The sequence below is a fragment of the Phaseolus vulgaris genome, chromosome 8 (genome assembly GCF_051622355.1).
Source record: "Phaseolus vulgaris cultivar YP4 chromosome 8, ASM5162235v1, whole genome shotgun sequence".
Taxonomy (NCBI): domain Eukaryota; kingdom Viridiplantae; phylum Streptophyta; class Magnoliopsida; order Fabales; family Fabaceae; genus Phaseolus; species Phaseolus vulgaris.
In genome coordinates, this window is record NC_143505.1 from 32,872,962 (window position 1) to 32,944,847 (window position 71,886).

The 71,886-nt window shown below is 40.8% G+C and overlaps 2 protein-coding genes and 1 long non-coding RNA gene across 4 annotated transcripts in view; 2 read left to right on the plus strand and 1 right to left on the minus strand.

Annotated features, from left to right (window-relative positions):
- Window positions 1-10,661: 10,661 nt before the first annotated feature.
- LOC137826605 (cystinosin homolog) lies at window positions 10,662-13,254 on the plus strand. Its single transcript, XM_068632628.2, has 8 exons — window positions 10,662-10,814; window positions 10,920-11,052; window positions 11,468-11,557; window positions 11,645-11,769; window positions 11,969-12,011; window positions 12,413-12,530; window positions 12,792-12,841; window positions 12,942-13,254. The coding sequence occupies exons 1-8, from the start codon at window positions 10,696-10,698 to the stop codon at window positions 13,071-13,073; spliced, it is 810 nt and encodes a 269-aa protein (XP_068488729.1). The 5' UTR covers window positions 10,662-10,695; the 3' UTR covers window positions 13,074-13,254.
- A 24,329-nt stretch (window positions 13,255-37,583) lies between these two features.
- On the plus strand, window positions 37,584-47,378 carry LOC137823378 (cystinosin homolog). Of its 2 annotated transcripts, none has more exons than XM_068628484.2 (8): window positions 37,584-37,845; window positions 37,933-38,065; window positions 38,722-38,811; window positions 38,911-39,035; window positions 45,675-45,717; window positions 46,369-46,486; window positions 46,576-46,625; window positions 46,995-47,378. In XM_068628484.2, exons 1-8 carry the CDS (start codon window positions 37,727-37,729, stop codon window positions 47,148-47,150), a joined length of 834 nt encoding a protein of 277 aa, XP_068484585.2. In that variant the 5' UTR covers window positions 37,584-37,726; the 3' UTR covers window positions 47,151-47,378. The 2 variants fall into 2 exon arrangements, with proteins under 2 accessions (XP_068484585.2, XP_090150434.1); XM_090294308.1 differs by having other exon boundaries at window positions 37,645-37,845; window positions 37,933-38,124.
- Window positions 47,379-71,797: 24,419 nt separating this feature from the next.
- LOC137826763 (uncharacterized) overlaps window positions 71,798-71,886 on the minus strand; it is a 1,362-nt gene continuing 1,273 nt past the window's right edge. The window contains exon 2 of the long non-coding RNA XR_011083582.2: window positions 71,798-71,886. This exon is cut by the window's right edge and continues 362 nt beyond it. This is a non-coding gene — a long non-coding RNA (uncharacterized LOC137826763).

Below are 71,886 nucleotides of genomic sequence, written 5' to 3' on the forward strand. Positions count from 1 at the left end.
GAAAGCAAAATCGTGCCTCTACGCACCAAGGCGAGCGACCTGGAGGCTCACATTCAAGCTAATGCCGATAAGGTACAAAAACTGGAGCAAAGGTCAATCGACCGCGAGAAGCTACTTGGGCAAGTAGAGAAAGCGAGAGACGACGCCATGGCTGATCTCGCCGAGGCAAACAAGGAGAAAGGGAAGATGGCTGCCGAGTTGGCCCAAGCTCAAACAGAATCCAAGAAGGTTACTGACGACCTTCTCCATGCTCAAGAGATCAACAAACAACTCCAAAAACAGGTTGAAGAGCAGGGGCAGCAGAACAAGGAGCTCAAGAAACAGGTTGAAGAGCTTCAAGGACAATTTGAAGAACTTAAGCTAAATTCTGCTCAGATTTTGACTGCTGGATTCGAAGCCGCTCGGGAGCAATTCGCATGCCTATTCCTTGATCTCGACCTCAGCATGGTGTCGTTAAACAACGAAGTAGTAGATGGAAAGGTCGTTCCCGCCGAAGGCTCAACCAATTCTACCCCATCTGCTTCTTTATAAATTCACTTGTATTTACCTTGTAAAAACTCTTGCATATGTGTTTTGAACAGTTACTTATTTCAATAGCGAAACTTGGATATTCTTTCTTCTGACTTCTTTTGAGCGCTTTCACCTTCTTTGTATGTTTAACTTTGCCGAGTTTAACTTAGCGATTTTGCAAACACGACCTTTGGCGTAACTGCTTCGAGCCGATTCAAACTTAAGCAATAATCGCTTTAAACAACTTGTACCCTTGAGGCACTAACCTGATCATAAGAGAAGCTTCCAAGCAACGAACTGTAACTCAATCATTAGCTCAAACAACGTCCCACTCGACCTGCTTTACCAAACAAGTCTTTCAACCTTCTCGCCGTGTTTGAACTTTTCGCGATCGCCAAGACCTCTTGGTAACACCAGCTTTTCCCAGCCTCATGCTTTGGCAGTCATTTCTTTATCTGGGGCAGAAATGCCCTTTGGGATCTTCCTTTACCCCCCTGAACTTCAGAGCTGAAGACCGGCTGGCTAGGCGTTCTCTTCGAACCTACCTTAGCCACCTTTCAAGCTTCTTCCACCCTCTTCGCCATACCTGAACTCGTTCAAGACGAGAAGGATTTTATCTTGCCTACGCTCGCATGCAAGCGAGAAGGTCTTCGACTCGCCTAAACTCGCTCATCGGCGAGAAGGACTTTCACTCGCCTGAACTCGCTCATCGGCGAGAAGGTCTTTAATGGGCCTTAGTTCGCATGACGGCGATAAGGACTTTATATGGTGCCTCAACTTGCCCAGGGTGTACATCTCCTCCCCCCCGGATGCACTGAGGACCTTTCCTTTCTCTCGCCTGCACTCGCTCAACGGCGAGGAGGTCTTTAATTGGCCTTGGCTCGCACAACGGCGATAAGGACTTTATCCGGTGCCTCAACTTGCCCAGGGTGTACATCTCCTCCCCCCTGGATGCACTGAGGACCTTTCTCGCCTGCACCCGCTCGACGGCGAGGAGGTCTTTAACTTGCCTCTACGTTGCCCCGGGAGTTACATCTTCTCGCTCCCAGAAATACGGAGGACTTTTCCTCTTTCTCGCCTGCACTCGCTCGACGGCGAGGAGGTCTTTCATCTGGTGCCTCCGATCACCGAAAAACGATGAAGACTTAAAAATTAACTGGTGCCTCTAATCGCCGAAAAACGATGAGGACTTTAAAAACTTAACTGGTGCCTCTAATCGCCGAAAAACGATGAGGACTTTAAAAAATTAACTGGTGCCTCTAATCGCCGAAAAACGATGAGGACTTTAAAACTTTTAGAAAACACGCGACATATCTTTTCGTGCCTTAAATCATGTACGAATGACAAGGTCTTTCTTCGAAACTTTTGGAAATAGCACATATGCAATCTGAAAACACCTTATACTTTGAAAACTCTTCTTTTATTGGGTGGCCTCATTAAAAACCCTCCTTAGGGAAAAAAGAGCGCCCCCTTCAAACTGTTTTAACAGAGACATTGTAATGTAACATTGTGTTTGTCTTTACTTACAAAGCTCTTAACTATAGTACAACTTCAGGTGTGTGGCGTTCCAGGTGTGAGGAATCGCCCCTCCTTCCAGCGTCTCTAAGCGGTAGGCTCCGTTCCCGAGCGCCTCGGTTATTCTGAACGGCCCAGTCCACTTGGGTGATAGTTTATTCTCCATCTCGTACTGGTGGGCCTTCCTCATCACCAGGTCGCCTTCTCTAAACTGCCTTGGCACCACCTTTGAGTTGTATCTTTGCTCGATCCTCCTCTTCACCGCCTCAGCCTTCAGCCTCGCTTCTTCCCTGACTTCATCCAGCAGATCCAGGTTCAGCCTTCTCTCTTCATTCGAGTCTTCCTCTACAAAATTCTGGAATCTCGGCGAGCTCTCCTGGATCTCCACTGGAATCATGGCGTCACACCCGTAGACCAAACTAAACGGGGTCTCGTGGGTTCCCGACTGCTCGGTGGTGTGGTACGCCCAAACTATTCGGGGTACCTCCTCAGCCCAACTTCCCTTGGCTTTCTCAAGCCTTCTCTTCAAACCTCTCAACAACACCCGATTAGCTGATTCCACCTGGCCATTTGTTTGAGGGTGCTCGACGGATGCAAACACTTGTTGAATTCCCACTCCTTCGCAAAGCTTTTTCAACAGGTGGCTTGCAAACTGCGTCCCATTATCTGACACCAGGCGCTTAGGCACTCCAAACCGGCACACGATGTTCTTCCATACAAAACCTTCGATCTTGTGCGCGGTGATCTGTGCCACTGGCTCTGCTTCAATCCACTTGGTGAAGTACTCAATCGCCACCACCAAGTACTTCATTTGCCTGATCGCCAGCGGGAAAGGTCCCAGGATGTCGATTCCCCAAGTATGAAACGGCCAAGGGCTATAGATCGACTTCAACTCCTCGGGAGGTGCCTTGTGTCAGTCGGCGTGCTGCTGGCATTGTTTGCAGCACTGGGCATATTTCTTGCAATCTTCTCTCATAGATGGCCAATAGTAGCCTGCACGGAGAGTCCTTGCGGCCAGAGCTCGACCCCCGACGTGGCTCCCACATATACCTTCGTGGAGCTCTGCCATAACTCTCGTGCACTTCTCGCCGTGTATACATTCCAGGAGTGGGTGAGTGAACCCAAACCTGTACAGATCGCCATCAATCAGTGTATACTTGCTGGAATTTTTCTTTACCTTCCTAGCTTCTGTTGGATCTAGCGGGAGGAGGCCATCTGCCAGGCACCGCTTGTACTGTGTTATCCAAGTGTCTGGCTCATGGGTGGCGCAGACCTGCATCACGTCCACCTTCTCTCCTCGACAAGCTCTAACTCTCGGTGATCTCAGAGTTTCTTGCGTCAAAGACTTGTGGCTTCTCGCTGCTTTCTCCGTCGACTTGCTTATCTGAAGGACCAAGTGATCTGCTACGAACGCCCTCGGCGTCTTCAGAGTTTCTTGAATCACCGTCCTCTGCCTACCCCCCTTGCCTGAGCTGGCGAGCTTAGCAAGCAAGTCAGCTCGGGCATTCTGTTCTCGGGGCACATGTATCACTTCACAAGAGGCAAAGGAACTCTTCAATTCCTGCACATACGCCAAGTAAGCCGCCATTTGTGGATCTTTAGCCTGGAACTCGCCTGTTACTTGCCCCGTGACTAGCAGCGAGTCACTCTTAGCCATCAGCACCCTAGCTCCCATCTCCTTGGCCAGCAGAGTCCCGGCGATCAGCGCCTCATACTCTGCTTGATTGTTGCTTGCTTTAAAGGCAAACCTCAAGGATTGCTCAATCAGCACGCCGTTGGGCCCTTCCAATATGACTCCAGCACCGCTACCCTGCTGGTTCGACGATCCATCCACCGAGAGTACCCAACGGAAATCGTCACCTTCAACCCGCGTTGCCTCTGATGAGAGCTCGACTACAAAATCTGCGAAGATTTGCCCCTTGATCGGGCCTCGAGGCTCATATTTAATGTCAAATTCTGACAACTCGACTGCCCACTTCACCATTCTTCCTGCAACGTCAAGTTTCTTTAAGACCTTCTGGATGGGCAGGTCAGTCATCACCAGTATTGTGAAACTGTGGAAGTAGTGGCGCAACCTCCTCGCCGAAAACACCACAGCCAGCACAGCCTTCTCCAGGGCCTGATATCTCGTTTCTGGGCCCTGCAACACTTTACTCACGAAATAAATAGGCTTCTGAGCCTGATCTTGATCCTGGGCGAGCACCGCGCTCACTGCCCTCTCAGTCACAGCGAAATACAACCTGAGAGGGGTACCCGCCAGTGGTTTGCACAGAACCGGCGGGCTCGCCAGATACTCCTTTAGCTTGACAAAAGCTTCCTCGCATTCTTTCGTCCAAGCGAACTTGTTATTGCGCCGCAGACATTGGAAATAGGGATGTCCCTTTTCTCCGCTCGCTGACACGAAGCGAGATAGGGCTGCCATCCGACCTGTCAGCTGCTGGACTTCTTTCACTGTAGCCGGGCTTTTCATCGCCAAAATGGCGGCACACTTGTCCGGGTTAGCCTTTATTCCCCTTTCAGTCAAAAGAAAACCCAAGAACTTTCCAGCCTCCACGCCGAAAATGCATTTCTCCGGGTTGAGCTTTAACTTGAACTTGGCGATCGTCGTGAACAATTCTTCCAAGTCTGCAACGTGCTTGCTTTTCTCCTGCGAGGTCACAACCATGTCATCGACGTAGGCTTGCACGTTCCTTCCCAGCATCGGTGCAAGTACTCGATCCATCAACCTCTGGTACGTGGCCCCCGCGTTCTTCAGCCCAAACGGCATCACCTTATAGCAGTAGCACGACCTCTCCGTCATGAAGGCTGTTTTTTCTTCATCCATGGGATGCATCTTGATCTGATTATAGCCCGAGAAGGCGTCCAGGAAACTCAGCAGCTTGCACCCTGCAGCACTATCAACCAGGGCATCAATGCTTGGTAAAGGATACGAATCCTTCGGGCAAGCTTTGTTCAGATCGGTGAAATCGACGCACATGCGCCATTTCCCGTTACTCTTCTTCACCAGCACGACATTTGCCAACCATTCAGGGTACTGGACTTCCCTGATGTGGCCTGCAGCGAGGAGTTTCTGGGTCTCGTCCCTGATCGCCTGCCTCCTCTCTTCGTTGAATTTCCTTCTCCTTTGTCGCACCGGTCTCACCATGTTGTCCATCGCCAGATGATGGCACAAGAAGTCGGGATCGATCCCGGGCATGTCCGAAGCGGACCAAGCAAACGCGTCCAGATGCCGCTCAATCACCTTGGCGATCTGGTCCTGGAGATCGACCTCCAGAGATCTTCCGAGCTTGAAAACTTTCCCTCCGATCTCCTTCTCGAGCCACTGCTCGACGGGTTTGGGCCTGGATTCTCTGGCGACCACCGCCTTGGCGATTCCCAGTTCCCTCGCTTCCTCGGGGCGATTCCGCGCCTCTTCCTCCTCCAGGCCAGCCTCTCTCTCCCCCAGCTCAGCGTCTATCATCTCTACATCCCTTCCAGCGATATCCTCTGTTACCGGCGGTCTGGGCTTCACACCGGGAGGTGGGGTGGTTGTTACATAGCTCACAGACCTTTTGTTTTTCAGGTTATTCTCATAGCACCTTTTCGCTTCTTTCTGGTCCGACTTGATCGTGATCACCACCCCTTCCATGGACGGCAGCTTCACCTTCATGTGCCAAGTCGATGGAATTGCGCCTATCCTGTTAAGAGTGGGCCTTCCCAACAGGATGTTATATGCTGAAGGGGCGTTTACGATGAGGTACTTGATTTTCTCCGTCCTCGACCTAGCCTCATCTGTAAACGTGGTTCTCAGCTTAATGTACCCCCTGACCTCCACCTGGTCACCAGCGAATCCATATAAGCACCCTCCATAGGGCCTCAGCTGGTCAAGGGGCAATTCCAGCTGCGTGAAAGTCGGCCAGAACATCACGTCTGCCGAGCTTCCTTGGTCCACCAGAACTCGGTGGACCTTCCTCCCTGCTGTTATCAACGAAATAACAATGGGATCGTTGTCATGAGGCACAACGTCCCGAAGATCCTGCTTGGTGAACGTAATGTCCACTTCCGGTGAGTGATCTTCAAACATGTCCACTGCCATTACCGATCGCGCGTACTTTTTCCTCTGCGATGCGGTGCATCCACCACCTGAGAAACCCCCTGCAATGGTGTGGATCTCTCCATGGATAGGCATCTCGTGTTGCTGGGCTTCTCCACCCGCTGGCTGGGAACTCGACGCTCCTCCGGTCCTTCTGTCCAGCAGATAGTCGTTTAGGAACCCGCTCTTAACCAGATCGTCGAGCTGGTATCCTAAAGACAAACACGAGTCCAGGTTGTGGCCAAAGCACTGGTGGAACTCGCACCAGGCGTCCGGTTTTGACCCCAGCACCTTGTCGCCCACCTTCTCGGGCGCCTTCAATCTAGCAGATATGTTAGGGATAGCGATCAGGTCCGCTAGTCCCATGACGAATTTGTGCTTAGGCGGGCGATTGTACTCTCGGCGTGCTGGTTGTGAGCGTGCTGGTGGTTGGCGCGCTTGGCTTCTACAGTGGCCTGCAACGAGCGCATCATTTCTGCCATCTGCGCCATGGTCATGGCGGCGTCGCCTTCAGCTGCGACAGGCGCCACGGGACTGGAACGATTGCTTCTCATTTTTCTCATTAACTTCAGCGAACCACAGAAATACAGCAAACAACACTTCAACCACGATCGAATCGGCGATCAACTGAAGAAAACTCAAGAAACTGCGCAAGAACCCAAGAACACCGCAAACCTTCGAAGAAAATCGCAGCTTCACCAAAAACCACCGTTTCCCCGCGAACCAACCAAGCAAACGAAAGAACTCGAATCCACCGATCGAAAAGCCAAACAAATGGTTCAAAACGCAAACCTCACCGAACGAAACTCAAAGAAACCACGAACGACGGTTGCACCAGCACACAACCACGCCGAAAACCTCGAAAGTTTCCACGAACTCACGCTGTGGATGGGAGCAAGCTTTACACGGCCCCACGGTGGGCGCCTGATGATCCTGCTTGTTGACCGGAGCGCTGGAGAATGCCTCGTCAAAGGATCGACGTGCGCGCCGCTTCTCACTTCCGTTCCTCCTCTGGATCTATCTCAAGAACCTGCAAAGAAACGATACGGCGCCGCTGCGGCCGATCGCACTCCGACGCTCAAGTCAGTGACGGTATCACCAAATACTAAGAACGAGAACCGTGCAAATCCTCTCTCTCTCGCAAGCGTAAAGTGTATGAACTGAACGTGCGTACCTCAGGAAGTCTGTTAAGAACTCTTATATACCTGGTGGTTTTCTCTCTCCTGGCAGTTACAGACTTGGACACGTGGCTCGCATCCAACTGTACACGTGCCATCATCTGGAGGCTCCCTGACTTGGCGCTGCTTCTACTCTTATTTTGGCTAAGTTACTTATGCATGGTACTGCCCAGTGCATAGCTAACTTAGGAGTGCGATCTCTACTGAAACTGGCGAGTTAGGGCCTTCATACACCTTCCCTGTGGTCTCGCCGGCCGCCTTCATAATCTGATTCTCCTTCGTCTTCGGCGATGTGCTTATTCTGGCGATCTCCGACTGCTTGGTCGCCTGAGTCTACATCTGGCGACTTCATCTTCAACCTGGCGATCGCCTATTCTGGTAAACTGGAAATTGGAACACGCCAACTTAACAATCGGCGACCACACGTGCCTCCCGACTTCCTTCCTATCTACCAACCTGGCGCCTTGTCAACACGCCTACACTGTAGCAGGATGCCACGTCATCACACCTGTCCACCAGGGCGGTACAGTTATAAAAGAGGCTTGAGACCCCAGGTATAGGCACGTTGTTTCTGAGACTGAAATTGAATACTTCTTGACTTTTAGTAAGCCTTTTACTGACTTGATTGTGAAGTGCAATCAACAGGTACGACCCCTTCTGTTTCAACGGAGTTATGTTCCAGAACAACAAGAAATAGAGCAAATTCCTGAAGAGACAGAGAGAACTAGAGCTTGTCACAAGAGTTAACAGGCAAGCAAGTCAACCGACAAGAACAATCATTAATATCATTAATATTATTAATATTATTAAATATCATTAATATTATTAATATCATTAATATTATTAATATAATTAATATCATTAAATATCAATATCTTTAATATTATTAGTATCATTAATATTTTAATATTATTAATATCAATAATATTATTCATATTATTAATATTATTAATATCATTAATACTATTAATATTATTAAATATTATTAATACTATTAATATTTGTATTGGACAAAGTGTTCGGTGTTAAGTGCTTGGATCTCGGTGCACAGGTGTAGGCAAGTCAACCCGTTTGTTGGACCTATGAGGTGGGTCATGAGTTCTTGGCCCAATTATATTAGTAAGCCCGTAGGAAAATAATTAAAATAATACTTTTATACGCTAATATAAGGTTATTAGTAAAAGATATTTCTTAACCTAAGGGTGCGTGTTAGTGTACGTAGTGGTTAAGTCACATAAATATATTTTAACCTAAGTATGTGTGTTTTAGGGCACGCAGTAGTTAAGTTACATGCATCGTGAAAAGATAATGTTTTCCTACAGTTAGCACCTGAAGATAAGTGGTGCCCTGTTAGCAGATATTTTTTCTTTTATTATTTTATGCTCTCATTAATAAAATTATTTTCTCATTAATAAAAATATTTCTTATTAATAAGATTAATAAATAGAATGTTTTTCTGTTACGTATGTTTTCAGTTGAAATTAGATTCTCATGAAAGAAAATTGTTACAAGAGATAAACTATAAAAGGCGCTTAAGACCTCAGGTAAAGTACGTTGTTTCTGAGACTAAAACTAAATACTTATTTAATTTTAGTAAACTCTTATTCACTTGATCATCAGAGTGTGATCAAAAGGTAGAACCCCTCTGTTTCAATGGAGCCACATTCCAATGCAACAAGACGTAGAACAGATTCCAGAGGAGACAGACTAGAGCTAAAGCTTGTCACCAGAGTCAACCGGCGAGAACAATATTATTAATATTATTAAATATTATTAACATTATTAAATATTATTAATGTTATTAAATATTATTAACATTATTAAATATTATTAGTATTATTAATATTATAAATATTTTAAATAGTGTTAATATTATTAATATTATAAATAATATTAATGATATTAATATTTTTATTTATATTATTAATTTTATTCATATTATTAATGTCATTAATACTATTAATATCATTAATACTATTAATATTACTAATACTATTAATATTAATAATAATAATATTATTCATATTATTAATATAATACTAATAACATTATTTATATTATTATATTATTATTAATTTTATAATATTAATAATATGTATACTTATTAGTTATGATTATTATCATTTATTATTATTATTTATGAATATTAATTCTGATTTTATAGTTATTCATATTATAATTATATTTTTAATATTATGTATGTAATTATTATGATAATATTTGGTAGGTAATAAAGATATGTGAATAATAACTGGTAATAGAGATTCATGGATAATAGTTGATATATAATAGACATATAAGGATAATAGTTGGTAGGTAATAGAGATTCATAAATAATAGTTAATGCTGAATTTATCTACGGATTCAGTGTAGATAACATTTATAGATAATATTGTTCAAAAATAATATCCATAAATAATGTTAAATTTACCTTAAAAATTCATAATTTTTTTAATATGTCCTAGCACACCTTACGACGCACTCCTCACCTTCTCTATGGAATAAGGGAACTATGAAATCATCACTAGTAACACTTTCGCCTTTCTTCCCAACTTAATTATATTTTAACACTTTCATTTTTCTTTTAAGTTCAAGTTACACTTTATTTTATTATAATATTTCATTTATATTTGTTGTTATTGTTTTAAAATAATAAAAAAATATGATGTTATAATAAAGTAATAATTTATGAAGTTATAACTTGTAAAAATAAAATAAAAAAACTGTTTGGACAAATGACATATTATGTGTATATAGACCAGGTTAGCTGCTAAATTCACGAATTCTCATCAAGTACAACTTCACCAAACCATACGTAACCAGTCAGAAACATAATCACGTTACGTCACATTCTGAAAAAATATAAAACAAAACAAGAAAGAGACAAAAGTCCCATGCATAGCTTTTCCTTTCAAGAATCACATTTGGAAGAGACCACAATGATAGCATCTTCGCTTCAAGAGTAAACTCAAACCACACTTATTTTATTTTAGAGTTTTGGTAAGTTCACAATGTAAAAGTGAATGGATACAAATTACAATTGGTAAAAATAAATAAATAAATAAATAAATTTGTACTGAAATATAAATTCACCTGAAGACATGAAATTTTTATAACATTGTAAAGTGGTTTATTTTAGTATGTAACTTGTCAAAATACCATTCTTCTTTATTTTAAATGAATCTCATTAAATTATACTGAAAACATGTATATTCACATTTCTTTTATATAATAAAAAATAATAAATACAATTAAAACTAATCTACATTTTAGTAATATATAAATTAAAAAGAACTGTCAAAACATAAATTGTAATAAAATATATAAAAATAATAATTACAAAAATAATACACACAATAGAAGTATATATCTATACTCAAGATTTGTGGTTTGTTCTTTGAACAAGTTAGGGAAAGAACCATGGCTGCGTGGAATTCAGTTCCTCTACATGTCTCCTATGAAGTTCTGGGTTGGTTTGCTTTTGCCTCCTGGTCCATCAGTTTCTACCCGCAAGTCATCTTGAACTTTCGCAGAAAAAGGTATCATGTTACTATTAGTTTCTGTGTAATTTGTTTTTCAGTTCCTTATGTTATGGCTTATTGCTTTTACTTTATTTTGTGTTTTGGTTTGCCTTTGTGGTACAGTGTGGTGGGACTGAACTTTGATTTCGTGTTGCTGAATTTGACGAAACACTCCTCCTATCTCATATACAATGCATCTCTGTACTTCAGCTCTACTGTTCAGAAGCAGTACAGAGACAAATTTGGTCAGAGAGAGGTTTGTTCATATCCACCTTTTTTAACATAATATTTCCACTTTCTTCATTCAACTTAAATCGATTAATCTCAGTTTGTGCTAAAGTGAAAGGGGAAAGTTATGTTTGTCACTTTACACAGTTCTCTATCGTGATATTTTGATAATTTTGTATGTTTCTGTTCCAGCTTCAAATTCCTTGCACTGCATTGTTAGGTCATCGATAATTGGATTGTCCACTTTGGTTCTTGGGAGTTAGCACAGTTTTGTTTCTCAGTTTTAGATTTAAAAATGCTCGAAATGTTAATTGTAGAATGTTGAGCAATTCACAAGATGATATGAATTTTTTCCTTTCTTTGTTTAATGTCTATATTAATATATATCTGCATAAATTCATTATTAGCTCAAGTTCATTCAGCATTTTTTTGTTATATTTCAGATGATACCTGTGGCAGCAAATGATGTTGCTTTTTCAGTCCATGCTGTTTTGTTGACAGCAATTTCCTTGTTCCAGATTGCAGTCTATGATGTTAGTGCTATATACTCCCTTTAATTGAGCTTACTGTTCTTGTTATGAAGTTATGATTATCCTGAAAGAGGTTACGTTTTCATGTAGCGGGGAAGTCAGAAAATCTCTAAAATCGCATATGGAATTCTCCTTGTTACATGGACCTCTGTAGCAGTGTGTTTCTTTGTAGCATTGCACAATCATCACTGGCTCTGGCTAATCTCAATCTTCTCGTATGTTTCCTGTTTTCGTTTGTTGCATGAACAATTGCCATTAATTTGACCTCCTATTATGGATTATTAACAAATTTGCATAGGAGAATCGTAATAAGACCAAGTTTTTTCACCCCATTGTTACATATAATGCATCCATGAATGATGATTGTGTCAACAAATTTCTTTCTGACTTTTCTAGAAACTGATTAACTTGCAGTGACATTCAAGTTTGTATGACGATTATAAAATATATTCCCCAGGTCAGGACCTATTCGATTTTGTATGATTTCCTTTTAATTCTATTTCCTCATGTTTATATTACTGCCCGGATAACTCAATTTGATTGCTGGGATATAATATAATTTAGCTCTTTGAACTAGGAACCATTAAGATTATGCTAGTCTTGTCTTCAATGAAGCATATTTTGGAATGCAAACATACACAATTTAAAGGGTTTTTTTTTTTAATAATATTTTATTTATGTGATGGTAGATGATTGTTGTTATTTGAGGTATCAGCCTAACTGAGATGTAGAAGGGTTTTTTACTAAATTGGCGAGAATTGCTGCATTTTTCTTTTCTTTGGTCATAAAGTGAAATTATTGTTTGTTGAAACATGCTAGCCATTTTATCTTAAGTAATAAGTTCTGATACGAATATAGGCAGTGATGAACTTTATGAGAAAAAGTACAGAAGGCTGGAGCATTGTTAACATTCTACTGGACTTTTCTGGCTCCGTAGCTAACTATGCGCAAATGTCTATGCAATCAATCGATCAACGTAAGTTATCTTGTTTACCAAATGGTCTTGTTCTATTTATAGCTAAAAAAATGCAAGTAACATACTCTACAACACTCTTAAACACTCTACTATTGATTAAAAATTATTTTAAATCCTAAATTAACAAGTCTCAATCATGATTTTGCAATTTTTAATAAGTTTTAATCAATAATATATAGTATATTCTAAGTGAGTATGTTACTAATATCTTCTTTACAGTTTAAATTGATATGATTTTGAAATTCCAACTTTGATTTCCAGATTCTTGGGTGAACTTCTATGGAAATATAGGGAAACTAATGCTATCCCTGGTATTTATTTATTTTTCTAAGAGATTTTACTAGTTAGATTATCATTCTGATCGAATAGATTTTCTACAAACATTGTTATTGATAAAATGAACCATTGCAGGTGTCTGTGTTCTTTGACATCATCTTTATGTGCCAACATTATCTGTTATATCCTGTGAAGAAACGCAAATTAGAGGCATCCCCTGAACATGATAATGCCAAGTCTTCAGATAGACCATTCGAGAATGTCTAAGATGTAGCTTGTTTCATGATCTCTTGTAATGAACTCAATCCTAATTGATCCTTTTGCATGACACAGGGCATATGCTAGATTGCTTCATGGAAAATTAACCGTAAATGCTATTAGTGTATAAACATAGAAACATCAAATAAAAAGTTATTAGTGTCCTTATCATTTTCTTCTTTATTTTCCAGTCAATTATTCACCCTTGTCCAAGTCTTGAATTGTGGGAAAGTGAGCTTGTCTCGTTTTGCAAAATTTAACATGAGAGTGTGTGTTTGTTTGACCACAGTGGCTGACTCTGGTAATCGAGATCCTAAACAAATTTTATTTAGGATTTTCTTTAGCTTTATCCTAACACAATTTTAATTGTATTTAAGTAGTCTTGTTAAATATTAAAATCTAATATGTGCTCTTTTTTTAGTGTTTAGAGTGTGCATTTTAGGTAAAAAAAAAAGGGCTTTATATTTAAGCTTTTAAAAAATCTTCTCAAATAAAAGAAAATCTAGTGTGTGTTTTCGGAAGATCGTCTAGAGTATCTATCTTAATAACAAAAAACAAAACTAGATTTAGACTCTTTAAAAAAAATATATATATATAGTGTGTCATCTTCGTAAAAGTGTATAGAGTGAGTTTTTAAAAGTCTCTTGTTGAAAAATCCTTATACGTGCTCTTGTTGAAAGTGGCCGAAATGTGTAATTTTAGTTCATACTACATGCTCCTAATAAACGCATACACTTCTTTTGTAATGTTTAAATTTAACGTTTTTAACAAGGTAGATCAGATTTTACATAGGCCTAGGCTTTTGAAAAATTATTTGTCCTATTTTCAATCATATTTACTTGCAATAATGATAAAATAGCAAGTGAGTATAAAAAATGAATGTATGAGTGAGCTAAAATATAAAAAAAATAAATGAATTGATTACTTGTGACTCTACGCTTAAAGTATTTGAAGTGTGCATTATTTTTTTTCTCCGTGAGATCTGTGTTTGTTGGTGCAGTAATGTATATTGGTGTATGATGAGAGAGTAAATAATATTAAAATGTCCCATCCCCGGACCTTGACCAGAAGTCAAAGTCAAACACATGGTGGGACCCCTCAAGGGACCCAAGGAAGAAAAGTCAACAGGTCGACCGCTCGAGGCATCGCGCAAGAGAGACATCGCCCGAGTAAGACGTCGCCTAAAGTAAGACATCGCCCGAGTTAGACGTCGCCGAAGAGAGACATCGAGCCTAGACAGTTCAGAACAGTAGCAAGGAGAAGAGAAAGGTGGCTTCAAGGCCATAAGTTCTAGTACCAGTAGGGGGTAAACCTGACTCGTGAAGTATCCACGCCACTGCTGGGAGACCCTGGTACAGATACGACCCATGAGAGGGCCATGATAAGGGGGGAACCACGTGCATGATACGAGAGAAAGGTAGATACGCTCCCAGGGCGAGTGACTAGTGATTGGGGCGCATGAGTTGGCACCCAAAAAGTCAACCCACGTGACAGAAGCACTTCGTAGAAAAGAGGGCTCACACGATGGAAACACCCTAAGTTGGGTGGCGGCGCTGTGGGACCCTCTGCACAGAATAACAATCAAGTCAGAGGGGGACGTGGCAATGCCCACGTGCTCATTAAAGGTTTCAGGAAAAGTTTGTCAAGGTACGCGTTAAGTAAGTTAAGATTCGTATATTCCAAGGCACATTTTTATATGCCTTCAATGCGCTTCAACGCGTTTTAAATGCAGAAGGTATATAAAAAGGGGCCTTGGGTCATTTGAGAAAAAACAAGAATTTTAACCTAATACACACAGATACACAGAGAAAACCCTAGTTGTCTTCGCGGTGCACTCACAGTGAGCACAAGGCAATTAGGGCAACACAGTTCTGGTTACACAGTTTCAATCGTTCAGTACAGTTTTTCGACCACCTCCCAAGGGTGTGTCACCTTTGATGTTTCTCGCTAGCTGACTTGATCGTCGGAGTGCAAACGGCCGCGAGGGCGCCCCTTTGTTCACTTCTTTTCAGGTACTCACAGACGGAGCAAAACGAAGGTGCCCTAGCTTGCAGGGACATGCCACACATAAAGACAACCCAGGTCAACTGGCGGGAACATTTGGCGCCCACCGTGGGGCCGATATAAACATCAGTCCCACCGCACACGTTTTTCAGTTCCAGTTCTCAAAACCCAGATAAGTAAGAGGGTTTCCAGAAAGCCATGGCCACTAGACCTGCACGCGCTAGGAGTGAAGAGATGACCATGCAACAACTCATGGGCATGATGCAAGGGCTGCAGGAAGCAATGGCAGCGTCGAAAGCGGAGCAGGAGGATCTCGCAGCTTCTCAGGCGAGAAACGGTGAGCTCCATCGTGCCAACGAGGAGTTACGCCGTGGATGGCGCGGCGGAGATGAGCCTGAGGCTGCCTTCCCACCTAGGGAATTCACAACACCATTCTCACAGGCGATCCTAGAGACAGTGATCCCCAATACGTTCACAGGGCCCAAGGTAACCTTCACAGGGATGGAGGATCCTGAGGCACACCTCACTGCGTTCCACACACAGATGTTGTTGGTTGGCGGTTCTGATGCTGTAAGGTGCAAGCTCTTCATGAGCACTCTGACTGGGATGGCTATGGATTGGTTCATCAGCCTCCCAGAGGGTCACATCACGTCTTTCGCCCAACTCTCACGACTATTCAGAGAGTAGTATTTAGCCAACAGGGCCCCAGCCACAGTTTCGTACGACCTTTTCGACGTAAAGCAATTTCAAGGCGAGACCCTGAAGGAATACATAAGCCGTTTTGGGGCACAGGTGGTGAAGGTGGGTACCACAGATGAACCCATGATTGTGTACGCATTCAGGAAGGGGGTACGTCCCGGGTCTTTCAGTAAATCGCTTAACTGCAGTCGCCCCAAAACTTTTGCTGAAGTAAGGCGACGAGCGGTATAGCACATTGCCTCAGAGGGCGAGGCATATGAGAAGTGCACAAATGTCGCACCCACACGACCAAGAGCGCAGATACGCACGCAACCTGCTAGGGTTCACGAAGCTGCCACAGAAAGAAAGAACCCAGACAGGAAGCGCACCTATGAGACAAGGAGGACCCATCCTAGGGGTCAAGCAGAAGGAAGGAGAGAGGGAAGTAGGCCACTAAGGCACAACTTTGTGGTGGAACTCAAAGACCTCATCGTTGTGCCCAACATAGCTGACAGGTTGAGGCCACCGGTAAAATCTGACAAGGTGCTGGGACATCACACGGAATCATGGTGCGAATTCCACGAAGCATTCGGGCACCATATTAACAACTGTTTGGCGCTGGGCTACCAGTTGGATGAACTCATAAAGAATGGCTTCTTGAAGGACTACTTGGTGGAGAAGCAGACGGGACAATCGTCAGGTTCACAACCGGCGAGCAGTGAGGGACAACAGCATGAGGTACCCGTTCACGGCGAGAGCCACACCATAGCTGGTGGGTTCTCGGGCGGTGGGTGTACTGCGTCGCAACGCAAGAAGTATGCAAGGTCGGTGATGTCAGTAGAAGCTTTTGAGGATCACTCACCCGATGTGGACATCACGTTCACCAAGGAAGACCTCAGGGATGTTGTGCCCCACGACAACGATCCCATTGTAATCTCGTTTGTTACGGCGGGAAGGATGGTTCATCGAGCGTTGGTCGACCAGGGGAGCTCGGCAGATGTGATGTTTTGGCCGACTTTCAAAAAGTTACAGCTATCTCCAGACCAGCTTAGGCCATATGGGAGCTGCTTATACGGTTTTGTTGGTGATCAAGTGGAGGTCAGGGGGTACATTGAGTTAAGGACGACGTTCACAGATGGAGCGGCCTCGCGCACAGAGAAGATCAGGTACCTTGTCGTGAACGCTCCTTCAGCATACAATATCCTGTTGGGAAGGCCGACACTCAACAGGATAGGAGTCGTGCCCTCCACGCAGCACATGAAGGTCAAGTTACCTTCGATGGAGGGGGTAGTCATCACCTTCCGCTCTGATCAAAAGGAGGCAAATAAGTGCTACGAAAACAACCTCAAGAACAAGAGATCGGTATGCCATGTAACCACAACTCCGCCCCCTGGCGTGAAGCCTGCGCAGGAAAACCGGCGAGTTGTGGATGCAGCGTTGGAGGTGGCCGCCGAAGGCAATGTGACAATGGAGGATGTCGAGGCGAGGTCCGAGAGTGCCGCCCGGGTGGAGGAAGAGAAAAACCGCCCGGCGATCGCCAGGGAGTCAGGTATTGCGAGAGCGCTGATCGCCAGCGAGAAGAGGCCTCGGCCGGTTGAGGATTGGCTTGAGAAGAAGATCGGCGGAAAAACATTTAAGCTGGGGAAGACCCTAGATGGCGAGACGCAGGACCAGATCGCCAAGGTGATAGGCAGACACTTGGACGCGTTCGCATGGTCTGCCTCAGATATGCCGGGGATTGACCCCGATTTCCTGTGTCATCGTTTAGCAATGGACCCTCAAATCAAGCCCGTCCGACAGAGAAGAAGGAAGTTCAACGAAGAAAGAAGACAGGCGATCAGAGATGAAACACAGAAACTCCTCGCCGCAGGCCATATCAAGGAGATACAGTATCCAGAATGGCTCGCCAATGTTGTATTGGTGAAAAAGAGCAATGGGAAATGGCGAATGTGCGTCGACTTCACAGATCTGAACAAAGCCTGTCCAAAGGATTCCTATCCTTTGCCGAATATAGATGCCCTGGTGGACAGTGCAATTTGTTAAGTTTCTTGGACGCCTTCTCAGGGTACAATCAAATTAAGATGCACCCCATGGATGAAGAAAAGACTGCCTTCATGACGGAGAGGTCGTGCTATTGCTACAAGGTGATGCCCTTTGGGCTGAAGAATGCGGGAGCCACGTACCAGAGGCTGATGGATAAGGTGCTTGCGCCTATGCTTGGGAGGAACGTGCAAGCTTATGTTGATGATATGGTCGTGACATCCTTAGAGAAAAGCCAGCATGTTGCTGATTTAGAAGAGCTGTTCGTTACGATAGCCAAGTACAAGCTGAAGCTAAACCCCGAGAAGTGCATTTTCGGCGTGGAGGCGGGAAAGTTTTTAGGGTTTCTGATCTTGCCGGTGACTTGTCTGTTGAAGGCCCCGCTACGTCTAACTCCGCCTTCCGTAAGTCAGTGAACAAGACCACCAAAGAATCGTGTACTCTGAGTCTCTATGAGAACCGTGCACTCTACGAATGCTCTCTCTTCTCTCTGTGCGAAAACTAGACCCTTGTCAGTATAAAAAATGTACCCCTGTAACAACGTGGAATGCCTTTATATAACCTCCTGCGCTCCCACGTTGTTCATACACGAAGTAACTTAGCGTGTTTCTTTCGTTGGATGTCTCGTGCAACCTTTGCGTAGGTACCAGGTGCGACTTGGGCAAGCGCGCATACCAGGTACTACCTAACGCATGGGCGATCACCTCTGTCCTGCCCCGTGCACGTTACGGGCCGAGAGGGGTTCAATCACCGACCGACTGGCTTCCTTGGACCACTCTCATGCATGGTACCGTAGAACGCATAACCTCTCCGATCTCTGATCTCCTCCTGACCACCGATCTCTGCCTGATCACCCTCTTCAAGACACACCAGCTTCCTTGGCCCACCTGTCTCACTAAGAACGGCCCACGTGGCCATCAGTGGCTGACGTCATCCCAAACCGATGACCGACCGGATCAGTTTCTCTTGACTGAAAGAGGAATTGAAGCAAATCCGGATAAGTGTGCTGCCATTTTGGTGATGAGGAGCCCTTCTACTATTAAGGAGGTGCAACAGCTTACAGGTCGGATGACCACACTGTCGCAATTCGTGTCTGCTAGTGGAGAAAGGGGCCACCCGTACTTCCAGTGCTTGAAGAGGAATAATAGGTTTGTCTGGACGAGGGAGTGCGAAGAGGCTTTCGTGAAGCTCAAGGAGTACTTAGCGAGCCTGCCTTCTGTGCAAACCTCAAGTGGGAACGCCCCTCAGGTTATATTTTGCCGTAACTGAGAAGGCGTTGAGTGCAGTGCTCGTCCAGGATCAAGATCAAGTCCAGAAACCTATCTATTTTGTTAGCAAGGTGTTGCAGGGCCCAGAAGTGAGATATCAGGCCGTGGAGAAAGCAGCGCTGACAGTTGTGTTTTCGGCGCGAAGGCTGCGCCATTACTTCCAGAGCTTTATAGTGTTTGTAATGACTGACTTACCCATCCAGAAGGTTCTAAAGAAACCAGATGTAGCTGGGAGGATGGTAAAATGGGTGGTGGAGTTGTCAGAATTCGATGTCAGGTATAAGCCCCGAGGCCGATCAAGGGGCAAATCTTCGCTGACTTTGTGGTCGAGCTATCTTCTGAAACAGTGCAGAGCGTCGGGGATGATTATCCCTGGGTACTCTCGGTGGATGGGTCGTCCAACCAGTTGGGTAGCGGGGATGGAGTTATTCTTGAAGGGCCCAACGGTGTGTTGATAGAACAATCTCTGAGGTTTGCCTTCAAAGCCAACAATAATCAAGCGGAGTATGAGGCGTTGATCGCCGATATTTTGTTGGCGAAGGAGATGGGGGCAAAGGTGCTGATGGCCAAGAGTGATTCTTTGTTGATCACTGGGCAGGTGACCGGCGAGTTTCAGACCAAGGATCCGCAGATGGCGGCTTACCTGGAGTATGTGCAGGAGTTAAGGAGGTCCTTTGTTTTGTTCGAAGTAGTGCACGTGCCAAGGGAGCAGAATGCCCGAGCTGACTTGCTAGCCAAGCTCGCCATGGAAAAACCCTAAGTTGGGTGGCGGCGCTGTGGGACCCTCTGCACAGAATAACGATCAAGTCAGAGGGGGACGTGGCAATGCCCACGTGCTCATTAAAGGTTTCAGGGAAAGTTTGCCAAGGTACGCGTTAAGTAAGTTAAGATTCGTATATTCCAAGGAACATTTTTATATGCCTTCAATGCGCTTCAACACGTTTTAAATGCAGAAGGTATATAAAAAGGGGCCTTGGGTCGTTTGAGGAAAAACAAGAATTTTAACCTAATACACACAGATACACAGAGAAAACCCTAGTTGTCTTCGCGGCGCACTCACAGTGAGCACAAGGCAATTAGGGCAACACGGTTCTGGTTACACAGTTTCAATCGTTCAGTACAGTTTTTCGACCATCTCCCAAGGGTGTGTCACCTTTGATGTTTCTCGCTAGCTGACTTGATCGTTGGAGTGCAAACGGCCGCGAGGGCGCCCCTTTGTTCACTTCTTTTCAGGTACTCACAGACGGAGCAAAACGAAGGTGCCCTAGCTTGCAGGGACATGCCACGCATAAAGACAACCCAGGTCAACCGGCGAGAACAACTACTATAGTATTTACTTATTTTAATTGGTTTTTTATATGTCTAAAATTAGTAAAAGAAAAAACCAATGCCCTTTCTTTGATATTCGTCATTGTTCCATCCTCTCTCTCCTTCCTTTTATTTTTTTTTTCCTTTTCAATGGATTTCGATGACTCTTGTTGTTTAGAAAACATGTTTCTCTCTCCTTATGTTGAATTGACGTCTATTAAGATAAATTGATGAAGATGTTGTTTCAAAAAAATTTTGGAACTTAAGAAAAAAATATTTCTTGAGGAGAGTTGTTGTTAGGTATCACATTAATGTAAAATCAATAAAATGACACAAAATAACATGAAAGGAGCCACAAAGAGATAAGTAAAAGAATCATAAGGTTCTTCATGAACATGTATAAAAATGAATGCTAAGGTCTTTTATGAACACATCAAAACATACACAAATATTACACAATGGTTTTAATTAGTGCTTCAAAATAACTAAGTATAAAATATAATCAGACTTTGTTTGTAAGATGACAGTGTTATAAAAATAATGGATAAAGTAAAACGTAAATGTTTCTCCTGAAAAATGATACAATGTTATATAATCTTTTGTCAAAGTCTGATAAGGTGCACATAAGAACATATGAAACACATACCAAACATCAGACAAGGCATATAGACTAAGAAAACCTTGTGCCTAAAATAAATATCATGTGCTTACTCTATGTTTGCAGGGAATGTGTGTCTGCCAAAGAGATCCATTCAAATTCAGATATAAAAAATCTCTCAAGACACGAGATAAAGTTGTTTCCTTCATCAACTTCCTAAAGTAAAGAGATTTTCAACTCTAACCCAACTATCTGCCTTGTACGAAATGGACGTCAATCATGAATTTTTCCAAAAGGTTGTGCTATATAGAGATATAAGCATTGTCATTTATTAAGGATGTTGTGAAGAAAAAAGAAGTAAAGATTGAGGCTACATTAAATGAAACAATCATGTTAAAGCTTGTCAGATGCAAAATGGACATGCATAAAAGCTATAAATGCTCAATGATTATAAATGATTGCCTAAAGACTATCTTCTTCTAGAGTCTATAAAAAGAATTTCATCCAAAAGAATAACATATAAAGAAGAGGACATGTGATGCCAAAAGGCTGCTAGAATGAAGAACACTCCTCTAAGCGAATAAATTATACCAAAATGTTGAGCAGACGATATAGCACACCTCACGACTTCACAAAGGATCCTCAAGCTTAATGAAGATTAAAGTTTTAGTATATAGAGAAACCTTGTGGAAAACACTTAGAGTGTTTATGAACTACCTAAGAGAGTCAGTCGAACCAATATATACGTCGAATGACGCTACCCTTCCTAGAGAGAAAGATGATTTAAACTAGGAAGTAAAGTCTAAAATTGTATTTGTCTTCAGACATGATCCTCCCTGTAGAGCATGAGAGCTTTGATGTTTCAAATCCATGATGAAGCTTGATGTCGTGTTACTTTTGGTTTGGGTTTAGATTAGAGTGTTTAGAATCTATGTAAAGATCAGTTCTTAGCCCTTGCACAAAGCTTGCCCAATCTGTTTTAAAAAAAAAATGTTTTTCTAAGCAAAGAGAAAAACAACCGGTTGAATTATCGAAATAATCGGTTGTTTGTCACTTGACTTGTTTAAAGGTTTTTAAACTATTTTTGACTTGGTTATGTAACTGCCTAACCAATTCAACCGGTTAAAACGACTTTTCAACCAGTTGAAACGACTTTTCAACCGGTTGATTGTGACATTTCCTAACAGTTTTTTGAAAACCTGTTAATCTGTTTTGGGTGTGATCAAAACTGCTTTGGCTCATAAATGTTGCCTTGAACGACTAGTATTTGAATGCTAAAAATATAACCTTTCTTTCATGAAATCGAAGTGAGATTGAGATTAGTTTTTTAAAGAAGTTTTCAAAAGTTTGCGAGATTGTTGTTTAACTTTGCTCTGGTACAAGATCTGATAATAGGACTTCCGGGTTTCTGTAATATTAGGTGTTTTCTATTCCTTTCATGATTATTGTAATTGTACTTTCATAAACTTGTAAGTGTGTGTGAAATCCTGCAAAGTCAGAGGGTATTCTGACTTGAGGTGTGTGGTTGCAAAGAGGGTGAGTGAGCCTTGTGGTTTTCAAGGTCACCTCTTTGTGGTTGTGTTGTTGTAATCTGTAAGTGATTACTAGTGGAACCCAGTGGTTGTTCTGGGAACTGGATGTAGCTCAAGGTTGAATGAATTAGTATAAAATTGGTTGTGTAAATCTCTCTCTCTGTAACTCCTTATAACTGTTTGTTTTAATTCTGCTTTTGCTACTGATATAAACAACCGATTAAAACGTAATTTCGATCGGTTAAAGTTCTGTAAATAGTTTATGTATCATTGTTTGATTGCTTTCCTTAATTGCTTATTTGTGATTTTTTTATAAAGGTTCATTTTTATTCAATCTTTGCGAAAATCTTTGATAAACAATTCACCCCCCTCTTGTTTAAGCCATCAATTCTTACAATTGGCATAAAGAACCAGGTTCTTGAAAAATATTCAAGTTCTATTTTTCTGAAGAAAAAAAAAATCTTTTTACATGGCTGACAAGTTGCCTTTTGGGGAAGGTGCTTCCATAAACAGACCACCACTGTTTTGTGGTGTCAATTACCAGTTTTAGAAGGTAAGAATGAAAATCTTTTTGCATTCAACTGATAAGGGTATTTGGGAAACAATTGAAAATGGTCCCTTTATACCTCAAGTCAAAAGAGATGAGGTTTTAATTGATAAACCTTCATCTGAATGGACTGAGGCTGAAAGCAAGAAAGCAAAATTTGATTGGATTGCTAAGAATATAATAACCTTTGCCTTGAGTTGTGATGAATTTTTCAGGGTATCACAATGTAGCTCAGCAAAGGAAATGTGGGACATTCTTGAAGTCACACATGAAGGGACAAATGATGTCAAGAGGTCAGAAAACATGTTTTTATTCAAGAGTATGAGTTCTTTAGATTGCAGAAAGGAGAGACCATTTGTGATGTGCATAAAAGGTTCTCTCACATAGTAAATCATTTGATGAGTCTTGGTAAGTCTTTTGACATAAGTTCTTGAAGTGTCTTGATATAACATGGCAGCCAAAGGTCACTGCCATTTCAGAATCAAAAGATTTGACATCAATGACAACTACTTCCTTGTTTTGTAAGCTTAGAAAGCATGAGCTTGAGATAAATAGGCTAGTTGTCCAAGAAAGTGAGGACAAACACAACAAAGACATTGCACTCAAAGCTTGAAATCACAAACAACAACAAGACTCAAGTGAAAGTGATGAAGACACCATGGGTCTACTGTCAAGAAAGTTCAGCAAGTTCTTGAAGAAGAAAAGCCAAGCTTAAAAAAGGTACAACTCTAAAAAAACTAGTGATTTTAATCTTAACAAGTACACTTGCTATGGTTGTGGTGAACAGGGTTATATCAAGGAAGAATGCCCCAACAATGAAAGCAAACATAGAACAAATTTCAAAAACGAGAAAAGGGGAAAAGCTAAGAAGGCATATGTTGCATGGGATGACAATGAGGTATCTTCCTCTAACTCTTCTGATGATGAATAAGCAAACCTTTTCCATAAAGCATCTGTATCCAGTAGCATGTGTTCTTCCTCTTCAATCAAAGGTAACAACTATTATCAATTACTTGAAGCCTTTAATGAAACTCATGAAGAAGCTAACTGATTAACTCTTTCTCACAACCGGTTGAAAGGTCTAAATAACTGCCTGGAAAATAGAGTTAAGTCTCTGGAAGAAGAGTTGAGAAAAACAAAGGAAGATTTTGAAAACCTTGATTTGATTTACAAGAACTCAACTTGCAGTTGTGACTCAAAGTTTTGTGAAAATTGTGAAAATCTCGAAAGAAAGATTCATTATCTTTTCAAAACCATGGATAAACTTAAAACTGGAAAATCCAACTTTGAAGATGTTCTTGCATCTCAAAATTGTGTTTTTGGAAAAGTTGCTTTAGGTTTTTATCCAAAAGCAAGGGAAATGGGATTTTAAAACCTTTTTCATCTGTACCAGACAAACAATTGGTTAAAAGATCGATTCAACCGGCTAGTACATGTTTCTATTGCATGAAGAAAGGTCATTCAGTTAGGTTCTACAAGTTTCGAAAGTCTCTTGTTCCTAAAGGGATCTTTAAATGGATTCCAAGATGTTTTGATGGTTCCAAGGATAAGTCTAATGCAAAAGGTCCCAAGTTCTTTAAGGGATCAAATCTTGTGATTTAACAAGTTTTGTTTTGCATATTTTTTACTCTACTTGAAGGGTCAGAAAGATCAGGATCTCAAGAAGATTTGTTTGCAAGTCAAAGCCTTGTCCTGATTCTATGTACTGCTTTCATCTGTGTATCTTAAATCTGAAGGATAATTTCTGGTTCTTCTCATTGTTGAACATTAGTTCTTAAATCCAATTCTTATAATTCTGTATTTTTTTCTCTATGCCTATGCTTGGGTTATAATTAGCTTGTATTCCTTTCTATTCTTTATACAAATCTGTGTGCCTTATAAACCTTGATGTTTGAATATAGCATGACTGTTGAAAATTTGATTTTCTAAAAAAAAAATCATCAATGCAGAAATTCAACCGATTGTTTCTTTGAAACAACCGATTGTTTTCTCTCTGTTAGCACTGGACAAATCTGTTTTTTATTTCTAAGTTCTGATTTGTATTTCTGTTCAAACCCAGTGATATCTGTGGTCAATAATGTATTAGTTACATCTTTGAATACATATACCTCTGCTATAACTACTCTTTATGAATCAGATTCCTCTTAATCTTGGAAATTAAAACTGCTTTTAAAGTTTAGTCAAATCAACATGTGATTTTCTGTACTTTCTGTTTTGACTGACACAAACTGCTCTATGGTTCAGATTTGATTCTCTTTTTTGTTTTGAAAACAACCCACATAATGCCAACTTTGACCAAGGGTTATAGCTATAAAATTAATGCAATTAGCTGTTGTTTTTCACACAAACAATATGTTGTTCTTCTTTTTCCTCTACTCTAAGTTTTCTCTACAGTGTGCTAAAGTTCTTATTTGATTTGAGATATGGCTGCAACTCCTCCATCTGCTAAAAGGATGAAAACCGGAGTTGTAAGGTGTGGTGGGAAGCTTGAAGGATGGTTCTTATGAGAATCTGAACTCATCAACAAATACCTACATGAAACAAGTAGGAAAATTGTCAATACACCCAAGCTTGTCTCCTTCACTTGGATGAAGCAACAAAATCTGTCTATTGTGAGAAGCCTCCTCAAGGAACAAAGATTGAAGAGATTTCATGAGCTCACTGGAAACATTTATCTAGACTTGGTGAAGGTAATTTATATTAACCTTCAATTTAATGGCGACTCACTTGTCTCTCATGTGAAAGGTGTAGACATGGTCATCACCAATGATGTGTGGACTGCTGTGACTGGATTGAAGTTCTCTGGGGTTAGAATCAACAGAGGAAATATAGGCATAGTTGAAGAGTTCAACAAGATGCAATTCTACAAGAGTCGTCTCAAGAATCTCCTCTCCAAAGTAAGAAATTTTTCTGTTGGAAGGTTGAAGCTTGATGAAAGGCTCATAGCCTTCATTGTGTCATGGATAATCACACCAAGAGGGAGCACTCACTCCACTCTTTCTGAGGAAGACTTGTTGCTGATCTATTGCATTATGAATAAAGTGAAGATATTTGGATCCACACCATCAAGGATCATATGCAAAAATCCATAAGGTTAAGTGACTTTCACTACCCCTATGCAATTTTAATCTCTAAATTTCTACACTATTTTGAAGTGGATATTGAAGAGGAGCTAGCTGAAATTATCAAGCCCTCAAGTGAGATTAATAGTGGATCCCTAAGCAAAATGGGATTTACTAAAATTGGTGGGAGATGGGTTAACAAAGATGGTGACCAAGCTGGCCCAAGTGGAACCAATGATGGTGATGAACTTGAAGCTGCAGCAACTCAAGAGGAATCTGTTGTTGAGACTCAAGAGGCTGGTCCTAGTGATGGTTACATGGGAGAAAGGATCACTACAATGTGATGTGAATGTAACTACAAGAACACATGATTCTTGACATTCTTAGGAACAACTTGAGCTGGATTTGAAAGGCACTTTACTTTAGAATTGGATCAATGTTCTAAATTCAAGAACTCACCAAAACTAAGCACCAACCAAGACTCATATTGAAGTCCATGTATTGTCAAATTGAATCAAAACAAAAGGAAAGAAGAACAAGAATTAAAACTGGACAGAATTTAAATGATAGCTACTGAACCAAAACAGAATTAAGAACACAATGCTGGAAACACAAAAATAAACGGTAGAAAAAGAAGTAAACTCTAGGAATCAAAACTACCGAATGGAAAATTGAAGAGAAGGGAAGAAGAACACTTATAGAATAAGATGCTTGCTGGATTTTGAGAATTGGAAGAAGCCATTCACGCCACTTGGAACCTTGAACCAAGATAAGTGATGGAGTGCCACCACTTGAAGCTCACCATAGCTCACAAGATAAGGCAAAGAAGAAGAAGACTCAAAACTCACAAATTCTCTCCAAAATTGAGTATAGTCTCTCTACTATAAAATTCCAATCTGAATTGTACAAGCTAAGCACCTTTATTTATAGCCTAGAGGTGCTGAAAATGCAAGCTAAATGGCACACAAATGCAATGAAATTTGGTTTGGCACCCCCTAGGCTCCTGTCTACACTCCCCCCTAGACTTCCTTACTACTTACACCTTTTTATTACATTCACACCCCTATTCTATAAAAGAAATAAGAAAAGCCATTTTATTATACTCTTGTCCCAAAGCTCTTGCCATGCTCCTAGTAATTCGTTGGGCTTGGGCCCCTTGTTGGGCTTGGGCTTCATGGCCTAGAGCATCCTCTACTTGGTTTCCATCATACTCCCCGGGTTGGAGAGAATTCGTCCACGAATTTGGGAAACCTGCAGCAAAAGGAGTGAGATCAGTAACATTGAAAGAATTACTACCAAGATAAGTAGAGGGCATATCTAACTCATAGGCATTATCATTAATCCTCTTGATGACTTGGAAAGGGCCATCACCACGAGGCATAAGTTTGGACTTCCTTAGAGAAGGAAATCTATCCTTTCTCAAATGAAGCCAAACCCAATCACCGGGCTCAAAGATTAATGCCTTTCTCCTTTGGTTGGCAGTGTCAGCATACTTACCAACCTTCTTCTCAATTTGTAACTTGATGCGGTGATGCAAATCTTTAACAAAAGATGCCTTTTCAAAACCGTCTTTGCATAGAACCTCATCAAGGACAGGAATGGGAAGAAGATCTAGAGGTGTGAGGGGATTAAACCCATAAACAACCTTCGAAGGAGAATGGTTAGTGGTGGAATTCACTACTCTATTATAGGCAAATTCAACATGAGGTAGTAAATCCTCCCAAGCCCTTGGATTCCCGGAAATAAAGCATCTTAATAATTGACCCAAAGTTCTATTAACCACTTCGGTTTGACCATCAGTTTGGGGGTGGCAGGTAGTAGAAAACAGAAGTTTGGGGCCAAGTTTCCCCCATAAGGTCCGCCAAAAGTGACTTAAGAACTTAGAATCCCTATCAGATACTATACTTCTAGGAAGTCCATGCAAACGAACAACTTCCTTGAAGAAGAGATTTGCAATATGGCATGCATCATCCACTTTGTGGCATGGAATAAAATGAGCCATTTTAGAAAAACGGTCCACTACCACAAAGATGGAATCCTTACCCTTCGATGTCTTGGGTAGTCCTAAGATAAAATCCATAGAAATATCAACCCAAGGCATTGTAGGGATAGGAAGAGGGGTATATAAACCATGGGTTGGAACTTAGATTTAGCCTTCCTACATGCTATACATCTATCACAGAAGGTATGTACGGATTTGCGCATGTGAGGCCAAAAGAAATGTTCATGCAATGTTTCTAAGGTCTTAGCTACCCCAAAATGTCCCATAAGCCCACCCTCATGAGCCTCTCTAACAAGAGATTGTCTAATGGATCCTTGGGGAACACAAAGTCTTTTTCCTTTGAAAAGAAAACCATTATGTAAGAAAAAGTCTTTGTGACCTCCCTTGGAACACTCTTGATAGATTAGAGAGAAATCTAAGTCATCATGATAAAGTTCCTTTATGTGATCAAAACCTAAATATTGAACATTTAAAACATTTAACAAGGTATATCTTCGTGAAAGAGCATCGGCCACTACATTAATTTTACCTTGTTTATGTTTGATCACATAAGGAAATTGCTCAATAAACTCCACCCACTTAGCATGTCTCTTATTAAGCTTGCTTTGGCTTTTCAAATATTTAAGGGACTCATGATCACTATGAATCACAAATTCCTTTGGAAAAAGATAATGTTGCCAATTTTGCAAAGCTCTAACAAGAGCATAAAGTTCTTTATCATAAGTGGAGTAATTGAGATGACTCCCTTTGAGTTTCTCACTAAAATAAGCGATGGGGTGTCCTTCTTGAAGGAGGACGGCCCCAATGCCTATATTAGAGGCATCACACTCTATTTCAAATGTCTTAGCAAAGTTAGGAAGGGCTAGAATGGGGGCTTTAGTTAATTTATCCTTCAAAAGTTTGAAAAGCGTTTTCTTGCTCTTGTCCCCACTTAAAAACCACATCCTTCTTTACTATGGCATTTAAAGGTGCGGCAATTGTACTAAAGTCTTTCACAAACCACCTATAAAAACTAGCAAGGCCATGAAAGCTTCGTACTTCATTGACATTGGTGGGTGTAGGCCAATGTTGAATTGCTGCAACTTTTGTTTGATCTACATGCACCCCTTTATGACTAACCACAAACCCTAGGAAGTCTATATGATCTAATGCAAAGAAACATTTAGCATGGTTAGCATACAACTTCTCCTTCCTAAGGGTTTCTAGAACTTGTCTAACATGTGACTCATGATCTTCTAAGGACAAGCTATATATAAGAATATCATCAAAGTAAACCACAACAAACTTGCCAATGAATGCTCTTAAAACATGATGCATGAGTCGCATGAAGGTACTAGGAGCATTAGTCAAGCCAAAAGGCATGACCAACCACTCATATAAACCAAATTTGGTCTTAAAAGCGGTTTTCCATTCATCACCATGTTTAATTCGAATTTGATTGTAACCACTCTTAAGATCAATTTTGGAAAATATTTTAGACCCATGTAATTCATCCAACAAGTCATCTAACCTAGGAATGGGATGCCTATATTTGATGGTGATGTTATTTATAGCGTGACAATCCGTACACATCCTCCATGTCCCATCCTTTTTAGGGACAAGTATGACAGGCATAACACATGGGCTCATGCTATCTTGTACCCACCCCTTAGCTAATAAATCCTCAACTTGTCTTTGAATTTCTTTGGTCTCTTGGGGATTGGTCCTATATGCAGGGCGATTTGGTAAAGAAACCCCGGGCATGAAGTCTATTTGGTGTTCAATCCCTCTTAGAGGTGGTAAGCCTTTAGGAGGATCTTGAAACACATCTTCATATTCCTTTACCAAATGGTCCAAACATGTGGGACTATCCTTAGCCGACTCATATTCAATAGGTCTAGGAATAGCTAAAAAAATAGGCTTGTGAGTAACTATTACCTTTTGAACTTGTTGGGAAGATATAAGAAGGCTTCTCTTGGAATTTTTAATTTCTTTTTCTTTCTCTCTCTTTTCTCTCATTTTGACTTGGTCCTCATGTACCTCCTTTGGAGAGAGAGACTTGAGAATGACTTTGTGTCCATGGAAGTTAAAAGAAATTTTGTTGGTAAAGCCATCATGAAATTTTTTTCTATCAAATTGCCATGGCCTACCTAAAAGGATATGAGTAGCTTCCATTGGAACAACATCACACAAGACCTCATCTTTATATTTGCCAATGGAAAATGTAATGAGGACTTGTTTGTTCACCACTATCTCACCCACCTCACTCAACCATTGTAACTTGTAGGGCTTGGCATGAGAGATGGTAGGCAATCCAAGTTTGTCTACCACTCTTGTGCTTGCCACATTTGCACAACTCCCCCCATCTACAATCAAAGAGCAAACTCTATCATTAATAAGACACCTTGAATGAAAAATATTTTCTCTTTGAGTTTCATCAAAAGGTTTTAACACTTGTCCAAGCATGCGTCTTATTACTAATAGGTCACCCTCATGTGGGCTTTCACTTTCACTCTCACTTGGGGATTTAGAAGGTGAGGAATGTCTAGAAGATTCGGACCCATGCTCACTACTATCTACCCCATCATGCATATACATAGTTCGTTTAGTAGGGCAATTAGAAGCAATATGTCCATAGCTTAAACATTTAAAACACTTCTTACTAGATGATTTTTGTGGTGATTGAGGCCTAGCATTGGAAGTGGAAGGCTTAGACTCTCTAGGTTTGAAAGTAGAGTCCTTAGAAGGGATGTTTGAAAAAGAGTTTTTATTTTTCCAAGAAGAGCGGTAGTAGTTATCTTTAGAAGAATTTTTGAAAGCATTTTTCCTTGCAAGTTGATTTTCAATTTTGCTAGCAAGGTGCACCACATTTTCCAAAGAAGAATATTCTTGTAACTCTACCACGTCTTGAATATCCCTTCGAAGTCCACTCACAAACCTAGCTATCTTAGCCTCCTCACTCTCATCCATATTAACTCGAATTAAAAGCGTGTCTAGTTGTTTAAAGTAATCATCCACACTTAGCGTGCCTTGATGAAACCGTTGGAGTTTCAACATAAGGTCTTTCCTAAAGTGTGGGGGTACGAATCTAGCGCGTAAACATGCTTTCAAATCGTTCCAAGAGACCACGGGTGGCCTCTTGTGTAGGTCAATGTCCATGAGGTATTGATGCCACCATTGCATGGCATAGTCCAAAAATTCTAAAGAAGCTAACTTAACCCTATGCTCATCCCTAACCCCATTTACATCAAAAATTTGGTCCACCTTAGCTTCCCATCCTAAGTATACATTGGGATCACTATCACCACTAAAACTAGGAAGTTTTACATTTGGAGAACAAGGGCCAGCCACATGTTGGCGCCTCTCTTCATGGTGATGATGTCTTGGCCTTGGATTGTCTTCATAATAACCATGGGAGTGCCTTGAAGAATGCCGACTAGGAGGAGGAGTTCTTTGCTCACGGTTTTGATGCATTTCCTCTCGGTTTAACTCCAAACTTTGGAGCCGTACTTCCATCTTCTTTATCACCTCAAGATAGTGAGCATTGGATTGCTTGGCATTCTTTAAGTCCTCATAAAGGGCTGCCTTTTGTGGTGAGCACGGTTTGGAGGACTCTCCACTAGAGAAATGAGCCATGAGCAGAAAATACACAAAAACAGAAAACAAAACAGTGAAAGAAACTTGTTAAACAATTAAAAACAGTGAGATATAGGTTGCTGGAAAAATGCCCAAGAAAGCACTCAAACCACTCCAAGAAAATATTCTGTCCTCAACCAAGCCTTGCTTGTGAAATGGAGTAGCTTCAAGTGAAATATGTTACAGCAAACCAACTTACTTAAGAACAAGTCTCCACACAACTTTTAAGAAGAACAAAAAGACAAGCAAGAAAAAGGTGTAAACAATAAAAGCTAAACCAAAAACAGAGAGTAATGTATGACAAACTAGAAAGAATATGAATGAAAGACAATCAAGAAAAATAAGGAACTCAATGAATAAAGAAGGCACACAAAAAGAGTCCTAAAGAAAAGTGCTAGAGTAGATTAAAGAAAACAGAAAACAGCTACTGGAATTTTTTTTTTTTAAAGCAAACTGTGCTATGTTTACAGATTTAACTGTACCGATTGAAAGCGAACTGGAATGTGAAAAATTAACCACAGAAACTTAAATGTATTAACTCAAAAATGGCACTGGAATGAGGTAAAAACAGTAAGCCAATTGAGAGAAATAATTTTTTCAAAATTGCTGCCCAATTACCGTATTCTTTTCGGCAGTATTGTACACTTTTCGTATTTTATTTATCATTTTTTGTGTACTTGGAATTTTTGAGTGATTCTTTTTTCTATGCTTTTGTAACACTTTGAAGTATGTAAATCCAAATTTTCACAAATTTCCTATGAGCCAATTAATTGCAGTAAATTGAAAACAGTAGCACGTTTGTAAGAAAACAGAGGAGCCTATTTAGGAATGAAAAACAGTATGATGAACTAGCAAAGACATAATGGAAATTGTGTAAAGGAACTTGTATAGAATGAAAATACAAGCATGAACTCAAATCTAAAAATGAAAATGCACAAAGGATCAAGCAATAAACTCAAAAAACAGAAAGTAAACCAAAGCAAGAAACAATTAAAGCAATAAAAGTACTACTAGAAGTAATGACAATTATGGAATAACATGACTAAGACAAAACTTGACATGATTACAAAATTAAAAGACATATAACAAGATATAACCACAAGTGAAAGGAAGCTTAAGTTCAGCTCTAGGAAGGAGAATGTCATTCCAAAAGAGCAGCCATACTCATATGAACAATGAGTGCTAGAGTCCTTTTCACAAACACATGGTGTAACAAAAGAAAACAGCAAGAAAACTCAAAATAAATCCTAAAACAGAATGGTAAACAACTTGAATTAAAGAGCTCTTGAAATGTAAAGTGCAATACAACTCAAAATTTAAGCAACAACAAGCCTAGACTCTATATACCACATGATGTGAATGTAACTACAAGAACACATGATTCTTGACATTCTTAGGAACAACTTGAGTTGGATTTGAAAGGCACTTTACTTTAGAATTGGATCAATGTTCTAAATTCAAGAACTCACCAAAACTAAGCACCAACCAAGACTCATATTGAAGTCCATGTATTGTCAAATTGAATCAAAACAAAAGGAAAGAAGAACAAGAATTAAAACTGGACAGAATTTAAATGATAGCTACTGAACCAAAACAGAATTAAGAACACAATGCTGGAAACACAAAAATAAACGGTAGAAAAAGAAGTAAACTCTAGGAATCAAAACTACCGAATGGAAAATTGAAGAAAAGGGAAGAAGAACACTTATAGAATAAGATGCTTGCTGGATTTTGAGAATTGGAAGAAGCCATTCACGCCACTTGGAACCTTGAACCAAGATAAGTGATGGAGTGCCACCACTTGAAGCTCACCATAGCTCACAAGATAAGGCAAAGAAGAGGAAGACTCAAAACTCACAAATTCTCTCCAAAATTGAGTATAGTCTCTCTACTATAAAATTCCAATCTGAATTGTACAAGCTAAGCACCTTTATTTATAGCCTAGAGGTGCTGAAAATGCAAGCTAAATGGCACACAAATGCAATGAAATTCGGTTTGGCACCCCCTAGGCTCCTGTCTACACTCCCCCCTAGACTCCCTTACTACTTACACCTTTTTATTACATTCACACCCCTATTCTACAAAAGAAATAAGAAGAGCCATTTTATTATACTCTTGTCCCAAAGCTCTTGCCATGCTCCTAGTAATTCGTTGGGCTTGGGCCCCTTGTTGGGTTTGGACCCCTTGATGGGCTTGGGCCCCTTGTTGGGCTTGGGCTTCATGGCCTAGAGCATCCTCTACTTGGTTTCCATCACAATGTCTTCTTTAGAAAGACTAATGATCAACAACATGGACACATTTGCTGAAAATCAAAGAAATCTCCATGATTTGTGTGAGTCAAGGTTCAATCATATGGATTCACATTTTTCAAACCTGAATGAACAAATAGAAGAGGTTCAGAATCAGCTTCTGGAGCTACAATTTGAAAGGGAGAACAGTCCTTCTTTCTAATTTGCTGGTTTAAATTTTTGAACAATTTCTTTTCTCTTTTATGCTGTTTTTAATCCTTCCTTTTGTCTATTTGTGAAGACAAATAGGGGGAGAAGTGTGTTGGGATATGTAATGTTCTTATTATTTGCACTTGTACTGCCTTTGAACATTGCTTAACACTACTTTAATTGGTTTAAGTTTGAAATTTTACAACTGATAAAACTCTAATACAAAATTTCAACCCGTTGTTCCTGTGAAATAACCGATTGTTTATCTGTGTTTGCACCTCTGTATGTGACTGGTTTCTCACACTGATTTGGTTGATGTTCCTCTCTGGAATCACCTAGTGGGAATTGGTTTATGATGCTTATTTGATTGGAATAGATTATCCTATATTTCTATGTTTGCTAATGGATGCAGGTTGTACAAATTCTAAACAAGAACATTCCAAAAAGTATCCCAAGGATTTGTCTCCATCAAATAGGGGGATATTGTAGAGCATGAGAGCTTTGATGTTTCAAATCCATGATGAAGCTTGATGTTGTGCTACTTTTGGTTTGGATTTAGATTAGAGTGTTTAGAATCCATGTAAAGATCAATTCTTAGCCCTTCCACAAAGCTTGCCAATCTGTTTTAAAAAGAAAAATGTTTTTCTAAGCAAAGAGAAAAACAACTGGTTGAATTATCGAAATAATCGGTTGTTTGTCACTTGGCTTGTTTAAAGGTTTTAAAATTGTTTTTGATTTGGTTATATAACTGCCTAACCAATTCAACCGGTTAAAACGACTTTTCAACCGGTTAAAACAACTTTTCAACCGGTTGATTGTGACATTTCCTAACAGTTTTTTGAAAACCTGTTAATCTGTTTTGGGTGTGATCAAAACTACTTTGGCTCATAAATGCTGCCTTGAACGAATAGTTTTTAAATGCTATAAATAAAGTCTTTCTTTCAAAACAAAATACACAAGTTTTTTACACAGTTAGAAATCAAAGTGAGTTTGAGATTAGTTTTTGAAAGAAGTTTTCAAAACTTTGCAAGATTGTTGTTTAACTTTGCACTTCTGATCATAGGACTTCCGGGTTTTTGTAATCTTAGGTGTTTTCTATTCCTTTCATGATTTATAATTGTACTTTCATAAACCTGTAAGTGTGTGTGAAATCCTGAAAATTCAGAGGGTGTTTTGACTTGAGGTGTGTGGTTGCAAAGAGGGTGAGTGGGTCTTGTGGTTTTCAAGGTGGTTTGTGGTTGTGTTGTTGTAATCTGTAAGTGATTACTGGTGGAACCTAGTGGTTGTTCTGGGAATTGGATGTAGCTCAAGGTTGAGTGAACCAATATAAAATTGGCTGTGTAAATCTCTCTCTCTCTCTAACTCCTTATAACTGTTTGTTTTAATTCTGCTTTTGCTGTTGATACAAACAACCAATTAAAACATAATTTCAATCGGTTAAAATTTTGTACATAGTTTATGTATCATTGTTTGATAGCTTTCCTTAATTGCTTATCTATGATTGTTTGAGTTCATTCTTATTCAATCTTTGCAAAAATATTTGATAAACAATTCACCTCCCTCTTGTTTAAGCCATCAATTCTTACACTCCCTAGTCACCATACCCAATGATCAATAGATCATTGAAACACCAAACCTCCAAATAGGAGTGGCTGTTTGAAAAAGAGTACTCATGATCAACCAAGAGTAGCTTGAGTAAAGAGTACTCCTTGACAGATTAGCCAAGAGTGGTTGCTATCTAAAAGAATACTCGGTTGGCTAGGAGTGGCTAAGTGTAAAGAATACTCAGTGTCAGTCATAAGTGGCTTGAGGACAGAATACTCAAAATGTTAGTCGAGTGTAGCTACAAGCCTAAAGAATACTCAGTTAAGCTAAGAGTGACTTGTGTCAAGAATACTCAAGGGTTAGCCAAGAGGGACTACGAGCTCAAAGGATACTTGATATGTACTTCACAACATTAGTTTGCCTATTTAAACTTGGTCGATTGGCCAAGAACTTGACGTAGTTTGTGAGACAGATGAGCTAGTATAAAATGTTGTGTACATATTCTCTTCTTTTTACATTACATGTTATTATCATTTGCACTAATAACAAAAAGAGAGTTGATAAATGAGTAGCTATTAAAATGTTCTACCAAAATGTTTTTAAATATATAAGTAACATTTGTGCATAGGTTAGATGTTAGAACTATGAGCTTTTCACTTAACAAAGCTAACATTTAAAATATGTTAATTAAGTGATTGAATTAAGGTATATAAACTTATGTCTAACGTAACCTATTTGAAATGAAAAGATAAAAACAAATTTAGCATTCAAATATGTTCATTCAATCTTTCTTTTTAATTTATTTTTTTTAAGAAAAATGTTTTTGAATTTCATCAGACGAAACATGTCAGAAAGCATATGCTAAAAAGACTTTTCTCTAAGTCTACATGCCTTAATGAACCCTCTAAGGTCAAATATGCATCATGAGTTCTCTGTCAGAAAAAACAATAATTATTGGAACAAGTAGCTCTAGAAGAAGGATTAAATAAAGCCTAAACTCTTCTCGAAAAAACTAGACTAGTTCATAATATTTTTATACTAGTTCATCCGAACTTATGGAATACGTTCATTCTTAACCATTTTACAAATAATCAATTTATTACAACCGAGAACACCAACCACTTCCAATTATAAATGAGTACACAATTCACTCTTAATTCTCACTGGTACACAAACCATTCATCTTATATCTTAAAGTTAATTATATTAACATAGTTACACACAACTTAAAAAAGATAAAAATCTTTGAAAAAAAATCAGTGTAGATCGTATAAACACAAGAGCAAAATTATTAATCCAAGATTAAGAAGGCGTACACGTGAATAAAATAAAGAATATAAAGAATAACTGTACAGGTAAAGGTAGTTTTACGTTCAAGTAAAGCGAGGGCTGATAATTCAAATGATTTTGTATACATAGTTGCCCCATATATAGCACAGTGGCAAGATCTTCAGATAAGGATCCCAGTTTTTGGTGTTGAATGGATGAAAAACAGATTATTAATGTGACCGAAGGTAAATAAAGACCAATAAAAAAATTTATTTCGTTCAAAAATTAACTTTAAATTATGCTCAAATGATGCTACTTTAATTTAATAAATGCCCAATTCCTTAGTTATTGGATTATTAAACTTGAGTTCGAGTATTTGTCAAACAAAGACGATGTAGAATAAAAATAACAAAAATGTTTTTTTATGATCATAATCAACTCAATAAATATCATAATCAATAAATAACAATAAATATTTATATTTTAATTTTCTTTTATTATGTTGTAAATATAAAATGGAATAGATGTAAAAATATCATAATAATAAATAAAAAATTATTGAACAATACTTTTGAATTTATCTCTGAAAAAAGAACCGGACAATATAGCCTTTGAATTTATCTCTGAAGAAAGAACCGAACTCTTTTTATGTTGAAACTATGGATATTTAAAATAGATTAAATTGTTGACGTCAGCGATACAGTGTTTGATATTTAAGGAACGCAGTTGTTGATTGGTGTTGCGCAAGCGAAGAAAATGGCCTCTTGGAATTGGTTAGCACTGGAAGTTGCGTATGAGGCTCTGGGTTGGTTCGCTTTCGTTTCCTGGTCCCTCAGTTTCTACCCTCAAGTCATCTTGAATTTTCGCAGGAAGAGGTATCATCTTCCTTTTCTCTCATCATCTATGCTAGTGTAATTGATTAATAAAACGTAATATTTGATTGTTAATTTTTTTCAATTTAGTGTGGTTGGGCTCAACTTCGATTTCGTGGTGCTGAATTTGACCAAGCACAGTACCTATCTCATATACAACGCTTCTCTCTACTTCAGCTCTGCTATTCAGAAGCAGTACTTCGACAAATACGGTTATGGAGAGGTTCCTTCTCAAACAGACTTCAATTGTTTCTCAATTAAATCAAACCAACAACGTTTCATGTATGCTAAACTCTTCACGCTGAAAGCCAATTTTCCCCACATCTAATACAATGCTTTCTTCCTTTATCTTCCACCAAAAATATGAATAAAAAATTAAATATACTTTTCTGTCGTTAAATATACTTTTCTTTGGTAAAATATACTTATGAGTTAAAACAATCATATTTTTGGAAAAGCTAATGTAAAATAATTTATGATAAATCTATATAAACTAATTTTACTGTTGGTAAAACATCTTTTATTTTTTCTCTTCTAAAAATGGTTACGTGGAAGTTTATGTAAACAGACCCTATATGAATTATAATGTTTGAATAAAAAAAAATGTCGTGTCAGTTTCGTATTGAATTGTACAATCATTATCTTTAGAGTCAAATGAATGATGATTCCTGATCGATTAGCAAGCTCAAAAGTGGTTCATACTATGATAACAAAATTAAGAACTGCTCTTCAAGGAACTGTTATGGACTCTTCTGTTGTGCTTTTTGGAGAAAATTTTGACAATTGGAAAATTGTGAATTGTTTGAGAGTTGAAGTAATGTTTGTTATGTATAAACATTTGGAGTTCCCTGATGTGGTTTTGAATTCCTCCTATTTCAGATGATACCTGTGGCTGCAAATGATGTTGCTTTCTCCATCCATGCTGTTCTACTGACGGCAATCACGTTGTTCCAGATTGCAATCTATGAAGTAAGAATGATATTGTTGAAAAATTATAATGTTCTCCCTTTTTGTTCTATGGACTGAATTCTCGATTTTTTGCTCAACTTAGTTATTGTTTGTTTGTAGCGTGGGAGTCAGAAAGTGTCCAAAGTTTCTATTGGAATTGTCTCTGTTGCTTGGCTTATTGCAGCAGTTTGTTTCTTTATTGCTTTGTCAAATCATTCCTGGCTTTGGCTTCTCTCCATGTTCAAGTATGTTGTCCATGCTTATGTGGTTAATTGTTTTTGTTTTGTCCTTTATGGCCTTCAATTTAATTCCTTAGAATATATGCGTGGATATACTCTTGGTTTTATCGCGGATGCTATTTCTTTTAGTACTGGAGATTTGATATTTGTTTATTCTTAATCAGTTTATACCAATTTATTGAGCTCCCATGTGGTAATTTTCTCAGTGCTTTCTTGAAACCATCCTAATTCATCTCGAGATGGCATGCTATTTGCACAACAGGACAAAGCTTATTTCTCTTTTATCAATTGCTTAGGAGATTATGTGGTCAATCTAGGCAAATATTTTCGGTTTACTCTGTCTTGTGGAAGGCAGGTGCATATGAAATTGAAGCTTTGGCTGAAAGTATTTCTGTTCTAATTTGAGGGCACCGATGAATTATTGAACTTATGTGTGCCTGTTACGTGTCTTGTTAAAAATGAAAAAAGATCCACACCTTAAACGGAAACACACTGATTTCCTCTCACGAAGATATTATTCCAGCTCTCACTATCGTTGACAACAACCACTTAAAAAGGAAACACTTCCTTTCACACTGGAGGAATCCTGTCAAAAACAACAAAAAAACACACACCTCACCCTACATGGTTGGTCTCTATTTAAAAACCAACCCCAACTTACTCCTCCCCCGCCACTACACAACCTTCTTTATTTTTCATTTTTCTTCTATAATACACTTTCCACACTTTTTCACTATCCTTTTGCCTAACATTACTCCCCTCAACTGAAACAACCTTGTCCTCAAGGTTAAAGTCTAGAAATTGGTCTTTGGTAGTCGCAACATCCTCCCACGTTGGAGCTTTCGTTCCACCTTCATTCCAGTGCACTAAAACCTATTGCATTGGTGCTCCGTGAATGTGTACCACTCGTCTATTTAATATCTGACTTGGAGAAAAATCCGAGCCATGTCTTTGGAATTTTGGGGGCAATTTGGGGTCCACTTCGTGAGTCCCCATTGCCAATTTTAACTGGGAAACATGGAAAACTGGGTGTACAGGGGCATTCTCTGATAGTTGTAATCTATATATGCTATTGATCTGACTTTTGCTAAAACAACAAAAGGACCATAATAGCGTGCTGACAATTTCGGATGCAATCGCATAGGCACATAAAGTTGTCGGTGAGGGCAAATCTTTAGAACCTTATCTCCTACTTTGATTGGAGAAGGTTTCTGGTGGCGATTAGCAAATTTCGACATCTGATCTTGCAGTCTATCAAGGTGAAATTTGAGTTGTTTAACAGCCTCATCTCTTGTTTTAAGTCTTTAGCGAGAACTTCTACCATCGCTTCTGCTAGTACAAATCAAGCTGGAGATGGAGGAGCCCTGCCATACACAACTTAAGGGTGTGCTTTTGGAAGCCCCTTGGAAGCTAGTGTTGTACCAGTACTTGGCCCAGGGAATAAAATTCACCCAAGTTTTCGGTTGTTCAAAGCTAAAACAATGGAGATATGTTTCCAAGTTTCATTTAAGACTTCCGCTTGGTCGTCTGTCTCACAGGGTGATATGCAACGCTCATGTTCAAGGTTGTACTTTGTAGTCTAAATAATTTCTTCCAAAAGACTCAAAATGATAGATTCCCTATCACTAACAATGGAAGCTGGAATTCCATGTAACTTGACCACCTCTTTCACAAACACTTCCATGTCCGATCATGCAGAATAAGGGTGTTTTAGAGGAATCAAGTGATCATACTTACTAAGGTGATCAACTACCACCAAGATCGCGTCATACCCATTTGACATATGAAGTTTGACGATGAATTCCATGCTTCTCTCCTCTCATATTGCCACCAGAATAGGCAGCGGTTGAAGGAGTCCTTGAGGTGAGTTAGCTTGATACTTATTTTGTTGGCAAATAACACTTGGCTACGAACTCGGTGATAGTTTTCTTCATGCCAATAACTTGACCACCTCTTTCACAAACACTTCCACGATCGATCTTGTAGAATAATGGTGTTTTAGAGGAATGAAGTGACTATACTTACTAAGGCAATCAACTACCACCAAGATCGCGTCATACCCATTTGACATAGGAAGTTTGACGATGAAATCCATGCTTCTCTCCTCCCATATTGCCACTAGAATAGGTAGCAAATGAAGGAGTCTTTTAGGTGAATTAGCTTGATACTTATTCTGTTGGCAAATAACACGTGGCTATGAAATCGATGATAGTTTTCTTCATGCCAATCCAATGCAAAGATTGAGCTATCCTCTTATATGTGCAAAAAATCCCTGAATGTTCTCCCATAGGAGTCGTATGATATTCACAGAGCAACTTCGGAATCCAACTTGAAGATGTTGATAAAACCATTTGACCCTTGTAATGAAGCCTTCCATTCTCTAAGGTATAATTCCTGTGTGAATCAGGGTTAATTGTTAATTCTTCCATTATCTTTTGTAAAGCAGGATCTTTCTGGACTTCATCCTCCACTAACTCCATGTCTTGCCAATATGGTTTGGATAAAATGTTGATAACTGTAGTTCGTTATTCCTCATCTTCAAATTTGTTCGGTAATGCATCCGCCACCTTATTAGACGCCTTTGGTTTGTACACGATATCAAATTCATACCCCAACAACTTAGCTAAACAGTTCTGTTGGTTCTGAGTTGGTTCTGAGTGGTAATTCTTTGTTCCAGCAGATGTCTCAAACTCCTCTGATCAGTGTAGACTATAAATTTCCCTCCTAATAAGTATGGCATCCAATGTCGAATCGTCAACACCAAGGCCATTAATTCCTTCTTGTATATAGATTTTGCCAAAGAAGACTCGGCCAAAGTTTTTCTGAAAAAAGGCAATTGGCTCTTTATTCTGTGATAGAACAACTCCTATTTCATTGCCCGATGTGTCACATTCTATACAAAAAGGGTTGGCAAAAATTTGGCATCATTAAAACGTGTGCAATCGCGATAGTATTCTTAAGCTTCTACAATACTTTCCTCTTTCCACACAAAGTTCCCTTTTTTAAGCAACTACGTCAACGGTTTCACCATTCTTTCCATAATTATGTATAAATGTCCCATAAAATATGTGAGGCCTAAAACTCCCCTCAAAGCTTTCAAAGATTTGGTTTTGGCCACTGCATGATAACATAAATCTTTTGAGGATCCATCTGAACTCCATTCCCCAAAATCACATGACCCAAATATTGCACTTCTTGTTTCCCAAATTCACATTTATTTTGATTTGCATAAAACTTGTGTTGTTGGAGAATCTTTAAAACTATTTCAGCTGCATTAGGTGCTCCTCCCACATTTTATTGTATATCAGAATATCATCAAAGAAAACTAGTACAAATATCCTAAAATAAGGTTGTAAAATAGTATTCATGGTGCATTGAAACGTCTGATGCATTAGTCAGTCCAAGTGGCATAACTAATGATTCATAGAGTCCATGATGCGTGCAAAAAGTAGTCTTTGGTATATCACGTGCGAATTTGATGGTAGATAGCCCTCAAATCAACTTTAAAGAAATGTACCCCATGCAGCTTGTCAAGTAACTCTTCTATTACCAGAATTGGAAATTTGTTCAAAGAATTGTCGCTTTATTTAATGCCCTATAGTCCACACAAAACCTTCAGCTGCCATTTTTCTTTTTGACTAAGATAGCAACTGGACTTGAATAGGGGCTATTGTTGGGCCTAATTATTCCCGACTTCAACTTTTCTACAACTTGTTTTTGGCAGTTTCTTCCTGCACCCCTACATTTTTCTTCCTGCACCACCACAATTTTGTAAATTCCGAAACTGACCCCCACAATTTCGGAATCTGGGAGTGTGCTACGGATTCATCAATCCGGAAGTGAATCATGTTGCAGTCCGAATGAGGGGGTGTTCCGAAAGCAAAGTTTGCATAAATTATTGATTTCCAGATTACTGAATCCGGAAGCCTAATTTCTATTACGGATTAGTGGATCCAGAATAATTTTTTTTCAATTATGGATTTCTGAATCCGGAATGCATATTTTGAATTATGGATTAAAGGATCCGGAATGGTTTTTTCAATGGATGTTTTGCATTTTTTTATTTTGGATTAACACTATCATTCATGTACTACCGGAAGCATCAATCCAAGAGATTACTGGATGTACCAATTCGAAAATTTACCGGAAACACCAATCCGAAAATTTACCGGATTTCGTAATCCGGAATAGAAAAAAAAATAAAAGTACAATTTATATAGGGACACTTTTGTCTTTGCGCAACCTTGTAGGGGTGCAGGAAGAAACTGCCCTTGTTTTTCTATCTCTATTTTCAACAGATGTTGATTTCTATAAGGCCTTACATTGATCATATGATCATATCTACTCCTACTTTAATGGGAATCTTATGATCTAACTCTTTGTAGGGAGGCAATTCTCTAGGCTCTTCGAAAATCTCTTCACACTCCTTTAAAACCCCCATCCAGCTCAGTTTTCTGCCTCATAGATAAACCTGAATTTTTTGTCCTCTCCCAAGGTCTGGTCTGCAGTCCCTATTCCCATACAGCTGACACTGCTTCTATCTCCTTTTCCTTCTTTAAAGCTTGGGTAGTCACCAAGGTTCTTGTCAATGTATGATCCCCTCTAATCTGTAGCTTCTTCCCTTGAAGACTAAAGTTCAGCGTCAATGTCTTCCAGTTCACTTTTACATCCCCCAAAGTCGCCAACCAAGCTACCCCTAGAATCAAATCCACCCCTCCTAACTCAAACAAGAAGAAAGTCTCTTTAATTGTGCACTTTTACAGCTTCACCTCCACATCCTTGCAATACCTGCTTGTTCTTTTTCTATGCCCATCTCCTAACCTTACATTATAGGAAGGGGATTATTCCATTTGCAACCCAAGGTTTTTAACCAAATCCAATGAAATGAAATTGTGGCTAGCCCCACTGTGAACTAGCACTGGTTTTCCTCTCACTCCCCCTGTAACTTCATTATATTGGGTTGTGTCAGTTCTCCAATTGGAAAAACCTACAGGTCCATCTGTTGATACTCCTTATCCTTGTATTCTTCTTCTGATTCTCAACAATTTCCCCCAGCTCAATTTGTTTCATATCCCTTGGTTCTCCCTCATATTTCGCAAAAATAATAACACGTAGATTTTTATCAAGACACTGATGCCCATGACTATAAGCCCCTCCGTAATGAAAACATCTCCCCTCTTCCCTCCTTCTAACATATTCCCGATTAGGGAGGGTCCGGGATCCCCTGTTTTTTGATCCCTCAACCGTGTTCACTCTTGACTGGACATCTCTTGTTGTGTTGGAAGACTCCTTTGTTGCGTTGTTAGCCAAACTAAAAGAAGCTTGCCACTCGTCTCCTTGTAGTTCTTCACGCGTGTTGCTATTCCCGTCCCTCCTTGATATAAAAAATTGGAAGGGACATTCCGATACAAATTAACACCCCCTTTAATCTCTTTCATCATCTCTTCCACGCCCAAGGCAATCTCCATGACCCTCATCAACTCTTTTCCTAATTTGGTTACGAATCTTGGCCTGCAATCCCGCAAAGAAATACCCTAGCAGTTGTTCCTCAGCCTATGATACCAACACTTCAAATTCTATTATGTAATCATCCACCCTTCCGTTCCATTTAATCCCTGCCAATTTCTCAAACACGGAACTTCACTTCCTACCTCCGAACCTCCCGTTTAGAGCCATAGAAAAATCTTCCCAAGAAGGATTCTTGGATTTTTTACGCCAAAATTTGAACCAATGGCTAGCATTTCCTTCCGTACTAATGAAAGCCTACCTTAATTTTCCTTTGCAGAAACATTCTGAACTTCAAAAAATATTTTTGCTCTTGTTATCCATCTCAGCGGATCCGTCCCTTCAAAGATTGGTAGTTCCACCCTTCTAGTCCATGGTTTCAGTTCTCTTTCTTCCTCCTCATTAGTTTTGTTACCATGCACTGATCGTTCTTCGTTCTTTTCTTCCTCATTCAATGAAATGTCTCTTCCCTCAGACATCCTTTAACTTTTCTTTATGTCACGAAACAATTCTTTTATTTCTTTCATCTCCAAAAGGATTTCCTTCATTCTTTGTTTACTGGGCCACTTTTCCAAAGCGCTCATACAATGTTCCATGTCTTCTCCTATTCCTTTTGATCCGGGAGGTCGGAGCAAAAATGTTACGTGCCTTGTTAAGAATGAAAAAAGGTCCATACCTGAAACACACTGATTTCCTCTCAATATTCTAGCTCTCACTACCGTTTACAACAACCACTTACAAAGGAAACACTTCTTTTCACACATGAGGAATACCCTGCATGGTTGGTCTCTATTTAAAAACCAACCCCATCACCCCCACCATCCTTTTTCCTAACAGTACCAGCTTCAAAATATTAGCTATCATTTGAGAGCCTTTATGATTTATTATTTTGTGACCAATTTGATGAAGAAGACATTTAAATTTTTTCATGTGTTGGGGTTCTTACCACTATGGACGCAGCTTATGGTATGATGTTAGGACAAAGCTTAGAATCTTCTTCTGTATGTTGAACTACCTCAGATCCACTTTTGCTGTAGTGCTACAGTCCATGTTCTGTGTTAATAGAAAATATCAGGTTGCTTAGTCTTTGGATGTAATTAATTTTCTTCTAACTTTTTGTTTACATTGATTTTGTTGCAGCTCAATTCAAGTAACTATGACTATTATAAAGTACATTCCTCAGGTTGAGATTCTTTTTCTATTTTATTTGTCTTCTTTTTTATCTTTAGACTGTTGTTGACATATCATTTTTTAAACTAAAATTTCATAGCAGAAACTAATTTACTGTATCTGCTCCTGAATACCAATGAACCTATTCATGTTCTTTTCTGAAGTCTCTCTAGTCATTACTAAAAAATCAAGACCTTCCTTCTAGTGATGGAAAAACCAATTTATTAAATATAAGGAGTTAGATGCTAGAGTAAAGTTGGAACTCAAATCTTTCTCTCTATTCATGGTATCTTCTACTAGTTTAAATTATTCCTGTAGTGTTAGTTGAAGCACCATTTTCTATTGTTGACATTGTTCACAATTTGGGCTTTAGGCATATACTTCATGTAAAATAATTGACTGGTTTGGAAAAGTGGCCTATCGTACTGTCCCAGTCCCTTACATTTAAGTGGAAAACGTAACGGATCTAGTTGTAGTTCTAGATCTGTAATAATAAACCCTTAAAACTTGAATAGATTGTTATTCGTTTCGATGACGTGGGCCTTATTCATCTCTTTTAAGTGAGTGTATTTTAATCATTCATTTTTTTAATCTCTCAACAGTCAGGCCTGACTAGCTTTACGTCCTCTTGCAGTCCATGTAATTATGTGTCTTGTGAATGTAGGCAGTTATGAACTTCCTGAGAAAAAGTACTGATGGCTTCAGCATTGGTAACATTCTACTTGATTTTTCTGGAGGAGTAGCAAACTATGGACAGATGGTTGTGCAATCAATAGATCAAAGTATTTTCATTGCTCATCTCTGCTAGTGATATTTCTTGTCATTTGATTATATATTTTCGTATGAACTTATTTTATATCCATCTTTCCAGATTCATGGGTCAACTTCTACGGGAATATAGGAAAAGTGGTGCTATCTCTGGTATGGGATCTCTGAGGATTATTTTACTTCTTTCTTACGTTATAATTGTTTCTTAATTTTCTTTTCCATATATTTTGCATGTAGTTGTGATTCAAATACTGATTCTGGTGTTATTTTCTAGTCAATATTTTAATCTTAAAGTCATACTAGTCTTTTCGGTTGAAAAATGATTTCCTTTTTATTCAAGAGTGATGGCTTACTACTCAAACTGAGTAGTAGATGCATGTATCGAGAAACCAATTTTGTATTTTTGCATAGATCTAGGATGGAGCTTGTGCCTGGTAAATTATGCTTGTTTATGAGGTCAGTCAGACACTGTTGCTTGAGGCCTTTATGACACATTGTTTTCCATCTAATACTCAACTGCAGGTATCTGTATTCTTCGACATTATTTTCATTATTCAACATTATGTTCTGTATGCTGGTAATAAATCCTCCAAATCTGAGATCACTACGGAGCATGAAGATCAAATCAGAGAGCAGCTTGTTAGACCTTCTGATCTATCGCCACCAGATAATGCGTAAGATACGATTTGCTTCATAATGTATATTACACTTCCTACTCGTTGATATTTGTGTTGAAATCAAATTAGGATGCTTTTCTTGTCCCATACATTAGGTACTGGGAACTTTCAATAACCAGTGTAAAAGTTTTAAGAATTATCGCCGCGCATTCTTTTATACTACTTTGTGTCATAAAGTTACATATGATCAAGTGACTAGCATGATATTACCAAGCTACTGAATTTCCTAGTGATGTTTGTGGCTAACGATCAAATGAAAAACAGATGCAGTACCCTAATAACTTCACATCATAGTCAAAATCTAAATGAAGTTTGCAAAAGCCAATTTCATTTAAACTTGATGAATAATATAACAGTTTTGTTTGTACTTTGCATACATAATTGAATCAAAGGATACCTCTATTATAAGGAAGATGCCCCACATAAATAGAATGCTTTATGCAGGGGAAAGCATAAACAATATTTCTACCGGTAATTTCCGCGAATGAAAAATACAAGGCATGCATTTTCAATTTTTTGCTCAACTCGGAATTTCATTTGATGAGGTCCTTTTGAACTCTGAATGCTTTTTAGTGATCAATTTGTTGGTTTCTGATCGACATCGTTTCAACCATATAAAAGTGTTCAAGCAGAAGACCAATCTAATGAATCTTTAATCCCAGGTTATTTTCTAACGAATTCAATTATAAATTTAATGAGAAGAATTCCATATGTCATCGGCAGCAACTGTTAGTTAATAGGAATAATTAAAAGGAGATTGTATTTGTTTGAAAAAAATAGTTAACATATATATATTTTTCATTCAATTTTCTATGAATTGACCAAATATGTGTAAGTCATTTTGATAAAATCTAATTAATGAAATGTGTCAACTAATTCATTTAGTGTCTTGTTTTAATTCGTCTACTCATAAAATTTTTAGCCATTTACTTCTGGAATTAAGCAATCAAGAGATTGTTAAAAATAGTAAACTAAAAAAGAATTCCAATTAAAAAATAAAACTGAATCATCAACATGCATTCATAAACAATTTCAATAATAGAAATTTATCAAAATGAAAAAAATTTAAAGAAAAAATTAAGAAAACTATTATGTTCTGTTTATGTACGTGTTCTTATATGGAGCTTGATGATTTCTCCTCGAAGCTTGTATCTATTTATAAGTTATTTTTCTTCTTGGATTTCAAAATTATATTTTATCTGAGATATTGTTTGTTTTTTTTTCTTAGTTTCTAACTTTTCAGAATTCTCATATTTGTTTCCTGATTTGTTACAAAATATGTTCTTCTTTATTTTATTCATATGATTTGTTTCCAATTCTATTTCTATGATATTGTAGATTTTATTCTCTAATTTATTCTACTTACACTTCGTTTCCCTTTTGATTTAGAGAAGAAACATGGAATTTCATTAATAAGGCTCACTCACATCAACATACATTTCTATGAGACTTGTGTGTCAATGCAACAAACACTTATCAGATTGTTGTAGGTGCAGTTGGCTCTAGAAGGGGTGTTGATGGAGATGTGCCTTCATAGTTTTCGGATTTTGTTGGTGATTGGCGGAAGCATCATGGATTGAAGATGAAGCAAGGTCCTCCTAAGAGTGGTGGTGACCTTGAAGGTGCATGAGAGGTAAGAATTGAGAGTAGTGAGGCCAACTGATGGAAGAGGGCCAAGCACAACCTTTCATGAAAGGCAAGAGCCAAGTCAAGAACGTCCAAGATCAAGCTAGGAGTGTCTAAGACCAAACTAGGAGCGTCTAAGACAAGCTAGGAGCGTCTAGGACAAGAAGACCAAGCTAAGAGCGTCTAGGACAAGCTAGGAGTGTCTAAGAAGACTTGGATCAAGCTATGAATGGGAGAGTGGCGTACTAGCACATATTCCGTGAAGGCCCAACAAGTGTAGTTTAGCTTTAATTGGGGTGTAAATAGCATAGCCATGTGGACAAATGTTTATTTTTCTGCACATTAGAATTAAGGAGGAGTTAACCTTGATTAGCTAAAGGTTTCTAGAAGCCTTCACTAATTAAGGGAAGGTTTTATGAAGCCATGTGCACCCATGTGCTCCATGTGCTCCATGTGCCCATGTGCCCATGTGCCTCCACATTTCCATTTCATTTTGCTTACATTTCATGTGCACTTAGCTTAACATTTACGGCCTCCTTAGCCTATGAAAGGAGATGCCTAACACTTGTATTTGCAAGATTAATGAGAGTAATGTTATGCTGCCCACATTGTGCCACACATTGCTTTTGCCTAGTTTCTAGGACCTAATCTTCATCTTCATCACCTACCATAGGGCTGGCCGAACCTCCCTCTTTCCATACACATCATACACCTTCAAGATCACCATAGCTCCTAGGAGGATCTTGCACATCTCAATCCATAGCTTCTGCACCATTATTCACAACATCCAAGAAGAGCTCCATGAGAATGCCATCATTTGGTATCATGAGCATTAGGGGTGGCAAAGCGGGCCAGCCCGCCCCGCGCTTGGCCCGCAAAAATGCGGGACAGGTTGGCCCGCCACGCAAAATTATTGCGGGCTAGAATTCCCGACCCGCTCCGCATAAGAGCTGGCCCGCGAGTTTGCGGGCCAGCCCGCATTCTTTTTTATTTTAATTTTTTTTTACATTTTGTTCTTAAAAAATTGTCAAATTAAACCTATATATTTGTTACTATCAAACCTAATTTTTTTTTCTTCCTTTTCAAACATAGTCAAACATCAAAACATTAAATATTAAGATAAATATCAAATATCACTATTCTTCCACTTTCAAAATATTAAAAATACCTAATTCTAAAACATTAAACATAAACATAAACATTAATTCAAAAACATTAAACATAAACATTATTGACATTCTTCCATTTCAACAACATTGGATGTCGCCTTAGAAAAACTTTCATCCATTTTTTTTCTTGCGGGTTAGTGGGCCAGCCCGCCCCGCCCGGCTGTTGGCCCGCGCGGGCCGCGGGTCGGCCCGCACGGCCCGCCCCGCTTTGCCATCCCTAATGAGCATAGGTTCTTCAAAGATGAGTAGTTCTTGGTCATTTTCATTTTGAGTTGTTCTTTATTTCATGTTGTTCATCTTGTTTTCATATTTGTCTTGCTGTTATTAATTTTTACTTTGATTTGGTGTGCTATTTGGAAATTCCAATCGGTGCACCTTGTTCAATTGATCTTGAGCAATCCTTGTGCAATTTTTGGTAGGATTCCATACACCTTTGAGTTGTTGTTTTTATTTTAGGTATTTGAGTCCTTATTGCAATTTTATTTGGTTCATTTTTATGCTCTTTGAGTCTTTTAATGTCTGAATCTATATGTGTTTTGTCTAGTCATGTTTTTCCAAAATGTCATCAAATCATAAGTAGTACTTTGTTTGGCTTATTTGTTTCTTGATTTTGGTCTAAATATTTGTTTTGAATCTGCTGTGTTTTTGATCTTTTGGTGCCTTTTATTTTTAGCTTGAGTTCATATTTGTGTTTAGATCTACACAAATTCCTTTTCATCAATTCCATTGTGTTTGTCTTTTGGTATCTTGCTGTTTTTTTTTTCCAGTTTTTTACAGAATCCCCTATTTTACATAACTCTGTGCTGGCTGTTTTGTTTAAGAAAATTATTTTCCCACATAGGAAATTTCTGATTCTCTGGATTATGCAAGATTGAGGTGTTACAGAAAAGACAAAAAAAAAAAAAAAGAATAAGCTCAAAAGAGTCAATAGAAAAAAAATGATAAATATTATAAAAACAGTGTGCAAATCTGGACGCTACAGTTGGCGTAACTGAACACTGATTTTGAAAAATTTATTAAAAACAAATGGTTCATGCGTTTGGAGTGAAACCAACGCCAGATTTGAGTTACGATCTTGAATTATTTGCATATAAATTTTCAGAAGCAAATCTTAAAAGGATAGCTCAGCATAAATCGGGGAAAATCACGTTCTCTGGCCCACAACAATTTTTCAGTGGTGCTTTTTTTGATTTTGAAATCTATTCTAGTGCTATTCTTAGGATCCATTTTGTGTGCCTACCTTTATTTGAGTACCTTTATTTGCTTGTCTAATATTTTCTTTGGAACTCTTTCTAGTTGTCATAATTTAACTCCATTTGTGTGGTACTGTTTTTTTCAATTAAATTGTTTCTTGCTTTAATTCTTTGGTCTCTAAATTTGGTGCTGGAATTGATTCTCAATTGGTGCTTATTTGAGTGGAAATTTGACTTGAGTGAGGTCTAGTTTTCTTGATAGGTGTTGGAATTGGAGAATTAAGTCCCTAATTCTAAAAGGAACAAAGGCAAGGGCAGAAACAATTACTTACCAAAACAGACACTTGGAGGGCCCAACAAAGAAAAGACAACCAAGGAAGTGTCAATAACAAAAAAAAGATCAACAAAGGGAGTTTTCTTAATTTTCTTTGCAACTTAACTTTTGTTAATTACTTATTTAATTACGTGATTAGATGGTAAGTGTGTCTTCAAGGGCTCCAAGTGTTCAAGAAGCCTCACCTAGGGCCGACTAGTGTAGAGTTTTCTAATTAGCAATTGTTAATTGTTTTTAATTGCATTTCCTTGCCTAATTAGCTACGCTTTTCATTTGTGTTGCCTTGTTTAATCTTTGCTAAATCTTCTTGCTTGGTTAATTAGTTAGCTTGCATTGTTTTCTTGCATTAAAATCTGATTTCTCAACTTAATTGTGTTCTAAGTGGTTTACTAAGAGAAAGCTTTGTGTGAAGACATTGAGGGATAGTTTTTTGCTAAGGCAAAGGCTTGGTATTTAAGTAGTCCTTTGTGACTCACCTCCCTTACCTGGAAAACTACCTTCTTTGACTTTCCTAAATTTTCTCAAGGTAAAATACTTGTATACACAAAGCGTTAGCCATGTCTTCTTCTCCTCACTCTCCAAAGTCTATTGAAAGTGAAGTAAAATCTATAAAAACTTTTTTGAAAGAAGTTTCACAAGCTGTGCAAATGATTTCTTTTAGACAATTGGAGAATGAGACTAAAATTAATGAGTTGACTAGAGCCCAAGAAGAGAAGTCACAAAAATAAAAAAAATCTCATACTCATGCATCTAAAAGTAATGAGTATCTAGGGGAGGGGAGCCTTAGAATCAATGATTACTACCAACCAACCCCTAGGAGAAATAGAAGAAGAGAGGAAGAGTGCCCAAGGGAAGTAAGGGTAGACCTACCCCATTTCTATGGTAAGGAAGATGTAGAGGTATACCTAGATTGGGAGATGAAAGTAGAGCAACTCTTTGCTTGCCATAGGGTGAGTGAAGAAAGGAAGGTACCCTTAGCAACCCTTAGTTTCCAAACAATGCCATGTATTGGTGGACCTCTCTAGACAGAGACCGACGTCTTCATAGGGAACCTCCCATAGAATATTGGAATGACCTTAGGGGAGCCCTAAGACGTCGCCACATACCTTCCTACTACCATAGGGAGTTAATGGACAAGCTCCAAAGACTCCAACAAAAGAACATGAGTGTGGAAGAGTATAGGCAGAAAATGGAGCTCTACATGATGAGAGCATCCATTAGAGAGGAAGAAACCACCACCATATCTAGGTTTCTAAGTGGGCTCAACCTTGAGATAAGGGATAGAGTAGAACTTCTACCCTACCAAGACTTGAATGACTTGGTTCAACTTTGCATTAAAGTTGAACAACAAAATTTGCACAAAACTTCAAGACAAAGGGTGGGTTCTTACTCCAACTTTTATCCCAAGAAAGACTTTAAAAGGGAGGGTAGCACATCTAGAGACGAACCCAAAGAAACTACCAAACCTTTAGTGAAAGATGCCTCCACCCCATCCATTCGTGTTAGGGACACCAAGTGTTTTAAGTGTTTTGGAAGAGGACATGTGCAAGCGCAATGTCCAAACCAAAGGGCTTTGTTCTTAAAAGGAAAAGATGAGTACACTAGTGGTGAGGATGAACCTAGTACACAAGAAAAGGGGGAAGGACAAAGAATAAATCCTTTGGAGGGGGACTTATTGATGATTCAAAGAATCCTCCACAATCAACCTAGTGCATCCATCGAGACACAACGAGAGAACATCTTTCATACTAGATGCAATGTTTTAGAAAATATATGCTCTCTTATTATGGATGGTGGATCATGCTGCAATTGCTGTAGCACTAGATTGATTAAGAAACTAAATCTACAAGTAGTTCCTCATCCAAAACCTTACAATTTACAATGGATTAATGAGAATGGAGAACTACGTGTAGACAAACAAGTGGAAATCAAGTTTTCTATAGGTAACTACAAAGACAAAGTTTTATGTGACGTAGTACCTATGGAAGCTTGCCACATCTTATTAGGTAGACCATGGCAATTTTATAAGAAAACCTTGCATGATGGTCTAACTAACGAGATTTCCTTCATCCACAAGCACACAAAGTTTGTACTTAGCCTTTTACCACATTCCCAAGTGGTAAAAGACCAAATACAAATGAAACATAAAAGGGATGAAGAGAAAATAGAAAAAGAGAAAACTTTTGGGAAACAAAAGGCGTGGGAGAAGAGTGTTCCTTCCCACAAGGTCATTCAACAAGACAAGCACATTGAAAATACCCTTGCAAACATGCTTCTTGCTGAACAACCTAGCCTTCCCTCTTGTAAAGGAACATGTACCGATCAGGTAGTCGGAAGTGATGACGTGGCGATAATATAGGCGTGTTGAGCGGAACACCTGGCTGACGGAAGGGAAGCACATCGGGAAGTTTGTGTAGTCGCCAATTGTTAGCTTGGCGTTCTCCGATCTCTGGTATGTATGACCGGTGGTCACCAGGCTCGCGTCATAGTCGCCGTATGTGAGTTTTAGGCGACCAAGTGGTTAGAGACTGCCGAAAGGGGCACATCGCCGAAAGATCAAGAAGGCTTGCTTAAAGCTTTCATGAAGTACGAGCACGAAGGATGAAGTTATCAGATGATCATTCCCTAGCCAGAGGTCGAGGCGAGGGAACAGTTTACCAAAGCATGCACGATGTGCAAGTGAAGCAGATCGTGATAGCGGCAGGCGAGACCACAGAGAAGGTGTGCATGGTGGCACCCCGTACTCGCCACTTAGAAGAGATCGCGCTCCAAGGAAGCTATGCACCGAGTTACTCCTTGCATGGGTAACTTAGTCGAATAGCTTGAAGAGTAGAGGTGACGCTCAAGTAGAAGGTGGCTCCAGATGGTGACACGTGTACAGCTGGATGCGAGCCACGTGTCCAGAGGTGTAACCATCAGGAGAGAGAAAATGCACAGGTATATAAGGAACTCTAACGAACTTCTGAGGTACGCGCGTTTAGAACACTTCTTTACGCTTTGAGAACACTTGAGTACGCTGAGAGAGCACTTGCACGGTTCCTTGAGTTTAGCTTTTCTCTCTTAGTATTTGGTGATTTCGTCACTGACTTGAGCGTCGGAGCGCGATCGGCCGCAGTGGCGCCACTCCGTTTCTTTCAGGTTCTTGCGAGGAATTGAGGCTTGAAGGACAAAAGCTAACGTGGTGCGGAGCTGATCGAGAGAAGATACCTTTGACGTGGCAAGACTCTTGCACTCGAGTCAACCGGCAGGATCATCAGGCGCCCACCGTGGGGCCGTGTAAAGCGTGTTTCCCATCCACAGAGTGAGTTCTTGAAGTTTCTACGGTTCTTGTGTGGTTGTGTGCTGGTGCAACCATTTTCGGCGTTTTCCACCGTTCGTTTGAGTTTTCATTCGGTGTATCGGCGTTTTTCAGCGTTCGTTCGAAGTTTTGATCGGTAGTTTGAAGTTTTCCACCGTTTGTTCGAGTTTTGTTCGGCGAATTGAAGTTTTTCTCCTTTCGTTTGAGTTCTTGTTTGGTGAGTTGAAGTTTTTCGGTGTTTGTGCGAGTTTCAATCGGTGAATTGAAGTCTTTACCGTTCGTTTGTGTTTCTGACCGGTGAATCGGGAGTTCTGGTGGAGAAGCGTTAGTTTCGTGTCAAGGTTGCAAGTTTCTGTGGAGGTTTTTGCTGTTGTGATTGCGTTCTTGGAAGTTCTTTTGAGTTTACGAAGTTTTGACCGATTGATTGCTGGATCGATCCTTTCGCTGGTGAAGGTTTTGTTCGCTGAAGTTTGATTTTTGCTGATTTTTTATGAGAAAGATGAGAAGCACATGTTCAAGTCCCGTTGTGCCAGCTGCTGCAGAAGGCGCCATGACCATGGCGCAGATGATGGAGATCATGCGTGCGTTGTAGGCAAATGTGGAAGTATCGCGCGTAGAGCAGGCGAAGATGCACGAAGACCTGGTCGCCTCTCAGGCCAGGAATGAGGAGCTCAGCAAGGTCACGGAGGAATTGCGTCAAGCTCTTCAGGAGCATAGAGGACGCACAATTGTTGAAGAAGTTGCGCCGTCATCGCCACCGCGCGTTTTCCCAATGCCGTTTGCTCAGGCGATCACGGACACGCCGATCCCTGCGAGCGTGGTACCTGTGAAAGCCTCTTTCACCGGCGTGGAGGATCCTGAAGCACATCTCACTACGTTCCACACGCAGATGATGCTGTCAGGAGGCTCAGATGCTGTCTATTGCAAGATGTTTGTGAGCACGCTCCAGGGAACAACGTTGGAATGGTTTGTTAGCTTGCCTACAGGTCACATAACCAATTTCCAGTAGTTTTCGAAGCTTTTCATCGACCAGTACATTGTGAACAAGGCGCCACCTAGGGTGTCTTATGACCTGTTCGATGTGAGGCAGTACCAGGGAGAGTCCCTCAGGGACTATTTGAATCGTTTTGGAGCACAGATGGTCCGCTCGCCTGCCAAAGACAAGGAGATGTCGGTATACGCCTTCAAAAAGGGCGTGCTGCTGGGACCTTTCTGTGAGGCGCTGATTAGAGCTCACCTCGCCACGTTTGCTGAAGTTAGGCGACTTGCTGTGGCCCACATCGCCGACGAAAGTGAAGTCGCCGAAAAGAGAGGGAGCGTGGCACCTACTAGACCACGGGCCCAGACTAGAATCCAGCCGCAGAGGGTGCTGGAAACGATGGCGGCTAAGAAGGATCAGAGGACTCGCCATCCTTACAATCCAAAGAAAAACAAGGGAAGGGGCCCAGGGGGCCCCAGGGAGTTCAATCGCCCACCAAGGTACAAGTTTGTCATGGGGTTGGCGGATCTGATCGCCATTCCCAAAATAGCAGCCAGGCTTAAAGCGCTTGAGAAAGTTGGCGACAAGGTGTTAGGACCAAAGCCAAACGCCTGGTGTGAGTTCCACTAGAGTTTTGGTCACACCCTTGACTCGTGTTTGGCCCTGGGCTACCAGCTCGACGACTTGGTCAAGAGCGGTTTCCTGAATGATTACCTGCTGGACAAGAGGACGGGGGGTGCGTCGAGCTCTCAGCCGGCGAGCGGTGAAGGCCAGCAGCATGAAGTGCCCACCTATGGTGAAATCCACACCATCGCTGGAGGCTTCTCAGGTGGTGGATGCACTGCATCACAGCGAAAGAAGTATGCAAGGTCTGTGATGGCAGTGGATGTTTTCGAAGATCACTTGCCAGATGTGGACATTACGTTCACAAAGGAGGATCTCAGGGACGTTGTGCCTCACGACAACGATCCCATAGTTGTCTCGCTAGTCACGGCGGGAAGGAAGGTCCATCGGGTGCTGGTGGACCAAGGAAGCTCGACAGATGTGATGTTCTGGCCGACTTTCACCAAGTTGCAACTACCCCTTGACCAGCTAAGACCCTATGGAGGATGCTTATATGGGTTCGCTGGCGATCAGGTGGAGGTCAGGGGGTACATTGAGCTGAGAACAACGTTCACGGATGGGGTGGCTTCGAGGACGGAGAAGATCAAGTACCTCGTTGTGAACGCCCCCTCAGCGTATAACATTCTGTTGGGAAGGCCAACCCTCAACAGAGTAGGAGCTGTGCCCTCAACCAGGCACATGAAGGTCAAGTTACCATCAATGGAGGGGGTGGTGATCACCATCAGATCTGACCAGAAGGAGGCGAAGAAGTGCTATGAAAATAGCCTCAAGAATAAAAGGTCAGTAAGTTACATCACCACGACGCCGCCTCCCGGTGTGAAGCCCAGGCCAACAGAATGGCGAGTTGTTGATGCGGCGATGGAAGTGGCCGCCGGAGGCGATGTCACCATGGTAGACGCTGAAGTTGAGGGAAAGAGCGCCAGACGGGAAGAAGAAGCGAGAAATCGCCCAGAGGAAGCGAGGGAGTCGGGGATCGCCAGGGCGGTGATCGCCATGGAAACCAGACCCAAACCCGTCGAGGAGTGGCTCGAGAGGGAGATCGGGGGCAAGGTCTTCAAGTTGGGAAGATCTTTGGAGGGTGAGCTCCAAGACCAGATCGCCAAGGTGATCGAACGACATCTGGATGCTTTTGCATGGTCTGCTTCAAACATGCCGGGAATCGACCCCGATTTCCTGTGTCACCATTTGGCGATGGACACACAGGTCAGACCAGTGCGATAGAGAAGAAGGAAGTTTAATGAGGAGAGGCGACAGGCGATTAGGGATGAAACGCAGAAGCTCCTCGCCGCAGGCCATATCAGGGAGGTCTAGTACCCTGAATGGTTAGCTAATGTCGTACTGGTGAAGAAGGGCAACGGGAAGTGGCGCATGTGCGTTGACTTCATAGACTTGAACAAGGCTTGTCCAAAGGATTCATACCCTTTGCCAAGCATAGATGCCCTGGTCGACAGCGCAGCAGGGTGCAAGTTGCTGAGTTTTCTGGACGCCTTCTCGGGGTACAACCAGATAAAGATGCATCCCATGGATGAAGAGAAAACTGCCTTCATGACTGAGAGATCGTGCTACTGTTACAAGGTGATGCCCTTCGAGCTGAAGAACGCGGGGGCCACGTACCAAAGGCTGATGGATAAGGTACTTGCACCGATGCTGGGAAGGAATGTGCAAGCGTACGTAGATGATATGGTCGTGACCTCGTTAGAGAAAAGCAAGCACATCTCAGATCTGGAGGAGCTGTTTACCACGATTGCCAAGTTCAGAGTAAAGCTAAACCCCGAGAAATGCATTTTTGGTGTGGAGGCGGGAAAGTTCTTAGGTTTCCTCTTAACTGAAAGGGGAATAGAGGCAAACCCTGATAAGTGTGCTGCCATCTTGGCGATGAGGAGCCCGGCTACCGTGAAGGAGGTGCAGCAGCTTACAGGTCGGATGGCCGCCCTGTCTCGTTTCGTATCAGCTAGTGGAGAGAAAGGCCATTCGTACTTCCAATGCTTGAGGCGAAACAACAAGTTTGTCTGGTCGAAGGAATGCGAAGAAGCCTTCGTGAAGCTTAAAGAATACCTGGCGAGCCTGCCGGTTTTGTGCAAAACCTCTGGTGGGAACCCTTCTCAGGTTGTATTTTGCTGTAACTGAGAGGGCGGTGAGTGCGGTGCTCGCCCAAGATCAAGATCAGGCCCAAAAGCCTATTTATTTCGTCAGCAAGGTGTTGCAGGGCCCAGAAGTCAGGTATCAGGCCTTGGAGAAAGCTGCGCTGGCTGTAGTATTTTCGGCAAGGAGGTTGCGCCACTATTTCCACAGTTTTACAGTGCTGGTGATGACCGACCTGCCCATCCAGAAAGTCTTGAAGAAGCTTGATGTAGCTGGGAGAATTGTGAAGTGGGCAGTGGAGCTGTCGGAGTTCGACATCAAATATGGGCCTCGAGGACCGATCAAGGGGCAGATTTTCGCTGATTTCATGGTCGAGCTCTCGTCGGAAGCAGCACGAGTTGAGGGGGACGATTTTCGCTGGGTGCTTTCGGTGGACGGATCGGGGCTGGAGTCATTCTAGAAGGCCCAACGGCGTGCTGATAGAACAGTCCCAAAGGTTTGCCTTTAAAGCTAGCAACAATCAAGCAGAATATGAGGCGTTGATCGCCGGAATCTTGTTGGCTAAGGAGATGGGGGCTAGGGTGTTGATGGCCAAGAATGACTCATTGTTAGTCACGGGACAAGTAACAGGCGAGTTCCAGGCCAAGGATCCACAAATGGCGGCTTACTTGGAGTATGTGCAGGAGTTGAAGAGTTCCTTTGTCTCATTTGAAGTAGTGCATGTGCCCAGAGAGCAAAATGCTCGAGCTGACTTACTAGCCAAGCTCGCCAGTTCGGGCAAGGGGGGTAGGCAGAGGACAGTTATCCAAGAAACTCTGAAGACGTCTAGAGCGTTTGTGGCAGACCACCTGGTTCTTCAGATAAGCAAGTCGACGGAGAAAGCGGCGAGGAGCCACAGGTCCTTGACCCAGGAGACCTTGAGATCGCCGAGAATAAGAGCATGTCGGGGGGAAAGGGTGAACGTGGCACAGGTTTGCGCTACGCATAAGCCAGACACATGGATAACGCAATACCAGCGCTGCCTGGCAGATGGCCTTCTCCCGCTGGATCCGACAGAGGCAAGGAAGATAAAGAAGAACTCCAGCAAGTTCACCATGATCGATGGCGAGCTGTACAGGTTTGGGTTTACACACCCACTCCTAGAATGTGTGCACGGAGAAAAATGCACTAGAATTATGGCCGAGCTCCATGAAGGTATATGTGGAAGTCACGTCGGGGGTCGAGCTCTGGCTGCAAGAACTCTCCGTGCAGGTTATTACTGGCCAACGATGAGGGAAGACTGCAAGAGGTATGCACAGTGTTGCAAACAATGTCAGCAGCACGCCGATTGGCACAAGGCGCCTCTAGAAGAGCTGAAGTCAATTTACAGCCCTTGGCCGTTTCATACTTGGGGAATTGACATTCTGGGACCTTTCCCATTGGCGGTCAGGAAGATGAAGTACTTGATGGTGGCGATTGAATACTTCACCAAGTGGATCGAAGCGGAGCCAGTAGCCCAGATCACCGCACATAAGATCGAAGGTTTTGTGTGGAAGAATCTCGTGTGCCGGTTTGGTGTGCCTAAGCGCCTGGTATCGGACAACGGAACTCAGTTTGCAAGTCACCTGTTGAAGAATCTATGCGAAGAGGTGGGAATACAACAGGTGTTTGCATCCATCGAGCACCCACAGACAAATGGCCAAGTAGAGTCTGCCAATCGGGTGTTGCTGAGAGGTTTAAAGAGAAGGCTAGAGAAAGCTAAGGGATCGTGGGCTGAAGAGGTACCCCGCATAGTTTGGGCGTACCATACCACCGAGCAGTCAGGAACTCACGAGACCCCGTTTAGCTTGGTTTAGGGATGTGATGCAATGATTCCAGTTGAAATCCAGGAAAGCTCGCCGAGATTCCAGAACTTTGTAGCAGAAGACTCAAATGAAGAAAGAAGGTTGAATCTGGATTTACTGGATGAGGTCAGGGAGGAGGCAAGAGTAAAAGTCGAGGCAGTAAAAAGGAGGATTGAGCGAAGATACAACTCCAGGGTAATGCCAAGGCAGTTTAGAGAGGGCGACCTGGTGATGAGGAAGGCCCATCAGTACGAGATGCAGAACAAGTTATCGCCTAAGTGGACGGGACCGTTCAGAATAACCGAGGTGCTCGGGAACGGCGCCTACCGCTTAGAGACGTTAGAAGGAGGGGCGATTCCTCGCACCTGGAACGCCACACACCTCAAGTTATATTACAGTTAAAGCTTTGTAAGTAAAAACGAACATGAAGAGATTTACAAGCTTTCTGTTAAAACAGTTTTGAAGGGGGCACTCTTTTTTCCCTAAGGAGGGTTTTTAGTGAGGCCACCCAATAAAGAAGAGTTTCCAAGCTTAAGTTTTTGAGTTTGCATGCCTTTTATGTTGAAAGTTTTTAGAATCGAAAAAAAGACCTTATCACTCGTGCGTGATTTAAGGCAAGTTCAAAGTTATATCGCATGCTAAGTTTTAAATGTCCCCATCGTTTTTCGGCGATTGGCGGCATCAGTTAAAAGTATTAAAGTCACCATCGTTTTTCAGCGATTGGCGGCATTAGTTAAAAGTTTTAAAGTCCCTATCGTTTTTCGGCGATTGGCGGCATCAGTTAAAAGTTTTAAAGTCCCCATCGTCTTTCGGCGATTGGCGACATCAGTTAAAAGTTTTAAAGTCCCCATCGTCTTTCGGCGATTGGCGGCACCAGTTAAAGTTTTTAAAGTCCCCATCGTTTTTCGACGATCGACGACAGTAGTTAAAGTTTTAAAGTCCTCATCGTCTTTCGGCGATCGGAGGCACCAGTGATAATTAAAGACCCCAACGCTCTCGTGCGTCTTGAGGTAAGAAAGAGAAAAAGTCCTCAGTGCATCCAGGGGGGAGGAGATGTACACCCTGGGCAAGTTGAGGCACCAGAAAAAGTCCTCCTCGACTTTGAGTGAGTGCAGGCAAGAAAAGGTCCTCCTCGACTTTGAGCGAGTGCAGGCAAGAAGAAGTCCTCCTCGCCTTTGAGCGAGTGCAGGCGAGAACAGAAGAAGTCCTCCTCGCCTTTGAGCGAGTGCAGGCGAGAACAGATTGAAAGACCTCTCTGCACCAGCAGATAGAGGCAAGATTAAAGGTCCTCAGTGCATCCAGGGGGGAGGAGATGTACACCCTGGGCAAGTTGAGGCACCAGAAAAAGTCCTTCTCACCTCAGAGTGAGTTCAGGCAAGATGAACTGAAAAGTCAGGGGTGTTCGTGACCTTAAACGGTGGGGAAGGAAGGAAAACGCCTTTCCCCCTTTAAGTGAAACATCAATATTGACCTAGTAAGACCAGAGAAAGCTTCCACGCTTGTAGGCGGTGCAAAGACAGATAAAATCCTTCTCGTCTTGAACGAGTTCAGGTACGGCGTGAAGGGTGAAAGAAGTTAAAAAGATAGCTAAGGTAGGTTCAAAGAGAACACCTCACTATCCAGTTCATTGCTCTTAAACTCAGGGAGGTAGAGAAGGATCCGAGAGGCGCCTCTACCCCCCAGATGAGGGAACAATGGTCAAGTTATGAAGGCAAGAGAGTTCACATCGCCAGAACCCTACAGCGAGCAGAAGAATTCCAGGTGATGACAGGAATAAGGGCTCACTTTGCTGGGCAGATCAGGTAAACTGTATTGTGATACTAGTTTAAGTTAAAACCTGTTGCCTAGTAAGTAACTTATGTTAAAGTTTGTTGCCTTAAGTTCACAAGTTATATTAAATGTCATCGCTTGAAAGTTAGTAGTTGCTCAAGTTCTACTTTGAGTTAACCGTTTGATAAATTGTTATGGAGTTAACAGTTTATTCAAGTTTGAAGCAGTGTGTGAAAGCAAGTAAAAGTAAGAAGCATTTAAAGAGAAGTATCAGAGAACAGTATTTCAACAGTAAAAGTTATACAAGAAGTGGTTGTTCGAGTTTACATAAACGAAAATTACAAGCAAAAGATGAGCGCCAAGTTTCAAAAACAAGATGATGGAGGGAGGCAGCTAGTCTTCAGAGGGCACGATCTTCCCATCCACCACCTCGTTGCAGATTGATACCATGGAGAGGTCGAGCTCGGGGTATTGGCATGCAACCTGCTCCAGAGCGGCGTCGAACCCGGCGGTGAGGACTTGGGCAGTGCTTTGCTCGAGCTCTTGTGCTTGTTTCTTCAGCTCTTCCGTTTCTTCACGAGCTCGAGCTAGGTCCTCAGCAACCTTTTTGCCTTTGTCCCGAGCTTGGGCCAACTCTGCAGCAGTCTTTGTGGCCTCCTCTCGAGCTTTGGCGAGCTCAGCAATGGCATCATCCCTCTCCTTTTCAACCTTCCCAAGGAGCACCTCCCGATCCGCTGACCTTTTCTCAAGGTTTTCCATCTTGGTCGCATCCGCCTTCTTTGCAGCCTCCAAGTCCACCACCTTGAGCCTGTAGGGGACAAGCTTGCTTTCCAAGTCGATCTTCTCTTGGACTTGGAGGTGCAGTTTCTGGCGCAGTTCGGAGGCCTCCTTGTGCGTGCTCCTTAGCTCAGCATCCATGGCGTCCTCCAGCCTTGAGTGCTCCAACTCGGTCATCAGCAGATTGCACGAGAGTTTTTCAGCCTTAGTCCTTGTAATCAGATTCGAATCCTTCAGCGCGGAGTTCTCATCTTGGAGCTTCTTTAGTGCGTCCTCCACAGCTTTTGATACTATAGAGGGAAGATCCTCCGCCATCATCTTCAGTTTAGCTGTGAAGGGCCCCAAGATCTCTTCGAAGGAGGTTGGGAGGCTTGAGGTTGTTGCTGGTGGAGGTGCTGGAGGAGCTTGGTGCTGACTTTCACCACCACCCTCTTGGGTTTGAAGGGCAAGGGGGGCTTCTTGGCGTGGTGGTGAGGTCGGAGATTCTATTATAAGTATTGGCGAGTTGTGAGCACCCTCATCTCCTCCTGGTGCGGCCCCAGCAATAGAGGTGGTTGAAGGAGGACCCTCTCCAGCAGATACGAACGGTGTGGAGGCGCTTGGAGGGTTCTCTATGAAGTTAGGGTCGCTGCTTTCAACCACGGGGGGTGCGGCGACTAAGGGCGTCGCTTGGACTGGTGGTTGTAGAGCTGGAGGTGAGGGCGGTGTTGGTGTTTGGATTGCAGGTGGTGAAGAGGGGGCCACCCTTGTTCTCTTGGTAACAAGGCCATCCTCGGTGGTTTCTTCATCCTCCTCTTCTTCTTGCACCGCTTGAGGAGTTTTCCTTTTTGGTTTCCTTAAGATCAGCTTTTTCCGTTGAGGGGCGGGTAGTACCCCGGAAGAGGTTGCACCTCGGGGCGGGGTTTTGCCTTGAGTAGCGGCGATCGCCACCACCGGGTTAGGCACGGCTTGGGAGCCCGCCGCGAGTTTGTGGGATCGGGTGATCGCCCTCAGTTCTGCCAATTTCTCTTTTCCCAGCATGTTATCTGCACAAGGTAAAGGATAAGTGAGCAACCAAAACAGAAGCAGAAAATACAAACATATTTACGTAGAGACAACACAAGCAATACATGGATGAAAGATCAGGGTCAACACAGAATAATGGTATGCCAAAACAGAGTGGTGAAGAGGCTAAGTTAGTATTAGCTCAAAGTAAAAGACTTGGTGTGGAGGTAGGAGCTAACCTATGTGTATTTCGAGTTGGCTCTCGAAAAACTCGTAGGGAATGATTGAAGCGGTGGGGAAGGTGATGTTGGCGGCAGCTACACTCTTCCAAAAGAGGCAAAGGTCCTTGTCCAACTCCCCCATGTTGTCAGGGCTCCTTGGTCTTCTGAAGCTGTCCTTAGAGTCCTTGTTCCCCTTATGTACCCAATACAAGGGGAAGCCGTCGAGCAATGAGGGGTCTTGGTCATTTTGGCACACCCTCACGAACTTCCCCTTCCAGTCTTTGTAAGACTGCTGGAAGATTGAGAAGATGGATCTCCCAGCAATCCCGTTCAAGCTGACCCAGAGGTGATCTCCGGGGTTCTTTGCCTCAAACAGGAAGAGGAAGACGTCGAATGAGGCCGGCAGCAACAGGTGCGCACACAGAATTTGGAACGCCCTTATAAACACCCAGCTGTTGGGATGAAGCTGGGCGGGGGCGATATCGAGCTCGGTTAGCAGCTCTCTCTCGAAGCGGGTAAAAGGAAGCCTAAGCTTCACTTTCTTGAACAAAGTAGTGTAGATAAAGCAGAACAACTCGCCGTTGTTCCCCTTATCATCCGCGCAGATCGGTTCACCCGGGAAGCAGGGCAGCACGGCCACTTTGCTATCATGCTCTTTATGGAAGGAAAGGTCGGGCTGGTCTCCTTTCCGCAGTCGGTGCACGCCCAACTCAGTGTTTATTGAGGAGGTCTCTTTTAGTAAGGTTTGGATGGCCCAAAGGTAGAGTTCCTTGTAGTCTTGTGGAGGTAGGGAGGCTCCTCCGGCGACCGGCAGAGTTGCCTGAGTAGGATTGGCGTGAGAAGAAGTAGGCCTCTCAGCCTGAGTAGAAGGAGCACCAGAGGCTTGTGGTGGATTGCGCGCTGGTGGAGGATTTGCCCCAGGGGCAACCCTACGCGCTTGGGGTGGAGGGTTTCGCGATGAAGGAGGAGGGTTCGCGGTGGACTTCGTGTGAGTTATCGCAGGAACTGCAAAGGAAAGAGAAAGGGATGAAATGACGATACAAAGAACGACTCGATTGAGGACGAAGAAGACAAAGCGAACGAATAAGGGTTCGCTGGGATAAACGTTATGAAGGACGAAGCCCTAAGTTACGAGAAAAGGAGAAAAGGAAAAAATAGCCCACAACGTATGCTTCAGACAGATAATGGATGATGCAAACCGATTAAAATGCAGCAAATATCCATAGAAGGAGTAAAAGGGTTACCTTTTTGTGATCGGATGAGCGTTGAAGAAAGTTGGAGATTGAGAGAGACAAGAAGTTTCGTGGTTCGCAGAGAAAATACTTAGAACGCTTGAGAGTGAAGAAAGATGATGGAACAGTGGAAGCGCAAACGACAGTTGAAGACGACCGTTGATGAAGCCACATGTCGAGTGATGGAAAAAGAGGTTGGTGGAGCGTCAGGAAAGCAGAGAGTACGGACGTACGAAAATCCGTACCAGCGCCACATAGATCGACGATGACCTGACCTCTTAGTCTTTTCACTGGTCAAGTCTCAGCTTAAGACTGGGGGGCTTGTGTACCGATCAGGTAGTCGAAAGTGATGACGTGGCAGCAAGCGATAATATAGGTGTGTTGAGCGGAACACCTGGCTAACGGAAGGGAAGCACATCGGGAAGTTTGTGTAGTCGCCAATTGTTAGCTTGGCGTTCTCCGATCTCTGGTATGTATGACCGGTGGTCACCAGGCTCGCGTCATAGTCGCCGTATGTGAGTTTTAGGCAACCAAGTGGTTATAGACTGCCGAAAGGGGCACATCGCCGAAAGATCAAGAAGGCTTGCTTAAAGCTTTCATGAAGTACGAGCACGAAGGATGAAGTTATCAGATGATCATTCCCTAACCAGAGGTCGAGGCGAGGGAACAGTTTACCAGAACATGCACGATGTGCAAGTGAAGCAGATCGTGATAGCGGCAGGCAAGACCACAGAGAAGGTGTGCATGGTGGCACCCCGTACTCGCCACTTAGAAGAGATCGCGCTCCAAGGAAGCTATGCACCGATTTACTCCTTGCATGGGTAACTTAGTCGAATAGCTTGAAGAGTAGAGGTGACGCTCAAGTAGAAGGTGGCTCCAGATGGTGACACGTGTACAGCTGGATGCGAGCCACGTGTCCAGAGGTGTAACCGTCAGGAGAGAGAAAATGCACAGGTATATAAGGAACTCTAACGAACTTCTGAGGTACGCGCGTTTAGAACACTTCTTTACGCTTTGAGAACACTTGAGTACGCTGAGAGAGCACTTGCACGGTTCCTTGAGTTTAGCTTTTCTCTCTTAGTATTTGGTGATTTCGTCACTGACTTGAGCGTCGGAGCGCGATCGGCCGCAGCAGCGCCACTCTGTTTCTTTCAGGTTCTTGCGAGGAATTGAGGCTTGAAGGACAGAAGCTAACGTGGTGCGGAGCTGATCGAGAGAAGATACCTTTGACGTGGCAAGACTCTTGCACTCGAGTCAACCGGCAGGATCAGAACACTTGCAAGCATAAGCAAAAAAGAAGAGTCTTTAAAAGAAGCTTGCATAGATAAAGACTATTTCTCAAATGTGCTAGGATATCCCCAAGAGAATGTCAAGTTATCTATAAGCATCTACAAAAACAATGTTTTGTGTGAAGTAGTGCCTAGAGCAACTTGTCATGTCTTATTGAGACAACCATTGCCAAGTGTACAAATTTTCATAAACAATGGTTGTACCAACGAGACTATTTTTACACATGAGAGAAAAAGTGTACATGAAGGAGAACTCATGGGCCAAATTAGAGTTGATAAAACCCTAGAGCTTTTAAAAGGAAAACTTTTGTCACCCATGAGAAAAGATGTTCAAAGACATTACTTGTTTTCAAACTACACCTAAGGCAAAGTCTCAAGAACTCTATACTCCTTCACCTTTTGTAAATGATCCTTGGGAAGACACGCATTTCATATTAGAGCTTCCTAGGACAACAAAAGGTTTTGATTCGATTTTCATGGATAAACTCTTCTCTAGAGAAGTGCTACATCTTCATGGTTTATCCTCAAGCATAGTGTTGGATAGAGCTCCAAATTTCGCAAACCATGATTTGAGGATTCTCTTTGGAAAACTTGCAACTAAGTTGTACACTTTAAATCCTCAAAGCCATGGTCAAAATACATTTAAAAATCTAGCTCTTCCTACCATGCCTAGAATAATCATAAAAGACAAACACAACTCTAGAGATGAGCATACATACCATAAAGTAGTTCACAAAGCTACTTATATTTCTACTTTTGAGGTCATATGTGGGCTAAATCATCTTTCTCCTTTTAAGTTGTTACCATCCTCTATAGGATTTATGCCTAAAGAGAAAGTAACCACAAATGAACATTTTCAAATAAATGAGATGATTATAGAACACATACAACCATCAAAAGAGAAATATTGTGAAAAGTTGCCAAAAACAAAAGAAAAACAAAAATGGCAACTTAGTGAAATAAATTTTCAAACTAACACCTCTACTTTATTTGATTTTCCGTAGGTACACGTTTGACCCGGGAGGGCAATCCTAGTTCTCAAAGCAAGAGGCTGCTATCCGAGATCCAGTCTGAAGATCTGAGGATAGATCTTCTCAAGAAGGAGAAGATGATGGACACCATCCAGCCACAACCATTCCCCTAGGACACAAAAGCATTGGATTTGAGGACAAATCCTTTTCAAGAGGGAGGGGATGATGGAAGAGGGCCAAGCACAACCTTTCATGAAAGGCAAGAGCCAAGTCAAGAACGTCCAAGATCAAGCTAGGAGCGTCTAAGACCAAGCTAGGAGCGTCTAAGAAAAGCTAGGAGCGTCGAGGACAAGAAGACCAAGCTAGGAGCGTCTAGGACAAGCTAGGAGTGTCTAGGACAAGAAGACTTGGATCAAGCTATGAATGGGAGAGTGGCATACTAACACATATTCCGTGAAGGCCCAACAAGTGTAGTTTAGCTTTAATTGGGGTGTAAATAGCATAGCCATGTGGACAAATGTTTATTTTTCTGCACATTAGAATTAAGGAGGAGTTAACCTTGATTAGTTAAAGGTTTCTAGAAGCCTTCACTAATCAAGGGACTGTTTTATGAAGCCATGTGCACCCATGTGCTCCATGTGCCCATGTGCCTCCACATTTCCATTTCATTTTGCTTACATTTCATGTGCACTTAGCTTAACATTTACGGCCTCCTTAGCCTATAAAAGGAGATGCCTAGCACTTGTATTTGCAAGATTAATGAGAGTAATGTTATGCTGTCTACATTGTGCCATACATTGTTTTTGCCTAGTTTCTAAGACCTAATCTTCATCTTCATCACCTACCATAGGGTTGGCCGAACCTCCCTCTTTCCATACACATCATGCACCTTCAAGATCACCATAGCTCCTAGGAGGATCTTGCACATCTCAATCCATAGCTTCCGCACCATTCTTCACAACATCCAAGAAGAGCTTCATGAGAATGCCATCACCAACTCTACTAGGAAAGGGGCAATTTGTGAAGATTAAAAGCCTAACCTAGGAGGTTTTGGGCAAGAAGTGAAATTGGCACAATTTGACAACAATTCACTAAGTATATTAATCTTGTAAAACTAAGAGCCAAAGCTCTCCTTAAATAGCTAAGGAGACTGGTTTACACAAGGCATAAAATGAGAGGGAAATTCAAATGGTGTGCACATGGTGATGGCGCCTAATAGTTCTGCACATGGGAGGTAGGTTCTTGAATTCTTTCATGTGCAATGAGCTCTAGAATCTTACGCTCCACTTAGGCTAATGTGGGCCGGACCTAAAGTTTAATTAAGAGTAGGAAACTCTAATTAAACTTAGGTTAGCATTTTAGGTACCATTTTGCATGATTCAACAAAAATACAAAAGAATTAATCTATGCTACTTTTGACAAAAATGTAAAAGCTATTCTACGCTTGAATTTTGGCATCTTGGAGCATGTAGAGATAGGTCTCTCTGCCATCAGTAGCAGTTTTCCAATCCTCTTCAAGCTTTCTAGCCATGGCCCTAGTGATTGGCCCAATATGACACAGTGGTTGGCTTGCAGTTGTAGTGATGCTTGGCCCTCTTCCATCAGGTGTGTTGAATGAAACTTTAGACTATTTTTGCAATGGATAAAGCTAGACTTTATAATAGACCATCCAATAAGAATTATTAAGAAGTAAACTTTAAGCCTAACTCAACCTTATAAAACTGACTTATAAGATAAGGTTTGCACCCACTTATATATTATGAAATGTCATAATCTCTAGTCGGTGTAAGATCTCTAACAAGAATAAATCAGATTGTCTAACATAATTATCTAGGCAAACCGTAGCAAAAAAAAAAAAATAGAGTAAACAACAAAGCATGAGCAAGTGTAAGTAATGAGAGATCAACACAAGAATTTTTCTCAGTCACCCAAACCCTAGTGATAGTTGTTGTTAGACGATTAAATTAAAAAAATACAGTTCTAGTGCAAAGGTTGTGTAACAAAACCGTCTAGCACCAAAGAGATGATAGTATAAATGAGATTAAATGACCCCAAGTCGTTTCCCAACAAATCCAATTGTGAATCTAGTGAAATGGAGTTCAAAGGTTATCTGCAAAGTTAACAATGACAATAAAGTAAAAGGGGGTTGATTTTTTTTAGCAAACAATAAAGTAGACGATAAAAAATAGTAAAGACAGTTGGTTGACTCCCATGTTCATTCACCATAAATTTCTCATCAGTTATCTTAAGATTGCCATCCTTTCAAATTTAACACAAAGTTGAACTTAATTAAACAAGTGTCAATAAAAATCAACAAGATCTTATCAGTAAAACAAGTGTTAACTGATGTATTGAGTATCTTACTTGTCTCTAAACACCTACTCATGAGATGTTTATCTTCTATCTGTTGAAATAAAGAAACAAGAGATTGATTAGAACTAAGTTAACTAACCAAGAAATCTAATTAAATAAAATAATTTAATTCTCAACAAGCGTTCAAAAACAATTCCTTTAACAAAAACTCGATTTAAAAAAAAACAACAATCAAGCATAATCTGCTACAAAAAATTGAAGAACAAAATGTTATTGAACAAAACCTCATAATTCAATTAGAAATCACAAAGGGCACTCCACAAGGTTTATCCTTTCACGAGGAAGACGAAAATAAGAAAATTACAGAAAGGGAAACTAAGTCTATAGTGTGTTCTGCGACTATTCAACCTCCCTTTGTTCTTTCTTTGAAGTCTTTTTTATAATCTTCTTTTTCTTTTAAAAAATTCGAATTCAAATTTGTCTCAAGATATTGTTTATTAATTTAGAAATGTTTTCTTTCTTTGTTTCAACTTGTTGAGCATATATTCTTTCCCAACCAGTTATTCATCTTGTTTTCGCTCCTCTTTCTCATGTATTGTTTCCAAATTTGATTAGATTTTCACATTGATTATAATTAAGCTCAATGTTGTGAGAGATATTGCAGAAGATTTGTCTGAAGTTCAAAGTATTCAAGGTTAATTGTTGCATCAATTCTTCCAAAGAAGGTCCACATTTAGTAGGCGCAACAACTGGTGTTGGAGGTTGTACTAGACTATCCAGACATTGTTACATGATATAATACCCACTAAACGGTCTTATGATAAGAGAGTTTATGAGTTTTGATGAAACAAACACTATAAAATAGGTTAAAGGTATAACAAAGCTAATGGATGTCCATGTATCAAAGCTTCAACATGTTAGACGATTTCACAATGATTAACAAATTAATCTGTTAGACGGTCTAATTGTGTAAAACGTGCTAGACGATCTCCCTATGTTAAACATATTAGACGGTCTCTTTATGTTAGACTCACTAGACTATTTCAGTAGATTACAACTTGCTAGATAATCTTTAAATACAAAACACGTCAGATGATCTAGTTTTCCTTTTCGTGATACAGGTCTAACGTATGAAGGAAGTTTCTAATCTCAATCTATGTACTCTAAAAACATTTTCTAAAGATTCTTGAATGTTTTCCAACCTGATTTAATATTTTTCGCAACCAGGGTCATGACGGGGACAACAAACCAAAACGAATTTGGAAATACGGAGAAGGGAGTCACCACCACAGTTTATTGCAGAAAACTACAAAAAAAATAAAAAAAAGATGTCCTGCAAACCAAATTTAGGGTCCGGGAGTCAATTATATGTAAAGAAAGTATGAACATGATACCTTTAATTAAATATGTGAATCGAATGATGTTTTCCAAAAGTAGAAACAAAATGCATTAAGAAATTATTTTTGAATTCTTTATTTGAGGTTCGACAAGAATGAACCATAGCCTTATGTATTTTTCGTTTATAACAAAAAATTAGAATTTTCATAATTCGTTTATAACAAAAAATTAGAATTTTCATAATTCTAAAGTTAAACTATTGGAAAAAGGGATGTACCAATTTGAGTTGGACTTTTGAAAAAGATAAAACTGGATTTTTTAAAAAGTGAACCCAACAACAATTAATCTTGCTACTACATATTTTTGTTCATAACAAAAAATAAGGATCGTGTAGTTCTCACAATCAATTATTTGAAGAAAAAAAAATTGTTTGTTGATATTTTTTAAATTTTGAAAATTTTATATTTTTATATTTTATGTTTTTATTATTTTTTATTTTTACTCAAATGATTGTTTTAGAAATTCAAATTTTTATATATTTATTATTATTTTTCTAAAGAAATTAAAAACTGATGGGTGTATAAAATAAAAAAAGGGGTGGCAGAAAGCAAAAGTGCTGAGCCAGTTGAATGTGCAAAGACTGATTTGGTAAGGGTGGTGCGGATAAAACTGTGGTGCAGATAGTGAAAGTATTGGGGGAGGCAATATAAATTG

What these genes read in the sequence shown, in the direction of transcription:
- LOC137826605 (XM_068632628.2), top strand. Translation starts at nt 10,696, where the DNA reads ATGGCTGCGTGGAATTCAGTTCCTCTACATGTCTCCTATGAAGTTCTG. An exon ending in TTGAACTTTCGCAGAAAAAG is followed by an intron (nt 10,815 to 10,919) that starts GTATCATGTTAC and finishes TTTGTGGTACAG; the next exon opens with TGTGGTGGGACTGAACTTTG. An exon ending in TGGCTAATCTCAATCTTCTC is followed by an intron (nt 11,770 to 11,968) that starts GTATGTTTCCTG and finishes ATTAACTTGCAG; the next exon opens with TGACATTCAAGTTTGTATGA.
- LOC137823378 (XM_068628484.2), top strand. Translation starts at nt 37,727, where the DNA reads ATGGCCTCTTGGAATTGGTTAGCACTGGAAGTTGCGTATGAGGCTCTG. An exon ending in ACAAATACGGTTATGGAGAG is followed by an intron (nt 38,066 to 38,721) that starts GTTCCTTCTCAA and finishes CTCCTATTTCAG; the next exon opens with ATGATACCTGTGGCTGCAAA. An exon ending in GAAAAGTGGTGCTATCTCTG is followed by an intron (nt 46,626 to 46,994) that starts GTATGGGATCTC and finishes ACTCAACTGCAG; the next exon opens with GTATCTGTATTCTTCGACAT.